We start from the raw sequence: 69016 nt of genomic DNA on the forward strand, positions 1-69016 counted from the left end.
ATTAAGTAACATATATCTCTTTGTCTACACGTCAAATGCCATACTTTATTACATAGATCGTATTCGCCAAATAATTTTCCTCCTTACATTGGCTGAAATAGTTTGTTCCTTCATTTTGGGCAAAAGAAACAAGTGTCAATACTTGTGTTCAGCGCTCACTTGATGCCAATATTTTTTTTGATAACTTAAGTGTTAATTTTTTTTTCAAAAACGATTATTTAAGTGCCAATTTCGGTGAGGTCGCCGAAATTTCTTGTTGTTGACATTAAAATGATCATTTTTTTTTTCCGATTTAGCACTAAAGTAATCGTTTTTTTATCACTAAAGTGACAAGCTTTTTGAAAAATGATTATTTAAGTATCAACTCCTGTAAGGCCGCCGGAATTTCTGACCGTTGGCGCCAAAATGATCGTTTTTTTTTCATTTGGCACTCACGTGATAAAAAAAATAAATATTGGGACTAAAATAAGCATCGTACACAAATATTGACACTTAACGTGTCTTTATGCCCTTCATTTTGTCATCACGGAAGCAGTCCGACGAAGAAATCTTCCAAAACCTTTGTCTCTCTGAGGCCACTCTTGTCCGTTTTTGACTTTTCAAGTCTTAATCAAGAAGCTCCTTTGAATCTTCTTCCCAGTAAACACCAAAATCAGCGAACCGAATAAAAATTCCGCCATTAGCAGATTGACATCGCATACTTAAGAGAGAAGTAAAGAAAACACCCTCTTCATTTCTTGGTCAAGCCCGCCATTTCTTTCGATCTAATCAGCCCTCCAGAAGCGACCCACTGCTCAGAGAACCTCCAGAATATATACCCAGGAAATAGCAAACAAAGATAACCACATCTCGATGGCAAAGTGCTTCAGCTTTGCAGAGACGTTTGACCGATGGTTGCTCTTCTCCTTCTCCCGGGCGGGCCTGAAACCGACCACCGCCGACCTCCGCGACGGCACGGTCATGCACTGTTGGGTCCCCAAGACGTACAAGCCCGACAAGCCCAACTTGCTCCTCTTGCACGGCCTCGGAGCCAATGCGAAGTGGCAATTCAACGGGTTCATCTCGCGCTTCATGGCGAGATTCAACGTGTACGTGCCTGATCTCCTGTTCTTCGGTGACTCCTACACGACCCGGCCGGAGCGGACCGAGCAGTTTCAGGCTCAGTGCGTGGCAGGTAGGACGGTCTACTTTCTGACAGACAGGATAGCGCACGACTCTGAGCAAGACTGACTCGGATCGGCATTTGACCCGTTTTGCAGGACTCTTGGAGGCTCAGGGAGTGAGGAAGACGAACGTGTTCGGGGGAAGCTACGGCGCGTTTGTGGCGTATAGCTTGGCGGCGCAGTTCCCGGAGATGGTGGAGAAGTTGGTTCTGTGCGCTGCAGGGGTTTGTATGGAGGAGAAGGACATGGACGATGGCATGTTTCAGGTGGGCCAACAAACATTAGATAGACTCGTTTCCGGAGCTGTAATCCTGTTGCAGAAACTACTTGTGGGGACTTCTGTGCGTGTCTTACTATTTCTTGATACTTGTGATAATGAACTAAGTGAGTCTTTGGGCAATGTCGTCTGGCAGGTGAAGAGCATCGACGAGGCTGTGAGTATCATGTTACCACAGACGCCGGAGAAGATAAAAGAGATGCTCACGGTCGTCTTAAACAAGCCTGTGAGGTTTGTGCCCACTTGCTTTTTGCAGGATTTCATCGATGTAAGTAGGCAAGAAGTTACAAATCTCTCAGCTGCGCTTTTGTGTTTTATCGCATCTTCTAGGAATCTGAGTCTAGTTAAAGCCAAGTGTCCGGTTTTCGTTTCCTTTGCTAGCGGAATTCTCACGCTTCCCTTTCCTGATTTAGAATGGAAGTTTGTGCAGTTAATTATCAGGTGATAGCTGCATTGAATGGGGAAGTAGAATCTTTACGTGGCTCACCTGTGGTTTTATGGCCTCTGCTTTTGGAGAACAGAGTAAACACCATGTTATCTGGCGATTCCATGAGAGTTTGTACACACGCAAGGATGCGAACTTTTGGTCGAACAAAAATGACCATTCGGCATTCTGCCCTTGACTATCGCGGCTTTGTTCCCTCTAACCCGTATTTGAGGTCTAGGAATATTACATTGGTGTCGTTTAGTCCCCGAATCTCGACTCAATGAACATTTCAGGCAATAGATTAAATGAACAATTGGTTAGTTCCTTGTGAACTGAGACTCCACAAGATGTCTAGTTGTGAAGGCCAGTAGCGATTAAACGGCAGCTTGTGATAAAAAAGTGCTAATTCTTGCTGTCATTAGTCTCACATCAGATGTGCTGTTTCGACAAACCCTTGAAGAACTAAATATTTAGTCTTTGTTTGATGATACTTCTCACGGGCCAATCTTCGAAAAGGTCATCTCGAGCGCTCGAGTTCTGTGGCATTTCAAGAAAGATCACCATGGTTGTCTGCAGGTTATGTGCACGGAGTACCAGCAAGAAAGAACAGGGCTGATCAATTCCTTATTCAAAGATAGGAAGATGTCTGACCTTCCCAAGATAACGCAGGTTTCTTTTCTCTCGAAATCTCTGTCCGCTCGATCGGACTCATGCAATTGACTCGGTATATCCTCTCTCTTCTTTGGACATTCTCTCAAGCCGTGGATCTTTTCTGATGCAGCCGACACTGATAATCTGGGCAGAATATGATAAAGTCTTTCCATTGGAATTGGGTCACAGATTAAAGAGGTTTCCCTTCCACGCTTTGCTTTGGTTTTTCTACTTTCTTTAGAAGATTGATTCTCTAACAAGCACTCGTATAAACACCATAATCATATCGAAACAAATCTTCAGAACTGAAGTGTTCTTAATCATGTAAGACCCCTTCAGTTCAAACATTCAACGTTCATGTTCATCAAAATTCCAGGAGGATCTGTCTTTGCCGGATGGCTCTTGGTAAATTTTCTTGATGGGATAACCTGCTTCTTCTTTTTTTCCATCGTTCGAATGACTTTGGCCAGGCATTTGGATGAAAACGCGCAGTTAGTGGTTATACAAGATTGCGGTCATGCGTTCGATGGGAAGTTGAAAGAGATGTACAAACATATCAAGTCGTTCCTCGTAGATCCACTCCTTTCACCCAAGAAGGCACATCAAACCAAAGGGCAGAAGGTGCACTGAGAGTCATCAACGAAATTTGTAGTCGGATCAGCCTTCTGCACCATGCTTGTCCAGGTTATATACATGTTAGTATAAGCTATGTAATTAGAAGAAATAAAGTTCGACATTTTGAACCGATGAAGAGCAAGGCCCGTAGCATGCGGAATATTTGCATTTTTCTCCTCGAGATGTTGCGTTACATATGTATATTTCTGGTTTCATTGTGGATTCAGCTAGGTTAGTGTTGTAATGTTTACTGGCAGTGCTGCTTTCAAAGTACACAAAGAAAATTTATGCCATCGCTATGAACATTTTCTTCCATTCCAGTTCAGCATGAATTCTGTGGCATTTGGGTACTCTGAACAGCAATATTCTGAGAACCGCGCACTGATGGAGCTGAAAACATGAAGCAGGCGATTGGCATCGCCGCTCTGCTGGAGGTTAAATCGATAACTTTACCCTTACCATGATTAATACAGATGCTAAACTTGATCAGATCATGGTGGAGAGTTGGTCAAGACATTGGTTCCTGTAGGAGGAGGCTGAGGTAGTGAGGCGGGCATGGGGTTCGACCTAACAGGTGTTATCAAGATGCATGAGAAGTAACCATTACAAGTTCCATTGTAGAATCTGGCTATTTATAAGAAAGGGGAAAACCATAAAAAAAAAATCTCATAGTTCTTTTATTCTCCGTCAGATGAATTTTCAGCCAAAACAACCAACGTTTTTATTTCACTTAAGTCACGCGTGCGCCATCTCAACACAGTTTGCTTTTCAACGTCCATTTGGATAGATTTCTAGCAGTGCTCATTGACGCAACCTTGATAAATGTATCACAATGGTACAAGTTTGAGACCTTTTAGTGTCAAAAAAAGAAAATTAGGAAAAATTGCAAATAATGGCTTGAAGTGTTCTCCTTTTTTTTTAAAAAAAATAAGGACCTAAAACGGACCTTGGACCTTGTTTGAAAAGGGCCTGAAGTGGCCAAATCATCTCAAATAAGGGCCTAAAGTAGCCAAATCGTCTCAAATAAGGAATTTTGGCCATTAGATGAGGATGTGACTGTTCCGACCGTTAGAGAAGTGGTATTTTAGTAAAAGAAATTTCTAAGTATCTGAATTTTCACAACGGCTATAATTTTTATCTTCAATGAACATCCTCACATGGTCAATGTTCAAACATCACCGATGACATGATCTTTATAGCTTTGACACAAACGTCATCATCAGGGGATCTTTAAGGCCGTCGGTGCTGTTTATAAGAAAACGCATCAGGACACTAGGCGATCTTCACACAATGGATATCACGTAGCGTTGTAGTCCTTGATAATTGCACTTAACATAAAAGATATTATAACAAGGATGGTTTGGGAATCATTAAAACTTAGAGATGTTTCTCCATTCTTTAGGAATCTGCATTCAATTTGAACACTCTTGCACTCGATTGATGATGTTGATATCTATCATTAGCTGGTGCAGGTATTGCATGACTTCTCCACTATCATCAGCTTGTGTGCCTTTCTGATTATCCTTGAACTTCAGGTTTATGGATTATTAAACTACCTATGATTCTTTTTTTGAACACACGACAAGTTTTGCTGGAAGTTAAGTAGCCTAGAAAAATACCTTCACTTGCCCTCGCGTCAAATTTTCCAAAATTGTCATTCATGTTCTTGAGAATGTAACATTTGCATCCAAACATGTGAAAATATGATATGATGGGCTTTCTACCTTTGAAGATTTCGTATCGACGTTTCTCCATCATAGGTCTCAATAATACCATGTTCATGATAGGGCAAGCAGTAGCAACTCCTTCTACCCAAAAATAGGTAGAAAATGCCACTTTCGATCATCATGATCCTCACCATTTCCTGTAGAGAGCAATTTCATCTTTCAGCGACGCCATTTTGTTGAGAGTGTAAGCTGTAGAGAAATTATGTTCCAGCCCATTTTCATCATAATGTTTAGCGAAGTTTTGGTTTTTAAATTCTCCTCCATGGTCCTAATTGTTGTGATATTGTAACATTTCTCATTTTGAATCTTTCAAGCAAGCTTCATGTTTATGAGATAGAAACATCATCCACGTAATTTATCAGTTATAATAAAAAAAAATCACCCGACAGTACTTCCTGTTGGGGCTAACAATGCAATCTAGAATGGAAGATTGAATAGGTTGAATAATAATATAATATTGTGCGGAGTAACAAATAGTCTTCACTCACGATGTTATTTTGATGAGATCAACACGTGCGAACCAATATCAGATTCCCCCTTGACTGTGAAGGCAGAATGGACCGTGCACATGTAAAAGACAGTCGCTATATATTGAGGACAAATCTGCTCAGTGCCGACAACACTTTAAGTTTTTTTTTTTTTTTTTTTGGTCAAAAACACACTTAGTTGGGGACCACTAAAACATACATTTTATCGTGCTTGCTAAGTGCTCGCAACACAAGCATGTCGGGACCGCAAAATGTCGCGTTCGCTACGGAATCTCAAGGTCGAATAGAGTCTCGACTAGGTTGTGGTCTTTATACTATTTATCGTGCTTGCTAAGTGCTCACAACACAAGCATATCGGGACAGCAAAATATCGCGTTCGCTACGAAACCTCAAGGTCGAATGGAGCCTCGACTAGGTGGTGAATCGGGTCTTTGTCTCGAATCGGGTCTCGACGAACCGCATGACTGTGGCTCGTCCTCCTTCTGCTCCACCAAGTCTTTGTCGTTGAGGTCCCTTGCGGGATTGATGAGTCCTGAACGTGAGCGACGAATTTGGGAGATCTGAATTAGGGCTTATTAAATTTGAGTGAGCAACTGATTTGGGTCAGTGTCGTCGAGCTAATGAGTGTTCCGATTTGGTGCAATTTTCCCCAGAAACAAAAATAACATAAAATATCACCGTCACCATTTGATTTTCCGGCGTCCACTTTAGCGCCGGCTGGCTGTAACTTGGTATCCACATACGCCTTTTTCGAGGTAAATTGGCGGGATTGACTCAATTGGCAAATTATCAAAAGGTTTATGACTCAATTGATAAAATTGAAAAATTTATGACTGAATTGGCAAATATGCAATTAGCTCGGGACATTTTGGACAATTTTTTTCAAATTTTTTGTGCAGAAAATTTTCATGTCATTTTGAATCATAAGGAAAAATCAAAATATTAAATTTTTTTCAAAGCTACGTAATGTATAGACCATGCACTACAGTCCATATAGAAAGGGCTACTGCCTCCCCTGCTCTTGATGACTTGTGTCCTAACTAAGAGCTTCAAAGTCCTCCTGTCATCGGCTCTTCCAAAACCTTTTGGCTCTTCCCAGTAAACACTAAAATCAGCAGACTAAAGAAAATGCCGCCATTAGCAGATTGACATAATCTCCCTCTTCATTTCTTGATCAAACCCGGCCATTTCTTGTGACCCAAATGCTAACAAGAAAGGACTCAAGCTTACACGGGTACCAAAGAAAAGATGAGGATTTTTGTGATTGAAGGTGATTTTGAAGAAAAACAAGTGGTGGCTAGACAGTGGCTGCTCGCGGCATGTGATAGCAGATAGTTCCAAATCCTCAGAAAACCTCAGGAATATACCCCACAAAAGAGCCAACAGGATAACCACATCTTGATGGCAAAGTGCTTCGGCTTCGCAGCGACATTTGACTGATGGTTGCGCTTCTCCTTTTCCCGGGAGGCCCTAAATTCGACCACCACCGACCTCGACAAAGGCACTGTCAGGCACTGTTGGATCCCCGAGACGTACAAGCCTGTGAGGAATGTGCCCACTTGCTTTTTGCAGGATTTCATCGATGTAAGTAGACGAAAAGTTACAATCTCTCAGCTGCTCGTTTGTGCCTTCGCACATTGTCTAGGAATCTGAGTTTAGTTGAAGCCAAGTGCTCAGTTTTCGTTTCCCTTGCTAGCAGAATTGTCACACTTCCTTTTCCTGATTCAGAATGGAAGCTTGTACAGTTAATTATCAGATCATAGCTACATCGAATGGGGAAGCCACTTCTTGAACATACTCATAGTAGTCTTGTTCACATTTTTTTGCTCAAGATTAGGAGGTATCAGAAATAGAAAGGCCTCTGCTTTTTGAGAACAAAAGTAAACACCGTTCAACATTCTGCCCTCGACTATTGCGGCTTTGTTCCCTCTAACCCATATTTGAGGTCTAGGAATATTGCATTCGTGTCATTTAGTCCTCGAATATCGACTCAAAGAACATTTCAGACACTAGATGAAAATGAACAAAGTAGTTTGTTCCTTGTGAACTGAGACTAAACCAAGATGTACAGTTGTGAAGGCCAGTGGACATTAAACAGCGGTTTGTTATACAAAGTGCTAACTCTCACTGTCATCAATCTCGCATCAGATCTGTCTTTGCTGAATGGCTCTTGGTAAAATTTTTGATGGAATATTGTGCTTCTTTTTTCCAATTGTTCAAACGACTTTGGCCAGGCATTTGGATGAAAACGCACAATTAGCGGTCATAAAGGATTGCGGTCATGCGATGGATGGAAAGCAGAAAGAAGTGTTCGCACACATGAAGTCGGGGATAAGTACAACGGGAGTGTCATAACTTCTGCACGGCATTCACTTGAATGCCATAATTTTTTTTCGCTCACTTAAGTGCCGCAAAAGTCGAACCACTCCTTTCACCTAAGAGGGCAAATCAAACCGATGGCCGTTAGGTGGACCGAGAGTCAGAAATGAACTTATAGCCAGAATCAGCCTTCTGCAGCATGCTTATCCAAGTTATGCAAGAAGCTATGTAATTAGAAGAAACATAGTTCAACAGATTGGACCGGTGAAGAGCAAGGCCCGGAATATGGGGAATTACTTATAATTTTGGGTACATTGTGAATTCTGCTAGACTAGTGTTGTAATCTTTGCTTGTAATACGGCTTTCACGGGAAAATGACGCTAGAAGTGGCAAAAGTTATGTACATCAACTCACTTTAGTGCCAAAAATTTTCGCCAGCTCACTTAAATACTAGAAGTTGTGTACGGCGCTCACGTTAATGCCAAAATTTTTTGCTGACTTCACTTAAGTGTCAAAAGTCATGTACAGTACTCATAGGACACAAAACAAATTTATGCCAATAGTAGTATGACATGAATGATTAGGCCAATCACCATGATGGTAAGCACAAACCAAAAGGCTCAAATAATTCAATGTTTTATCAACCATTAATAATGTGAATCTCACTGTGCGACCCACCTTATCAATGATTGAGATCGACTTAATCTATATAATATGTAGACCATGAACTTTTTTCTATAATCAATATAGTAAGTGTTGTTCCTCGACGCAATTTGTTGATATACGTTTCGGATAAAAGCTTCAAAATAAGGGTATAAAGTGTTCTCATTTTTTATATAAAGATTTAAATTGAACCTTGTTTCAAGTAGCCAAATCAACTCAAATAATGACATAAAGTGGTCAAATAATTTCAAATAAGGGTATACGTATGAAGTAGCCAAATCATCTCAAATAAGGCCCTTTGGCAAATCGACATGCAAGTGACTATTCCGACAATCAGAGAAGGGGTATTTTAGTAAAAAAAATTTATAAGTATATATGTATTTTTCAATTTTTTTATTTCTTTTTTCTTTTCTTTTCTTTTTTTCCTCTTCCCTCCCTAGCCATAGTCGGCCAACGCTGGCCATCAAAGATCTCGGGTGAGGGTCACTCTCACTTGTGTGGCTATCCCAAGCGAGGGCCGCCCTCGCTCGGCCGACTAGGGTAGCCCTCACCTGAGTCCGGCGACCTCCGCTTGTCCAGCAATGGTCGAGGAAGGGAAAAGAAAAAGTAAAAAGGAAAAAAAATAAAAGGATGAAAATGCTCTTAGACCGACGAGGTCATGCCTTTTTCAAGATCGATATGATCATTTTAGACTCTTATTTGAAATATAGTCTACTATGAGTCATTATTTGAGACGATTTGGTCACTTCATACTCTTATTTGAAATAAAATCCACTTCATGCTCTTATTTGAGAAAATGAGACATTTTAAGCCCTTATTTGAAATTTTCCCTAAAAAAATTGCCAAATATCCTAATCTTTTCGAATGATTTTTGTTTTTTTTTTTTTTTTGTCAAACTTTTCGAATGAATTTTAGAGACCGAAAGTTCATTAGGGAAAAGCTAAAAACTACCCACTCCATCTATTGTTTTAACTTTTGAAGTCATAAACAAGGAAAGCTCCTTTTAATCTTCATCCCACTAAACACCAAAATCAGCAGGCTCAAGAAGATACCTAATCACTCAGCAGATTGCGCGAATCTTCATCTCTTCTCTGCTAAGTCCAATAGCATCGCATTCTTGAGAAATAAAAAAATGCACCCTCTTCATAGTTTGATCAAACCCACAATTTGTTTCGATCCAATCCGTCCTCAAGGCACCAACAGCGACCCACTCCTCGGGAAAAACCTCGAGAACAGAACCGAATCTTGATGGCAAAGTGCTTCAGCTTTGCAGCGACGTGCGACCGATGGTTTCGCTTCTCCTTTTCCCGGGCGGGCCTGAAACCGACCACCACCGACCTCGGCGACGGCACGGTCATGCACTGTTGGGTCCCCAAGGCGTACGAGCCCAACAAGCCCAACTTGCTCCTCTTGCACGGCCTCGGAGCCAACGCAATGTGGCAGTGGAACGAGTTCATCTCGCCCTTCGTCGCCCGGTTCAACGTGTACGTGCCTGATCTCTTGTTCTTCGGCAACTCCTACACGGCCCGTCCGGAGCGGACCGAGCTGTTTCAGGCTCAGTGCGTCGCAGGTACAACTTTTTTGACACGACAGGATAGCATAGCGCATGACTCAGAGCAGGACATGTCTCGAATCATCATTTGACCCGTTTTACAGGAGTCTTGGAGGCTCAGGGAGTGTGGAAGACGAACGTGGTGGGGATAAGTTACGGCGGGTTCGTGGCGTATAGCTTGGCGGCGCAGTTCCCGGAGATGGTGGAGAAGTTGGTCCTGTGCTGCGCAGGGGTGTGTATGGAGGAGAAGGACATGGAGGATGGTATGTTTCCGGTGAGCCAAAAAACATTACATAGATTCGTTGTCAATGAATGACAATCACATTGCAAAAGCTGCTTTGAAACTTTTATGCATTGCTTTTGGAGTTCAGTGCGTGTCTTGCTGTTTCTTGATACTAGCGGTAAGTGGAACTAAGTGAGTCTTGGCACAATGTCGTCTCGGCAGGTGAAGACCGTGGACGAGGCCTTGAGTTTTCTGTTACCGCAGACGCCAGAGAAGATGAAGGAGATGTTCAAGGTTGCCTTTCACAAGCCAGTGAGGAGAATGCCCACTTGCATTGCGCAGGACTTTATCAATGTAAGTCGACAAAAAGTTACAATTCTCTCGGCTGCACGTCTGTGTCTCTGCACATTGCCGCTGAAACTGAGTTTAGTTGATGCCAAAGTGTTCAGTCTTTGTTGACTTTACCGGTGTAATTCGCACACTTCCTTGTCCTGATTCTTGCTGGAAGTTTTGTACAGTTGATTATCAGGTAATAGCTACATTGAATGGGGAAGTTGATTCTCGACATGGCTCTCCTGTGTTTCTATGCTATTGACTAAGCCACTTCTTGTCCATACTCAGAGTAGTCTTGTTTGACATTTCTATTGCTCAAGATTAGCAATTTATCGGTCGGATTACATTCTGTAACTGAAGAATGCTTCTTTCCTTGTCTTAGCAGCTCTGGAGTGTTTGTTATTTTTATGTGGATGTTTAGCAAAACGAATTTCCGCAAATAGAAACGCCTCTGCTTTTAGAGAATAGGGTCATCACCATTCAGCATTCTGCCCCAGACTGTTGCAGCTCTGTTCCCTCTTACCCATATTTGAGGCCGAGGAATCTGGCATTTGGTGCGTTTAGTCCACAAATCACGTCTGTATGGAACATTCCGGACACTAGACAAAATGAATAAGTAGCTTGTTTCTTGTGAACTGAGACTACACAAGATGTCTAGCTATGAAGACCGTAGAGATTTAACTGCCACTTGTCATACAAAGTGCTAACTCTCACCGTCATCGATCTCGCATTAGCTGTGCTGTTTCAACTAACTTATGAAATGCCAAACATTTAGATTTTAACTGATTATGTTTCTCAGGGGCATTAATCTACGAAAAGTTTATCTCAATCACTCGAGTTCTGTGGCATTTCAAGAAAGGTCGCCATGATTTTTCTGCAGGTTATGTGGAAGGAGCACCTTCAAGAAAGGACAGGGCTGGTCTATGCCTTGTACAAAGATAGGAAGATGTCTGATCTTCCCACAATAACTCAGGTTTCTTTCTCTTGGAATCTCTGTAATCTCTATCGGACTCACACAATTTACTCATTACATATTTACGTCGATTTTGGCGTTATCTTCTCTCTTCCATGGCATCCTCTCAAGCCATTGATCTTTCCTGATGCAGCCAGCACTGATAATCTGGGGGGAATATGATAAAGTCTTTCCATTGGAATTAGGTCACAGATTAAAGAGGTTCCCCCTCCTACGCTTTGCTTTGGTTTTTCTACTATCTTCAGAAGCTTGATTCTCCAACAAGAAAACTTGTATGAACATCATCATGGGATGAAAACGAATCTTCGGAGCCAATATGTTCTTAATCATCTGACCAATTCAGTTAAAAACTCACTGTTCATAGGCATCAAGTATCAGGAGGATCTATTTTTGTTAATCGTGCGAATGACTTTGGCCAGGCATTTGGATGAAGACGGGCGATTAGTGGTTATAAAGGATTGTGGTCATGCAATAAATAAAGAGAAGCCGAAAGAGATGTACAAACACATTGAGGCGTTCCTCATCGATCCACTCCTCACACCTAAGAAGGAAAATCAAACCAGTGGCGAGAAGGTGGACTGAGAGTCGGCAATGAATTCATAATGAACCAGCCTTCTGCAGCTTGCTTGTCCAAATTTTATGTATGATGTGCACATATGTGGATTAATTTAAGCTGTGTAGGTTCAGCAAAATTGAGTTTATGAAGAGTAAGGCTGATACTATGGGGAATATTTCCTAGTGTCCTTGAGATATTGCGTTACAGACGAATCTTTTGGTTTCGTCGTGAATTTCGCCGGATTACTGTTGCAATATTTGCTTGTGATGCTGTTTTCACAGTACATGAAGCAAATTTATGCCATTGTGATGAACATTGTTTCCCTTTCCAGTTCAGCATGAATTCTGAGGCATGTCGGTACTCGGTATGCTGAGAACCATCCGCCGATGGAGCTGAAAACACGAAGCAGGTGATTGGCTTGGCCACTTTGGAGGAGATTTCAACAACATTTCGCACCCCTCCAAGACTGCCCATGACATTGAGAGTCGTGATGATATTACTGGGCTAATCCCCCTTCTCCCGTCCGCCGAGATACATCTGATCTTATGATCAATACAGATTGACTTAGCTTCAGTTTAACTTCATCAGATGATGGTGCAGAGATGATCAAGATGCTAGTTCCTGTAGCAGGAGGCTGAGGCTGAGAGTGAGGCGAGTATTGGGATCGAAACCAGACGGGTTGGGAAGGAGCAACCAACATTCACGATTCCTTTGGACATTACGAGAGGATTCTGATACCCATTTTGAAATGTTCGGTTTGAGAGATAACTACCTCTTAGAAATGCGAATTTGTTATTGTAGTCCACTATGATGTGAGCAAGTATATAGTCAAGGGCTCTCTCCAGGCCCAATCGCCGAATTGAATTAAGGTTTTCCGAGATGAAGAGCAAGTAGGATCCGAACCCAAGACCAAGGTTTGTCCGGACTGCATAGGAAATCCGGACCATGCCTCATACAACTAGGCCAATCGCCACGACAGTACTTTTGAGGAGTTGTTACTCAAATTACAATGGAAGTTAATTAGAATACATTAATTGAAAAATATTTCAACTTAAGAAACAATCAAATGAAATGCATCAATAGATGAGAGAGTTGCGTATAGAAGTCTGGAGCAACTTGTACGAAGAAATTCTTGAGTTCGATGTAGTAACTTATTATTTTTGTGCGTTCTCTACTATGCATCAAATGCATATGAATAAAGTAAGTTTGTCTTAGAGAAAATGATATCGTTAAGTTATTTTTAAGGAGTTCTTTTCTCTGCAATTGGATAAAACTTGTAAAGAAGTTGAAGTACATTATGTACAAACTAGCAAATTACCAATACAGGGTAATTTATATGGCATCATTAGATTATTGGACTTAACAAGATTTATTTATTTAGGACAACATAACTATATTCTGATTTTTAGTCAATGGGGCATTGGACGAGTTAGTTGAGCTTCTTGGACCTTAAACAGTTAAACTCATGAGGTCTCAGATTCGACTCCCAACGACCACGTCTTGGGGATTTACCCGGTGGCATTGGCATACCCCCACCACTCCGAGAAATAGTCCATTGCACGTGGGAAATCTCGATTATCGAAAAAAAAAAACTATATGCTGATTTTTATGGTTCCCAATTCCAATGTTCCCTTACTTGTATGGCATTTATGACAAAAAATAAAGTTTTATTTTTGTTATTTTTTAGCTTATTCTAGCTTTTTGTATTTCTCTCTGTATCCCAAAGCAAACCCAAAAATGATTTCCAACTCGATGGAAAAACTCAGTAAATTATACTATATTTAAGCGATGAAAATTAAAATTCAGAAGTAAATTGAATATCCGACACTTCAAATCACGATGATTCCTCAACTCTCTAGCATTCTTCGAAGTTTAAACACGAACTTTTCCTATCTTTTATAAAGAAAATGTTTCTCATTTCATGAAAATGTAAGATTCGTCTCCTCAGATGGACTAAATCATTTAATAAGATTTTTCTATTTTTATAATTTTTGTAAATTGTTCCAATTCAGCCTTAAACCTTTTGCATTTGTATCAATTCAGTCCAGTTGGCCGATCGATGGTAATGTGGCATTGTTGGCACTAATGTGGACTTTTCTAAATAACATTTTAAAAAAATTGAAATTTTTATGAATTTTTTAGTTTTATCTTTTCTTTTTTCCATTAGTTTTTTCCCCCAACCCTTAGGGTCGGTGAGGGTCGGCTAGTGGCCCTTGCTGATACTGGATGAGGGTGTCGCGATTCTCGCACAAACCAAGCAAGGTTGATGCTCTCGCCCGGTGGTGGCGAGGGCGTCCCGGCCCTAAGGATTGGCGGAAAAAAACTAAAGAAAAGGAAAGAGAAAAGAAAAAAAACATCATAAATAATTCAAATTATTATGCATTTTAAAAAGGCCATGTCGGCGCCAACAATGTCACTTCACCACCAGCCGACTAAATAAACTGAATTAGCACAAATGCAAAAGGTTTAGGGTTAAATTGGCCAAAAAAAAAGATTAGAACTGTATTGAAACAATTACAGTAAGTTTAGATTTTTTTTATAACTCCCCCAAGATGCATGGGATGCTTTGGCACCGGTGATGAACTAATAGACAGATTTATCTAGGCAATGGCTTGAGGAAGATCATCAAAACAAGTGGGTCGATTAAGAAAATCCTTAGCAAATGTCATGTCCAACAGCAAAAGAATCGGACCTAAACCCATGCATGCAAAAGTTGAGAAGATGCTCATCAAGCGTGAAGAATCGACCGGCGAGCCTTTATTCTCCACTTTGACATGATCTTGTTTCTTTACAGATTCGTTCACGGATTGATCCCCACTTGAAAGAATAATTTCCTCAAGCTCTGGTTCATGGAACAGGCCGCAGCAGTCAAAACCAGGCCACTGTACCCCAAATTGCTCCAACGATTCTTCCCTGAAATTATGAGATATACATGCAAAATTCACTCTCTTTTTTGCATTATTATGGTGAATTAATATAACACGAAAAACAAAATTTGCCCAAAAAATAATAATAATAATTAGTCTTACTGCTTGGAAAAGAAGCTGAGCTCCAGATGATCCCCTCCACCTGATTGTATATGTTGCAGTCCGTGCTGGTGTTATAGCCACCGCCACAAACACAAAGAAAGGCAAGGCTTGGAGAGTCATACCCACACGCCCCGCCACTGTTCTCGCAAGTTGGGCACTTGGTGTCCATGTGGTTGCTCTCGAACGCCCCTTGCGTGTACTTCAGCTCCACCCCGTACTCCCACTGTGTCGGGTCGGTCGGGTAGTCCCCGAGCGACACCACCGGGGCGTACCCGCTGCATTCCAAGGCCTGAAGGTCCAGCTCGCCCTTGCCGTCGAAGTTCGCCGGGGAATAGACGCAGCACGTGTTGGTCGGGGAAAACGGCGGCAGCCCGAGGGCGAGAACGGCCGGACATGCGTACATGGAAGAGCACAGATTGGGGGAGCTCCGGTCGCATATGGGCGAGCCCTTGACGGTGAGGGAGGTGGTGGAGGGATCGCAATGGAGGAGGACGAAAGTCGACGATCCGAGCTCGAACGGGCCGGACCAGTCGAGGCCCAGGTTGGGCGAGGGCTTCATGGAGGTGCAAGTGGACATGTAGGGTGGGGAGATGATTAAGGTCGAGGTTGTGTAGGATATGGAGGTTATCGGGTATAAGCCGGTGTGGGTGGCGAAGACCAGCTCGTGGCGGTCTTGCGCGTGGAAGCAAGTCACGTAGGGGTGGAACCGGGGAGAGCCGCAGCCGTAGCCAGTGCCGAAAGGGTACTTGACCGTCAGCGAGCCGCAGGTGTTCCGGCATGCCGGATCGGGGGATTCCGCTGGCTGGAGATTGAGGAGGAGAGTGAGGACGAAGCAGAGAGTCAGAGCACGTTCCATTGGGTTTGATCTATTAGACCGGTGTATGTCCTCGTACTTAGATGGACTACTTGGCATGTGGGAGCAAAGGTAGTCTCCGTGGTGTGCCACGTGGCGTGTTGTAATTAAGCATCGCAGAATGACAGGATCAACCTTTGGGAGAATATTTAGCACAAGAATTAGTAAAATGAATTCGGCGATGATATCTGCAGCGAGGACTCCATTGTTCTAGCACCAGCAAATTTAAAGGGTTACTTAAGCTAAGGAAAAAAATTTTCAAAAAGTTCTAAAACTATTGCACTTTTATCAATTCGGTGCTAAATCGATGCGGGAGAGGCCAACTTCACCGACTGTAGGTGAGGGTCCGCCGACTGTCACAGCCACATGAAGAAAAAGAAAATTAATAAAGAAAATTTCAAAAAAAAAAAAAATCACGTTAGCGCGAGAATGCCACGTATGATAGTCGATGTCCACTTCAGCAATTTCCGGCCAAAATTGATTGGAATGGATTCAATTGGCAAAACATTAAAATATTTAGAACTGAATTGACAAAATTAAAATATTTAAAACTGAATTGACAAAATTACAATGTTTAGAAATTTGGACTATTGTCCGATTAAGCTAATGTCTGTATAAATCAGTCATTTCAAGTTTACATAACTTCTGAAAGGGTGGACATACCAATTGCATGTCAGCTCCTTAAAAAGAGGTTTTAAGAAGCTCTAAATCAGGTGTCAAACTAACTTACCCTAAAATTTTAGGGCATAGGCACTTTCGAATATTGTTGTCTCGTTTTGCACTTTCCCAGTTGGTGTCTAATTTCAATAGACAATATCAAAAACCAAAAGACTGTTAGAAAATATGATCGAATTGGATGACCAACGGAATCACACTTTGAACCAAATATCTTTCTCGGTAAGAATAGCAAATAGCAATTCTGATATTTCTTCAGGATCTATCAAGGGAAATAATAAAAGAAAAAGGCTGTTTCTTTTGAGAAAAAACAAAAATGAAAGTCCTGGAAGTTAAAGTTAAGTGAACAGTGAACAGAATTATAGTTCATAAACAATAAAGGAACACAACTCTTCATGTCCAAAAGTAGTTTATTCTAACACAAACTTTCGTTGTCTAAAACACTGTCACTTCTAAAAAATTGCAACTCTGCATTGTCCAAAAAACCTCTTCAAATGTCATAAGACATTAATAAAAAATTTCAAATTAAAAAATTAAATTAAATTAACTGCAACTCCTGGGTGAACAGTTGTCACTGTTTCGATAAGACTCAAAAGTTAATTTATTATTATAATTTTCCAAAAATAAAAATGAAAAAAATAATAACTTAATAGTGCCTATTCCGAACCACGGCTATAGAATGCCTAATAATCACACACCCGCACGCTAGTATACTGTGTTCTAACCCACTTGTCCATTTCTTTATTTAAAAGACTAGGATAGCCTCTAACTAATAAAGTATATTGCACTCTTCCATCTTTCCTACGTGGGACAAAGAAAAAAGGCACTTTTATTTGTTTTGCAAACAAACTTCAACAAAGACAAGAGTAGTTGATTTTTTTTTTTTTTTTTTTGTTAAGAGATACTAACAACAGAAAAGAAAGATGAAAAAGACTAAATCTGGGAAATTACAAACGGCATTAAGAAACACGAGGTCAATAGGCATTCAGCCCTACTAGTAAAGGGATAGGGAGTATGAGGTCAATAGGCTAGAGAATATGAGGTCCGGGGTTGGATTCCCGTGAGTATCACACAATTAGTTCAATTAGTTCAATTTATGGCTTGCTGTAGATGATGAAAGCATTCACCGCCAAATAATCCATATACCGATTTACAATGATGGTCTCAATCATGGTTTGAATGGGGCTGGAACTCGAATTTCGTAACCGAATGCGACCAAATTGCGGCCTACTGTGAGCCAGCGAAACAACGAACAAACTCGGCCTCCTATCTTAGAGACAATTGCAATGGGAATTGATGCAAAGTTCAGGGCAAGACAGATAGATGACCAAGAGAAGTAATTCAGATTACCATGTCTGTCACCATAGGCTTCTTTTAAAAAGCCAAATACTCATGCGCTCCAAGCCAGGGTCTTGATTTCATATATGCCGAGCGTACGAGACGGTCACGACTTTTTAAATGCCAATTGTATGCTCTCTTACTAGTTGGAACAACCACACTAAACATCAATTTCGGTAATCAACATTACTGAAAACAAAGCAAACTGGCTGATATAGAAGGACAGGTATGAGACTGTCCTGGTATATCTCATCCTTGAAAATGCCAATTGCATGCTCTTGGGCACCAGTTTGAACGATCACGTGAAAATTATAAGCCCAAAAATGTACACGCCATTGTCGAGCAGATGCACCGCACCCTAAACTCGTGAAGTAGTGCTTTTGAGCATGCATGCATTTATGAAAGGATATTCCAACATCTTTCAAGATGTTGTGACATAGGGTGGAAGGTGAATATACTAAGAGGAACTCTTGAGCGATATTAGTGCATCAGTGGGGAGGGAGACTCTCATAAGCTACATGTCACAGCAGAAGGAAAAACTAGCCGGACAAATGCATCTGTTAGGACGAAAAACAAACAGAAGCAAGAACTATTTTCAATCTCTTTGAGAAAAGAACAAACTTACTTTTAACTCAAGTGCTTGGAGTTAACAGGTTGAAGAACAAGGGCAAGATATCTAGAACATGTTCATCCATCCAGGTCGTCATCGTCATCATCCCCTCTATCCAGAACGTCCTCATCAGAATCTGTTGCAGCATTGCCTTGTAGATGTCGAATCTGATTAATAGCATCATTCACCTCAGATAGTAAGGCATGCTTAGCAGCTTTAACTGCACCCATCTTTTCTGCATCGACTTCCATTTTGTTTGCTTTCCCAGAAGTAACTTTTACTTCAAGAGCCGAATTTCTCTTTGCTTCTCTGCTATGTAATTGATCCAGGTATTTCTCATGCAATGCTCTGTTTTTAACCTGCTTTAGTACCGGAGGGCTTATCAGAGGTATCCTACTTGAGCTGCAAAATCTGGAGACCAGCTTCTCTTTGCCTGAAGAAGACCTTTCACCGCATTTCAGAATAGACCCTTGCATTTTCTGTAGGTTATCTGGGGTCACAAGTACAGAAGTCAACTCTTCAGTAGAAGGATCCACATTGGGCTCAAGCACAGAGAAAAAATCTGTTCCACAAGTTTGGTTTGAGTGATTTTGCTTTCGTAATAGCTGCCTGACAGTTTTGTGTGCAAGAAGACTTTTCTTTTTAGAATTGAGCCTCTTGATCAATGGTTTAGGGGATTTAAGAATCTTGCTAGCTGACAGTGGAGAACGTTCGATGCAAGATTCATCCCTTCTATTTGCTCTGGACCGAGGACGAGGTTGAGTTGGGGTTAGATGATCCGAATGAATCTTATCAAAACATTTCTGTGCTGACTTTCCCGGTACCTGTGAGCATTTTGCATGTTAATTGCATTATCTTCATACTCAAGTATTTCCTCAGGAACTACTAGAAAATATACTGCGGAAATACAGGTAGCACCATGGTTAATGCTAATGGAAAAAGATTCCAACATTTGGCTGTTCTGATGATATAATGTCGTCAATATAGCAATGTGAACTCTATTACCATTGCAAAAGTAAACAGCTGCCACTTTAAGACAATTTATGAAAAGTACTATTTAGCATGGGCAACATTATAATCTCTAGATTCGAAAACATGAAGATGGTGTCATCAGAATGCATGATACTCAAAATTCCTGCTGGGGATGAAATTCAGACGTTTTGTGTCCCTTTTCACACGCAAATGGCCAGACCAAAAAAAAAAGGAACACTCAAAGTACTAATGCAACAAATGTGTTAGCATGACCATAAGTTCGAAATAATCCTAACAGTTAACAAATATGATTTTCGTGTAATCTGAACAAGATACTAAGTTGGTATATCAAAGCCGTGGGCCTGCAGCTTCTCATCCTCAAAATAGTGAAAATACCTCATCAAATATAATTTGACCTGAAATGATTAGGTTTTTAGCTCGTCACAGATTAACATCTGAAGAATTCTCAGTCCAGGGTCCTTTGGTTATCTTTTGGGTTCTCTTTGTATTCGAGCGGATGCCTAGGAGAACATATTTATCACCTACTCATATTATTTAGGATATAGTCACTATTAAAAGGCATGTTATCCAGAATTCAAGGATGGCAGAATAGAAAACCATTTAAATCACAACAAAATCTCACAAAACTGGTAACATGCTTAATCATGATGGCAGAACTAATGATGACAGAGCAAGTCAGCTCATCATGTCCATTTAGCATCATATTCTAGCTCCTACTTTTGACCATGGAGTGGGTCATTCATAAAGAAGCTTACAGTGAAGTCAAAACAAGCTACAGGGCTTTCGTGCAAAATTAAAAAGCAAAATCCACACTCATTCTTGAAGGGATAGTATTTAGACAATAAATATTTAGAGCTCATATGGCAGTGCTGTGGCTTCTACTTGTAAGTTTTGGTGCTGTAAGTTATGCTGTGTTGTGACTGGGGCTATTATGGTATTCACTAACATATATATACTGGAAGAATTTCTATGATCTCTAAAATTACTGGAAAAGAAGATAACAAGGATATTTTGCAAATAACGGTGAAGTTTTCAACAACCTTTGAGATCACAGTTCCATAAGAGGGCGGCCTAACGAAATAGCTTTTGTGTAGTGCCTTCTGAGGAATCAATATCATTTATACTGTATATTGCGCCAAAATCTAGGCTAGACCTTCTATGCATAGCTGCAATAGTATATTACATGAACTTGTAAGGTATGATAAACGGCAAAATATAATAATCAACTCGAATTTGCACAAAATTGATCTTTATTTTTCACTTCAGCTGTCTTGGCATGCTAAACTTCCACCAAAAGTAAACAAATGCACGATCTTCTTTCCTCCGCATGAAGCAACTTGACATGAGTTCCAGAAACTTCTATAGTACGTACATCTGCAGGAATGAATTGCCTCAACAAGCCTAGATATGCTTAAGTTATAGATCCCATTAATCATTAAAAACTATTTACTTTCCCCGGATGACATTGGAGCCATTGTATGTTTCACATAGCATACCAAGCATAGCTAAAACTCTTTTCAACTGATGGTACCAGGAGACACAATCAAATAACACTGGGTGTAACCTGTTATAGGAAAAATGTATGGTATCCACTCACTTTCAACAAACGATAAGGGGTTGTTAAATCAATGTAACTTATCTTTGGAATAAACTCCTAATCTTTGGTAAAAATAAGTACGACACTTTTAATGTATAGCCTAACTTTTTATTTTAAAGGCATAAAATTTCTAAATTTTCCAAGGTTTGCCAGTCAACTTCAAGCAAAGTCATGCCAAACAGATCAAGATCATGCAACATCCTTGACAAATCTATAGTATTAACAAACTCCACAATGATAATTCAAATAGGAAGTGTGATCCTATCATAACAAGATTTGCGAACCAACCCCAAAAATTATGTAACCTTCCAGTAGAAAAACCTAGTTGGATATGAGAGACATGAGCTTAGACAACCACGTCGAACATACATGCCCTTGCACATGTGTGAAAAAATTCACATCATAAGCACCACCATAAACGCACATAAATATTTTTCTGAAAACTTAAAGAAACAAAGAAGACAGTCCAAGAGAGAGTCAGAATATAGAAACTCACAAATCTTGAAACCTTCTTCCAGAAATGCGGAGTTGGCTTTGCAGAAAAAAAAGCCCTCTGTAATGCAGCCTCTTGTTCTTTAGTCCAACCTTGGCAATTCTTATCGCCTTCATCTCCATGTTTGGTCTCAGTTAGAGTCTTAATTGTTCCATTTTCTTCATTTTTAAGGATGGGTAGACTAAGCACACATTTTCTAGTGCTTCTTTGTGTTTCTGCTACAAATACTTCACATTTATTATCAACTTCATCTTCTAGATCATACTTCTTATCCTCCTCGCCAGTCTTTCTCCTTAACAAGCACCTAAGTTCTCTCTTAAGTCTACGGTCGATCCTCTCAACTTGCCTGGCGATATTCTGCTCATTGGAAATCCTCAACGATCGATTGAAGCTGCTAAACTCCTGAATCCCACAATTCAGTCTAGGAGACCTTCTCAATCCAGCACGTTGATTTATACTTCTCCCCAAGCCATCACTTGAATTTTTTTCAGGGTAATCTTTTACCCGAGTAATTGGCAGAGAATTTTCTTGTTCCCTAACCCCGCTGCTAAATCTCGGAGATCTTCTCAACCCAGTACATGGAATCTTGCTTTTCCTCGAACCATCACTGAGATCTGTCGCTTTCCTTGAAATTCTTCGTGGGTCGTCTCTTACCTGGGTATTTACCACAGGACGCTTTCGCTTCGAACCAATGAGCGCATCCCAATGGTCAACCCGGTCGTCATCGGATTTTAGCACGCCATTCTTCGTACATTGAGCTCCCGTGGAGCTTTTCGGACTGAGAAACCTCGGAGATCTTCTCAGGGGAGGAGATTGTCCATATACGGCGGCGTCGCTTCTCTTTAACATTTCAACAAGCACTTGGCACATGGCCTGTTTCAGCGAGGAGGCTTGAGAAGGGCTATGCTCAATAAAGCCGATAACGTGCTCGTGAACAGAGGAAATATCACAAAATGAAGGGCGTAATTTGCAGGAACAAACGTCTTTCTCATGAGAATCATCAAATGCACATTATGTAGTGGAGTCACCAGCATACGCAGCAGCATAAATTGAACTTCTACCTGCTTTATGGCGCCGTCACCGGGAAGCGGACTTGCACGGTGGATCGCGGGACGGCGGGGTGGCTGGTTCCGGCGGCCGCTACACCAGAAATCCAAATGAAAGAGACGAGCAAGAGCACAAATTGGAGGGAAAAATGGCATTTTGAATTCATGGGCTTCGTTATCGGGGAAAAGAAATGGAGGCCCATGAAAATGAAATCGGGTGGATTCATTACACTTATACAATGATTACACTTATGCAATGTCTATCCTATTAGCAAAAGTGTAATCATTATTAGAGGAAAATAATAATCATAGCGGATTCAGTAATCCGAAAGATACCCGACAACTTCAATGGTACGGGGTTTAGGAAATAGTTTAATGTTAGCGGACCGACTTTCGAGCAAGATTAGCCGTCTCAAACCCATCCTGCCACCATTCTTTATTTTCCTAGGCCATGCAATTTGACTTCAATATAACACAACATATATACGATCTTATAAGTCCTAAAATATCGACTCATAAAATTAGCACATAATTCTTTTCATAAATAAATATTTATATAAAAAAAAAAAAAAACAGGTTGATATTTTAACTACCCCCCATAATAAATTGCACTATTACATTTGTAATATCATGAGCCATACCCTCCGACACATCTCTAACTTGAAAAAGATTGGAGAAATTAATGATACGTAGATTGTTAACTAGAGAAGTAAGCTTTAATGCATGAACTGAATTACAAAAATTCAAGCACAATAAACCCAAGAGGGCCTTTGATTCTAGGCAGGGTCTCCTTTCTTGAACGCAAGAGGTTCCTCAAGAAGCCTTTCGAAGTTGTCATATGATGACCCGCCAACAGAAGTTGCAGCTTCAGCTTCTCCCTTCCAGTGCCGAGCTCTCTCCCTCATCCTCTTCCCTTCTTCACCTTCCATCACTCGCCTCACCAGCCCCTCAATCTCCTCCCTCCTCACCTCGTGATCAACCTCCATTCCGATCCCCCACTCAGTGCAGGCGTACCGGCAATTCGTCTGCTGATCGGCAAAAAATGGCCAGCACAGCACCGGCATTCCTGCGCTCACGCTCTCCAGCATCGAGTTCCATCCGCAGTGCGTCAAGAATGCCCCTACCGAAGGGTGGTTCAGCACCTTGTTCTGCAGGCACCAGCTCGCCAGCATTCCCCTGCCCCTAATCCCGTCCAGGAACTCCCGGGGCAGGGTTGTTGCTGGCTCGCCCCTCACGATGTCGGGCCGGACGATCCAGATAAAAGGGTGGTTGCTGTTCGCCAGCCCCCAGGCGAACTCCTCCAGATGCTTCCCCGACATAACTGTCACACTGCCGTAGTTCACGTATACCACTGAATTGGGTTCTCTTTCGTCGAGCCATCGCAGGCATTCTGTGTCCTCCTTCCACAGGCTCGACTTCATGGATTTGGATTCGGTCTCCTCCTCCTCGTGGCGAGTCACCATCAGAGAAAGCGGGCCGATGGTGTATATGGAGGGGAATTTGACGGCGATTGCATCTAGGACCTCGCGCTCGAAGGCATCGAACGTATTGAAAGCAATGGCCGAGGATCTTAGGCAGTTCTGAGATTCTTCCCCCATGAAATCAAACATGATGCTGTCGGGGTCGGTTGTTCTGATGTGGCTGGGGATGTCTTTCAGCCGGATGTTTCTCATGCCGGGTATCCAATCTATAGGCGTGTCCAGTGTGCCATCGCTGAGGAAGTTCTCATCTGGAAATTCAGAACGACATGATTGTCACATTCACATAAAGAACACAAGGTACTAAATGCCAACAATGACAAGATTGCAGAGAAATGAAATCAAACAGTACAAGAACAACTCTCGTATACAAAATTTGATAAAAAAATTTGAGAGCAGGGTAATCAAAAGATCCTACCTTTGAATGGGAATATCCCTCTCCTGACAAGTTCTCTGTAGTGCAAATAAGCCATGAAGCTGCAAGCAGAGGCAGTCCAGAGCTGAACCTCAGGAACTCCAATTTCCTGGGCCGCCTCGATGGCGAAGCTCATGACGCCGTCCGAGATCACGCAGCTCACTCGAGGGACGTCCTCGGACGAGTTCAACCTCGCTAGGAGTTCCCGGAACGGGCCAAGGCAGTTCTTCCTTACCGAGTCGCAGAGCGAGGGGACGTCCTGGGTGGCGTCGCTGTCGGACGGCGGCAACCCGTCGGGGATGGCCTCAAAGCGGAAGTCGGGCAGGCCCTTCACGGAGTCCGGCCCATGGGACCGGATCAAGCGCCGGTGGTTGTGCTCGGTGTTGACGACGGTGACGTGGAAGCCCCTGGAGTGGAGGAGCTTGGCCAGGTGCATGATGGGTGTGACATGGCCTTGAGATGGGTAGGGAACAAACACTGCATGAGGTCTTTCCCTTGCTGAAGCATAACCCAAATCCATTTTGTTCGGTTATTCTGATTTCTTGCCACCAGGACTTTGAGTATTGTCTCAGCCACATCTTCCCTTCCAACGATTCATATATGGAAGGACAAAGCTGATGAGGACACACGGTGAAACGTACGTGGAGCTTTGCAAAGACGAGACGGAGACTTTGCCGTGTTCTCATGCTTTTGACTTAGAAAAATACCACGTTAGCCTGAGTTACACATGTAATGATTCTTCCTGCGACAAAAACTAATACCAAACAGTCAACCTTTCATGCTTCATTCTGTGGAGATACTTGAAATGGAGTTTCTTTTTCTAACTAATATATTAGACCGGGGGTTGGGCAAGCGCCACCGCTCCATGATAACAAAAGGTAAAAAGAAAACGACAACTTGCTTAGTTGAGGCTAACAAAAGGCAAAAAAAAAAAAAAAAAAACAGCCCCTAGACAAACCCCATTACAACTTTGGCAGAAGATTGAGGCAACTTGTCAAAAATATTGATAATCTTTCCTACAACAAATGGAGCCGACTATTGTGTCTTATCATTCCAATTATTGGAATGTATCTTCGAGCATCTTCAGTTAATTTGATTCCACCAGGGTTTTGATTTTCTTTGTTAAGTCCTTTCTTTAGCTGGAGATTCTTTTGGCAAGCAAGTTCTCAAAGATGTACTTGGAAACAGTGTGCATTGAGACGCTTAACAATCATAACAATATCCTTTATTCTTGTACAACCTTAGAGTTCTACAGATCCGCATCAGATGATAATCGCGTCAAAATGAGCGACGACCTCACAAGAGCACGTAACTTTCAGCATTCTCATCTTTAAGAATGATGATGTAGGAATTTACCCAGAAATGCACATTCGAAAAGAACCGCATCTTTTCGGCTTCCTTTCTAGTAGACCAGAATCCTGGAGCATGGCGATGATAAGCTAATTTGCAAGAGGATCATAACATCATACATTGGCTGCTTGCACCATCCTCCAATTTTTCATGATTCGGTTCCCTTGCTCATCATAGGGGCTTTAGTTTTGTTTATTTCTAACTGCTTCAACCCTTCCTCAGCCGAACTCGAGGATTCGTTTGTGTCTTCTTGATTAGGTCCCCGTCGGCTTTCCCATAGTTTCCCTGTCTTCCCAATTGCAAGTATCAGGTCGAGTTGTTTCCGCTGCTGATCCTGCCGGAAGTCAAGAAAGAACATTAGCCATGAACTTAGAAGAGAGCATGTCATTTTCTAATTGGGCGATTGCACTGCTATCGTCATCCTGAAATGAAAAAATTCACAATAAGTCAAGAGGGTCTGGAAAGTCATTAAAAACCTGCATTGCCAGCAAAACCTTCTGAATTTCACCAAGCTCCTTTTCAAGAACATCTTCTTGCATTGCCAATGCACGAGTAGCCTCTGAATTCTTTTGAGCCAGAGATGCAGTCTTAAGACAAAAACATAGTATTAGAACAGATGCGACCCTTCCTAATGATTTTGGAAGCAAAGTTACTTCCTAGGGGAGATGCAACAACTTTTATTAACTAGAAAGTGATTTTAGTAAATTGTTCGACTTTAAATGCTCCATCTAATCCCTTTTCTCTCTCGTAGGTATTTACACCATAGATTCAGTGACACCAGTGGTCTACATGGGTTCTATCTAAGCCAAAACTGCTTTTCTTCGAGCAATTGCCGACCGTTTGATGAATTAAAAATTCCCAATTCACCCATAAACCAGATCGTTCTATTTTGGGCATTTTCTACTTATCTATCTGGTCATTTATTAGAAAATAGAAATCCTCAAGAAGTTTTACTCAGCAATTGTCTTATATTATAGTGACTCCATATGATGCTGGTGCATTTCTCACTTTTGCATACCCGCCATTTGCCTGGGGAGAATTGTTTCCTGGTCTTTCTATCAAAGCAGGATCAATGATGGAGAAGTATGCATAGATGTGCTCCAAATCAGTTCCGTAAGAAACAACACAACCATATGCATGTTCTCAAAAGAGAAAATGATACATAATCTTGTTCTAATCTGTTGGTCAAATAAGACAATAAAAGAAAGAAAAAAATGACAGCATGTGTTCATCACAAAATTGACAGAGCCTTATTTGCTTTACTAATCATAATTGATCCACTATTCCAGATACTTATTGGAAGTGATCTCATGAATTTCTACTGACTGATGACATAATTACAAAATTTGCATGAGGACGGATAGTTATTGGCCCAACAGCAGGGTTTCCTAGACACCTTCAATCAGAGCAAGGACTGACTTCGATGAGTTCAGACTGGAGAGAGCTGGTCAAAATGGTTGCAGTATCTAGATTACTGATAAAACTCCCAAAATAGTCACTATTTCAAATATGCGTGCCCTATTTTTACATGAACCAGTACACCCCTCATGCCTCACATAATTTTGCCAAATGGATTCATTAAGTCGCCAGAACATGACATCAAGTATAAATTCCCTTCATTCCACTATGATGCCTGCATCTTCTTACACATAATCAGGCACGTCAAGCTCCCACCAATGTCGATTGACTCAATTATTAAGCATTCTAGATCCACATTACCTGTAAAGACTGACATTTTCTGGAACAGCAAAAGGATGATCTCTGCCAAATGATTACTGTCCATTTCCTATATGCTGCTTCATCAATTATGAGATTTTATTAGCCTCTTTCTGCAGAAGTAAATCAATGGGAATCTATAGTGCCCACTATCTCGAATTTGGTGCCAATCAGTCCCGAAGTCTGGGGTCTAGTACCTAGCTGCCTGAAAACGCATTTGCAGTTACGAGCTTGATGATGCAGTACATGTAGACTTACTAGTCACGTGCATTATGTGGAGAAATAGAACTAATTTCTCAAGCTCATCACTCAAGTCTGACCGGGGGATACAGACATCAATAATGGGAAGGAACCAGAGGCAGAAAAGGTTAGTTGAATGGGAAGGAGGAAAGAAAAATTATTTCTGTTAGTTGAAGGATAGTTAATCCCTTGGAGTTGAGGGATACTAGAACATTGATGCCTTTGAGTGTATTTTGGTTGGCATCCTGCCTTCAGTTATATCGTCTTAATGCTCTCATGCCATTTGTCTCTCATTACTTTGCATTCTCGGTCCCGTATTACTATGTTCTACATTAACTTTGCCTGTAGAAAGCGAGGGAAAACCTATCCATTCTGCATTAACCTCTCGCTAGATCAACAGGTAACATGCTTGCATCCGAAGCGTGGCTCATTTCCATAGTTACACAAGTCATAATAAATCCATAACTAATAAGATAGTTGAAGTCTCTTAAGTGTTTGGTCTTTCAGCCTCCCCGGTAAGTGTAAGCACGCTGGAGGAAAATGATGAACACAAAAGGTTCTTTGGTTTCACATGAACCGTCAGATAAGACAAATTTAACACATTCTTCTGGTTAGATGATTGGCAGCCTCATAGGCCACTCTTGCTTACATAGTCAAGCAGTGTTGTACTTGCTTCTGTTTTAAATCTATAGACTAGAGTTTCTGAGCATTATCATGGCAACAGGTGGAATTTGACGTCTTCCAGAAAGGTAGAGTGAATGTGGATTCAACAACCATTGTCAAATGATATAGATATTACTAATATCAATGCGTTAGACATGCAGCTGCTTCAGGATGTTTCTCTATATCAGCAGCTTAGAACTTGATATACACATATAAGCTCTTCCAGTCTAAAATTTTTTTGTTCTTTAACATTGACATGGTGGCAGAACCACAAGAATCTGAAAACCTAATCCAAAAGCCTAATCATAAACCATAAAAATGCCAACCTAAAACCTAATCCAAATTCATAATTCTGATAAACTAAACACTGATCAACACTCCTCCAATTAATTTGGGACAATTAGGCTGCCTACATATAGCCTCTAATCCAGGGTTCCATGAAAGAGCTGAACACAATGAAGTTGATTGTAACCATACAAGGAGTACTTAATTTGTGGAGAAATTGCAACAGACTTAGTAAAGTCCAACAGTCAGTTTGATGATCTATTTACAAGGCTCTTCATGTAAAGTCTTGAATAGGCTTCATACGAAAGATAGATTGAAGAAATGGAAGTCGCTAGTATCATACAGATGTGTTCTTTGAGATCAGTCACATAAGATCAGAGATTTACTGGCTTTTGAATGTCCTTATTCAGCCAATGCTTTGCCTCATAGAATGTCACATGCTCAATGACGAAGGAGTTTCAAGGAGGGAAGTCGAGCTCAATTTGACAAGACATAGAAGAACAGTTAAAGGAAAAGCTTTTCCAATAACTGTTTTGAAATAAGCATGACATTTCTAATTTATTTCTCTTGGAGATCTAGGAACAGAGCATAATGCTCATGTAACTTGAAACGGGATATGAGGTTGTAGCAGGATTGGGGACCCCGCTTTAAGACTAAGCATTACTGATTCATCACATGTGAAAGGGAAAATCGGAAGTTATTTCTCCTCTTTCTCCTCTGCAACTTAGGCAAGACTGAAGCTGCAGAACTTGGCACCAAAAAGGCATCGTCGGTCTGTCTCGAGGATGGAATAACAACAATGCTAACCAAACCTTATCCCAATAGTGGGCCACCATGCCATCAGCTCTATCCTACCAATGAAATTAATGACCAAAAATCTAAAATTTCAACTTCACAGGGATTCCAGGGAAGGAGAAAAAAACAAGAATAAGTTGCTATGTGAAAACAAATATACAGAAAGAAAAGGCTAAGACCTAAGGGAATATGAGATAAGAACAAGTAGATTGACAGCAAAAGAGAGAAAAGTACAACTAGCAGCAAACAACTGACGCGATGACATTCCCTATTTTAAGGGAACTAAAGTGATCAACACAACAGACTTAAGTCCTCCACAGCTCCTCTTTATGAACCTATGCAATCATTCACTCCTCCCCAACATTACTTCCACACACACACACACACAGAGCAATTGGGAGGAAAATTAACCTTCTACAAGATGCCTCCAACCGAAATTGCACTCACAAAGATTGAAACCATGTAACCAGGGGCATCAGAAAGATTTTTCACACGAGCTTGTGTGCCATCCATCCGCCCCTAGAGAGAGGGAGGGACAGGGACAGGGACAGGGACAGGGAAAACTAGCACACATAGATGTGAAGTAATTTTCTAGTTTCCAACTCCCTCAGAATATCTCTACATTAGGTGCCTCAGCAAAGGTTGTTGGCCAAGAGAAACCCAAACAGGAAACTAGAACAGTCCAGGTATACACCTCATGATGCTACTATGAATTCATCATGGGCAACATTGCCAATTGAAGAAGTCTGCTCTTCCACGGATACACCATCATGTCCCATGACACCACAATGCAGAGAAAGCAAATATCATATGAAAAAGTTACAAAACCAAAAGTATGGGTTGATTTGAAGAAGCCTTTAGTGTGACATTGAGAATGCAGAGTGGAGGGATCGTCCTACTCCATTCTATCCATTCACGCCAGATATCATCTATGGATGTTAACAATAAAACAGTACGATGTGAAGGTGATATCCTGCGATTAAGTATGGTCGGAGTAAAATCCCAAGATATGGCACCATTCTCAACAAGTCCTGTATCCTCGATTCCTTGCTGTTATCTTGGGTGAAAATGATATTACTAATGAAAGAACAGATATTCTCTGTCTATCCTGACATCAACCTAATAAGTTCCCAAGAATTGAGGAAGTTGTGTTGAGAAGTTTGTGGATAAAGCGATGAAGAAATGGCGAGGAACTCTATCCAGGATGTTCTACTTCCATTCAAATGAGTAACCGACCAATGCCCAACAAAAGTGACCACGGAAGCAGCATTAGAATCTACAGGTCGGGAATTCATAGACAATGCAGAGAAAACCTTGTATGTATCTTACCCATTATCCCCATGTTTTACTCTGTTCATGTGACGAGGTAAGGTTTGCATTATGCCAGAACCATTGAAACTCTAAGCTAGAGACTAGAGTAAGCATGAAATTTTTAACATTACTTAACCCAGGAAAATGCAGAAGATGATTGTGCTGATGTAGGTGAATTTATCCAGTGGGAAGAGGATAAGTTCTTTCACTCTAGTTGTTACTTGAGAGAAGTTAGCCATCAGAGAGATGGACTATGCTATCACCATCTTAATCACATATCTATTTCTCCAAGGTCAAGAACAGCTCTAACAGGCAACAAGGGACTAGGAGTGCGTACTGGATTCCATTTGTTCATCTTTAGACCATGACATGAAATTCTGCTACGGCAAGAATAAACATCGATAAAAAGGATAAGCAACTAATGCACAAAGCAAAACGGAACGCGGAAAAGGAGTGCGAGGATTGAGGAGACAACATAAGCAAAAGAAAATTTGGCAAAGATGGCGTCAATATCTAATTCGAAACACGCGATTCATATGCCGCAATTTCAAGACTGGCTAATGAAGTTTTACCAAGAAGTGGGTGTTATTAGGGCATGCGCATAACAAACGACAAGTCAGGTCCAGCCTCACAAATTCATCTTTTTCATTCGTAACTTTTGTTGTTCCCTGGCCATGTCTACAAAATGCCGCTTTTGACATGGATATCCCCAATCCACTTCTCTGAGAATTTTTCAAATGATGAGGATCCTCATCACTTAACATGACTTAAAATAGTTATCGTCGCTTACCATTTTGATTGAGCCACAAGATGAATCTATGTCTCACCACAATACCCAACGCCCAGGCTAATCTAGTCCTGTTGATGACTTGCCTCCAATTTTCAGTTGTAGAGGCGGAAATAGAGATAAGTGGGTTGATTCATATACTTCTATGACTGAAGATAACCATACTTAGGAAGACCTATTACCTCAGCAAGTGGCTCTTTCAAAGCTATCCGGGTAACACGAAACCTGATCCCGAGCTTCTCGAGCTGCCTTGACAGGACCCGAATCATGGTCGTGGAGCTCCTCAAGTCCTCCTCCAGCTTCTCAATCCTCTCCACCAAGTGCCCATTTGCACCGCCCACTTTCCCCGACTGCTCAAAGACCCTCCTCCACTGACGCCGCCTAACCCACGCGCCGCTCGCTACGCCGCCCACCAATGCCACCACCAGCCACCCCAAAACCCTATCCCCCGCCACTCCGAAAACCGCCCTCCTCAAGGCGAAGACGACCGACACGACAGCCGACGAGACGAGGCAGAGCAACTCGGCAGTCGAAAGAAAAGAATCGAAATCGAAATGATTCACACCCTCCCCGCGCACCGCGCCATCGGGCGGGTACGCTCCGACCCGGTAACCGCAGTTCTCGAAGGAGGTCGAAGGGTGGCGCGAATTGGGCGAATTCTTGTGCAAGACGAGGCAGAGCTGAGGAGTCGAGCAGGTCGAGAGGTGCCGAGAGTAGAACGGCGGCGAGAAACTGGAGGGTTTGAGAGGGGAGGCCTTGGTTGAGTAGAGAGAGAGGTGCGAAACGGCGGCGCCTCGCCGTTGAGGCGGCGTCAAAGGGAGCGACATGGGCTTGTCGAGAAGGGAAGCTCTTGAAGGGGGGGAGTGGGCGAGGTCAGGATTCTCCGGGGAGGAGAGGAGGACATGGGACTGCTAGCGACATGTATGGATGGGTGTGTGCGTAGTACTTCTTCTGCCGAAGAACGATGCTGTGAACACGCAGAATCAGACGATGGTTTTGGTCGCGCAGAGAGAGAGAGAGAGAGAGACAGGATTCGGCGATGGATACGATGAAGTGGTGGGAAGTAGTGACTAGTGAGCGACTGCGCATGATAGCTTGAATCTCTTTTTTACAATTACAACAAAAATCCTTAAAACGTCACACGACACGTGATTGTAATTGAATCTAAAAAAATGTAGTTCGACCAAAAAAAAAATCTTAAAATTTATAAAACGCACAATCAAATTCCAAAATTTTTAAATTTATGCGATCAAATTCCTTCGTTAAATAGACCGAAGAAAAATACTGACGTGACTTATTTTAATAATTTCTTTCTTATGTGGCCAATACCCTAAATGAACAAGTCCACGTCATCAAAACATACTGTTTTGGATCTTTTACTAATCCAACAACAAGTCCTCTCTTCCCTAAATTGAGACTCTAATAGTTTCCCTATTGCCCAATCGTTTCTTTTTCCCCAAATTGAAGTCTGAGCTCTAAATCAGAGTGCGTAAAGTTCATTGAAGAATTGTCCAAAAACTTCTAAAGTTATTGTATTTTTGTCAATTCAATCTTGGACATTTTCAACTTTGCTACTTGAGTTCTAAACATTTTCATCGAATCAATTTTAGTAGGAATTCAACGACGTGGATGACAATCATCCTATAAGGCATAATCGGTACTGACGTGGATAATTTTTAATAATATTTAATATTTTTGTGATTTTTTTTTTCTTTTTGTTTTCCTTTCTTCTTCCTTTTGCCTGTGGCGAGCCACTAGCCATGGCCGAGCGAGCTGGTCGCTAGGGCGAGAGTCATCGTCATTGCCCACGAGGCGAGGCCCGGTCAGTGAGGGGATCCAGCCGCCTAGCATTGGTCGGTGGTCGGCCGAGAGCACCAACAAAAAAGAAGAAGAAGGAAAAAAAAAAGCAAGAAAATAAAATCATTAAAGACAATCGACAAAAATATTTTAATATTATTAAAAATTATACACGTCAACGCTGGCGTGCCGCGTAAGGCAACCAACGTCTACGTCAATAATTTTTTGTCAAAATTAGCGGAATGGACTCAATTGACAAAATATAAAAAGATTTTGAGCTCAATTTACAAAATTGAAAAGTTAAGGATTGAATTAGCAAATGTGCAATAGATTTAGGACTTTTTAGATAATTTTTCCTAAATTTTGCTTTTTCGTCAATCGCGAGTCCATGCTAGTGTTTGCACCTCGGCGGCGGATTGAGCGGCATCGATGATGGAGACGGCGATGGCGGCTATCTCCGACCCTTTTTCCTCGATGTAGGTATCGCATCTCTGCTTCTTTAGAGACATCAAGGATGTTAGTTGCAAATTTACAATATGCAGATTTGGCGTTGTGAAATCTTCTTTTGATATCCTATCGGTGTCCTTTTTAGAACATTTTGTTAAGGTTGTTCGTTGTACATACGTTTGCTTGTCATTTTGTGCTCCAAAAAGAAGTGGAAATAAATCGAAGATGGTGATACGATGTTGTTTTTTTTTTTTATCAAAATGAATAACAATTCGTTCACTTTCTTGAAAAATAAGAAAGAAACGTCGCAATTCAATTACAAATCAAGATAAATTTCAAATAACTTCATAACAAAATAAACTCTACATAACAAAAAAAAATCAGTATAATAGGTTATGGGTCACATTCCATATATTTCGTTGTGATTGTGAAATTCTCACAGCCTCGCAATGCTACCATCTTTGTCACCTCCTATCCTTGTGTTTTCAACCCCGGGAGTCGGCTATCACCAGCGGCAACCATGATGTGTGTCCTTGTCTCTTTCCTCAAGGGCCACAGCTGCCGTAGATGGCGTCGCTCGCCCTAGGCCAGCGAATCCAGATCTAGGCTCAACGGCGCCGACACTCGACATGCCGAGCCCAAATCCGACGCATGTCCACAAGGACAGAGCGCAAAGCTTAATGATTTGGGGATCGATGCGCGGGGCTGCGCTTGGCGGTCGATGAACAATCGGGGGGGAAATTGGCCTCGAGGCTGAAAAAAGGCATATAACAAAACACACTCTACTACTAAAAACACACTCTCATTCTTTAGGAACAGATCCGCCACCATAAACATTCGGCAGCCAAATAGTATCAACAACATCAATAAGTTAAAAGAGCACAGACCAAATACTTATAAGAAACTTCTAGATTTATATCTCAATCTCGTTCGGGAGGGTAGAACCCCCAAATCTAAATCGGGATAAGAGAGCGGGATAATCTCAAAAAGGTTAAGGAGCTACGTAACGAACATCTTCCTCGATGGCTGTTGGCTGGACAACCGACCGTATTAATCTCCACGTTTATTCAAGATCGTTTGCAAGAATTTATTCACGCAAACAAACTTCCCCGAAACAAAAATGAGCTACGAATCGGGAGTCAATTGAATTAAACCTAGGGTTACATTTTTTTTGTTTACGGATCAATTTAGCCCCAAATCCTCACCCAATGCCACGTTGCACTTCAAATTTTTTTTTTTTTTCATGAGAGACATGGTGGACTTAAAAAAACAATCATTAAAAAAGTCATGCAACACATTTGCCTTAATATATTATCGGAGGCACTTAAATTATCGTTTTTTTTATTACTAACGTGGGACTCAAGTGATTATTCAAAAGTTTTTAATACCGAAGTGAGCTCCGTATGATATTTTTTTAGAAAATATACAGGAGCTTCACCGGTCCAAAAGCTGTTTCGACCTTGAATCTTGGCTTTAAGCACCACTTTACCCATTGACATTACTTATCATTGTAGCGTCATCCATGAAACTGTTATTTTCTTTTCAAAACTACATTCGTTGTACGAAACTTCCAACCGGCCCAAACACAAACTACCTAAATCACAAGTCAACCGCCGACAGTTCACTTCCTCTTCTCATGGTCGCTTGTTTTCCCCCCTCCTTTTTGTCGCCGGCCGCTCTCAACCTATGGACATACAGCCCACCTCTCTCTTTCCGTCACGAGCGTGTGCGCGCAAGAATAGAAGAGAGAGAGAGAGAGAGTCGATCGACGGAGGCATTGGCGATTAGACCGGAGCCAGAGGTGGTTGGACAATATCGATTGATAGAAATGTTAAACGTTTCAATAATTTTGAAATTTTGAAAGTATTCTTTTTGCAACGGATTGAATAGAAATTATGATGGTCGTGAAATTTAATGTTATGTAATCAATATGTAATAGTTTTTTTAACGGTTTTTCGATTTGATGCAAGAATTGATAATGGAAAATGGCTCTCTCTTTCCTTTATCTGCAAATAGCTACTCTGAACATAATTGAAAAGCGACGAACAAAAACATGAAAAAATTTCTCGTTCCATTTTTTCTTTCCTTTCTTTGTTGGGTGGTACATAGAATTTAGTTGTTCCTAATCTTTTTATTATTTTGTGTAGAGTAAAGAAGAAGTCTATTATATCTTGGGAGAATAGCCGCTTGAGCCTATAGCACCAAGTTTCATTCTTCAAGAGGCGAAAATGTCTTTAAGGACAGTGCTTGCATACGTCATACTATTAATCTTATTCTCATCTTTTTCAACAGACTTCCAACGTTTCTCATTTTCACTATCTCTAAATTTTTTTAACAAGAAAATGATTAGATTTTGGGGTGGCAAGGCTTTTAGGAACCAGTTACTAGGATTAAGGACAAAAAATATGAACTAAGAGCAATAGTCTTTTCACTTGTAGGAGCTGCAATGCTGAAAGGGTGAAAATAGTCATGGATCGAAAGCTTACACATGCTTTTAGTAATTTTTTCTTTCTCACTCATCCTGACATGGAAGCACATAAAACTATCCTCCTAAGCCCTCTGGGTAGGCTACTCCTTTAGGTTTTTTGCTCGCACCTTATTCGATTCGCGAGATTACTGCCTAGTGAGGTATCTCAATGGTCAAGGTTCCTTTATTTGAGGTGGCCCTCCTCACCATTAAAAAGGAAACGAAACACATGATTTTCTATTGGTTCTCGTTCAATGTTGAACGGAACATATTCATTGGCTTGGAACCAATACATTTCCATTCTGAACTAGACTTTAATAATCCTAACGACATGTCATTTATCCTAATCATGATCGTCATCATATTTAAATATCGGATTATTGAAACGTAGTACTATCCAAGAGCACGTGTCCGCATCGACCCTATATTGGAAATATCTCCAAGATCGTGTGTATAAACTTAGAATACCAGAACGATCAGGTTTAAACACACATCTTGACCATTTGGGATATAAACGAAAGCACATACCTCGACCATAGCTAAACATTAGATCCACGCAACCTTCAAACTCAGCAATGTCTTCTCTACCATGGAGGCCTATTGTCTACAATCTTTGTGGATGGGCTTGGCCCAGTGGCCTAAAATTAAAGGAGCCCAGCTTGATTGAGCCCTACGATTTCTTTTATGAGCGGCGAGGCTGTTCTCTTTTTACATTTTGTGCATAGGGATTGTACTAGAATCGATCATTGCTCTTATGAAAATCGTTGCCATCAAAGAAAGTGGAACAATTTGGTTGTGACTTCTTCTTTATGTTCCTTCCGCCTACTACCAAAAGCCTAGGAAAAAAAGTGCGAAAAAAACATAAATCTATTACATTAATACCAATTCAATCCTAAAATTGTGCCAATTTAATCCTAAACCTCTTGTAGTTGTGCCAATTCAATCCATCCGTCAATTTTGGCCGGAAATCACTAACGTAGACGCTTGTCGTCCTACATAATATTGCCGGCGTTCACATGGATATTTTTTATTTCTAATTTTCTTCTTTTCTTTACTCTTATTTTTTTGTATTAATAGCGAACCCTCGTTTGTGGCCAGTAGGGTCGAAAGAAAAGAAAAATATAAAGCGAAAAAAATTATTAGACTAAAAAATATACTAACAAATTATTTTAAAAAATTTCCATGTCAACGCCAGCACAAGCCGTGCCACGTAAAACGATCGGCGTCCATATGAACGATTTCCAACTAAAATTAATCAGATGAACTCCATTGAAACAAAGACAAAATGTTTAAAACTAAATTGACATAATTAAAAGGTTTAACATTGAATTGGCACCAATACAATAGATTTATGCCTTTTTCATAATTTTTCTCAAAAGCTTAGTTACCATTAAGATTGGTCCTTGAAACCTGAAGAGAATGGTCTGTTGTGGATTGGAACGTTCGGTACAGAGGAAGTGGATCAACATAGTAATACTATCATCAACTAACATTATGGGACCTAAATTTCTGATCTTGCATAGAAACTGAATTGCAGTGAGACCCCAAAAAGGTTAGGTGCATAGTTCAGTTCCACCCAGGCTCCAGTTTGGGTGCAGTCAGCTTCAATGGTGGCTTGCTCAGCAATTTCCCCTAAGAAGGTCACTAGTTTCTAGAAGAGTGCAGAGAAACAGCAAGAAGATCTTGGTCCTGTGTGATCAGCTACTTAACTTCATCACAAACCCAAGAACCACAGTTGGAGAAGTGCACCGCATTCACATGTGGCAGGACAACCATGGAAAAACTGAAAAGATGAAGCGACTAAGGAGACAAAGAAAGCTTCATTCCAAGGTCTAAAACCATTGGCAAAATTAAAGACTTAAAGAGCCCATTGCAGGCAAAGCTATGGAAAAATTTGATCTGAACTTCCCCAGACAAAAGCTTGGAAACACGCAGAGAATCACGTATTCGAACAGGGTCAATGTCAAATGTGCTTGCTGACCAACTCACATAATCCGATTCATCCATGCACTGCAAGTCTGCAATTCTGTTTAAAAGTGCTATTTGCGCTGCAGGCGAATTAACTCCCCTTTGTTCTTTTCTTCTAAGAGCAAAGATTACATTACAAGTTGCTCAGGACAAAATCATTGTTTGTCTAAATACTAATCCGGGAAATTCATGAATCAAGGTGCAACAGCAAAGCAAAAACACAAGGCAATGCCTTCTCCAATATATAGAATCATCCCTATCTGGCACGTTGCAGTCCACATAATCTCCCTCTCTCTCTCTCGACAGGTCTCAGCTACTTCATTGATACATCAAGACAAGAAAAATCCTATTTCGTTCAGCTGCTTCCAGGAGTGTCAGTTACAGCAGACTTGCGGTTCAAATAACGAATGACAGCATCCTCAACCCTGTAATTTCAACCCAAAAAAAAAGATTAAGGCAAAATTCTAATGAAACAAGAAAGTCTCTTCGGCAATACATTGTCTACAACATGACTAGTTAGAATCACATCACAGACGAAAAAGATTAAGACAGGAATGACCAGCTAAAAAGTATGATATGAGACATTCAGCAAACCCATTAAAAGCAGAACCCGGTTCACAGAGTTTGAAAAAAAAAAAAGGGTTTCCATGCTAATTATCTGGCAAGTAATGGAACTGAACTCCTTACAGGATGACAAATATTGTGAACAATCAACATTGACAGTGTTTCAAAGAAGTCATGAGTGTGATAATGAACAACAATAGTCCATCATTGACATGTAAGGAATATCCCGAATAGTGATTGGATTTACCCGACATTTTCTCATCAATTCGACATGATCACAAAGCACATTGGGCATAATGAATTTTCAGAACAATCACCATCTAGAGGAGAAAAGATCCGACGAAAATCCAAGACAAAACATCAGACAAGTTAGTCCATTGATCAGGTTTCACAGCAAAGTTTGCAATATTTACGACACTTATTCCTTGACTTCAACCATGTGACGTTATTAATGAGCAATTCATAAATTTTGGCATGAAATTAAAAAGCAGGTGTTGCTTGATCAAACAGGGCATTCGTGCAAAATACCACGGAATATCCAGCTTCATTTTCTAGAGAAAAAATTAGCTTCTCATTCAAAATGCACTATAAAGTACTTCTATCTATCTGTCTGTATTTCACTGTACTCCATATCACCCCTATAGTGCATATGTACATAATGGACAAGAAAAGTAAATGGACTCACCAAGATTGGTTATAGAAGTCAGGATGATGTTCTTTGTCCATGATATGGCTCACATCTCCTGCCGCAAGCTTCAAGTCTCTGCTTTGAGAAGCAATTAACGCATTGATGAATTCTGCTGGTGACTGACTGAACCCAAGAAAGAATGAACTTCTCCGCTGATGCCTATGGATCTCTTTTATTGTGGAAATGATCTTCTCGTCACAAGAATCAATCTCTTGATGCTTCTTGATGTTAGCCAAAAATGCAGACATTTCCTTGTCCAATGGGATAGGCAAATCCATCATCACGTCACAACAAGTAGTTCCGGCAGGAGAACTACCAGAAAGCTTGATCCTGTGCTCCAAGTGAATGGGTTGTGGAGGAGTCAAGTGTTGTGACAACTTTTGCGGAACCATGACAAACTTCATCTTCTCGTCTCCAAATACCTTTTGAAGTGGCGGATCACACATGAAGAAGGATGGATCTCCTGAGCTCTGCAGGTTCCTGGTCTTAACATAGTGCCAAATTGCTTCCAAAACTCTAGGCCGAGTAGCTACCTCAAGACCAACAACATCTGATAAAGCAGGTGAAAGCTTGAACTTTTCAGGCACGTAGTTCATGTCTAATCTTATATGTACGGTGAATTCCTTGTCCCCATTTCTTTTGATCTCAAATCCCTCATGCAGAGAAGGAGACCGCTCACTATCCCATAAGATTACATGGTTATCTGGATAGAGACTTTGGTCCAAGTAAATGGTAATTTTCTTGAAGAAAGACGAAAATTTGGGGTGCGAAAGACCTGCCTTCTGAATCTTTCCACCCACAACAGGATCTTTACCATCTTCTAATATCCTTCCAATAATCTTAAGTGACCATGATGGTGGCTCTACATCTGTATTTTCGGAATTTGTTGGAGTTTGATTCGAAAATGTGTTGAAAACATATATCCTAAGCGTTTTCTGGAAGCGGGAAGGGTTCCTAAGTGCCTCTTGAATCTCAATCTTCTTCCTTGACAAAAGGGCATCCACTCTTGCCTCATATTCAAGCAACTGAGTGTAGATGGCAGATTCAGGCAACAGTGCAGCTACCTTACCGGGCAGTTGGTTCTCAGGAAGCTTCCTCTTCTTCCTAGGACCGGCCGGAGTTAACTCCATCGTTTTCAACAGCGAAGCAGCGGCGAGATTGGACGACCCTGGGGGCCGAGAAGGCGGCTTCTGATTAGCGCGCTTACCGCTTCCAGTACCAGGCGTAGGAACAGACGGTGAAGATGCATTGGCGTTGCTAACACCAGCATTACCGGCATTGTGATTATGAAACTGAGCTTGCAATCTGGCATGGGGGGATTGCACTTGCACATGCCCCTGAGCAAGTACACGAGCTTGGGGCTCGGACAACTTGAAGTGGCCGGGAAAATGAGACCCGCCATGCGTTTGAGGTTGCGACTGTGGACGGAGATGGGCTGGTTGCTGGTGGACTACCCCAGAATTCCCAAATACAGTACTTTTAATCCCACTATTGCTATTCATTGAGTGACCTTATTTCTATTCCACAGCACTAAGTGCTAATGATTCTGTAGAATACAAGCCTTATTCACTATTCAAGTTGAGGCATGATCAAGGGTCGCATAAATCTTACGATTTTGCATTCAGCTACGCAATCTTTAGGATCCCTGACACATCATTGAGAACAAAAACCCTACGCCCCGACGATTTCTCACCCAAAACAATCGAGAGAAACCTGGAAATCACTTTCAAGATTGAATTTTTCCTAGATTTCACAGAAGATCTCCGGACAAATTGTAGCTTTCAACGATTTGGAAAAGTTAAATAAGGGATTGAGAGAACTCGGGAGCGGAGACATACGCTAGTCGCAGGTCGGAGAGGCCCTCGCTCGGAACAAGCTTCACAACCGCAACTCCCATCTCATTCTCAGGCAGGCCACGCAGACGCTCTCTCTCTGCTATGGTTTCTCGCCGGAGGTACAGTCGCAGGCGCGGCCCGGGGAGAGAGCTTGACGTACCGCGGCAATTTTCCGAGCACCTTTCCCTGTGAAAATCCCACCTGTCAAAGGTTGATTTCATAGTCCGACCAAAACAAAAAAAGATTTATTTCATAGGATAAGTCAATAAAAATCCCTCTTTTTTTTTTCTCCTCAACTTTCCTATTCAAACATTAATGTGTTAATCCTATAATTGCATTAACAATTAAAATAATCACATCTGAAATAACATCGACAATATTAATAATAAATAATAATATAATAATGTTACTGTTATTATTATAACTACTTTCATAAGATACAAATCTGTGTATTACAAAAGTTTTTGAAGTATAGCCGTACATGTCGGTAACAATTCTACGATAATATTATAGATTTTCGTCATATTAATAGCTACGTACAGCTATATATATACCATTCGACAAAAAAAAAAAATGATGTACTTGTGCTTCCAACGTGATGCTACTCAACACATATGTAATAATTTCACGTAAAATTTTATAAAAACATTAAAATGTTAAATCATAAATAACCTTTAAAAATGCTTAGAACAAATAAAAATGCGTAAATAAAAAAATTCATACTTTTATGTTTTTTTTTTGTTTGAAAATATTATATGCTATGCGAGAAGGGCGCCGCTTATTCAATAACATTATCTTTTTTTAATCTTGCGAACAAAAAAAATTCTCAATATGCTAGATTTTTAAAAGATGCTCAACACGCGGCTTATTGAAATTTACAAGTTACTCATGAAACAGTCAATGAACTATTTTCATGAAAAAATCACTACCGTCTAACTTGATACGAGTTTGACAAAAATGCCTTTTGGAACGGACTTTCAATTGGGTTAAGGTAAACTATGGATCCTCATGTCATGTTGAAAATCATAATGCGAATACAAATTTGCCATTTTTATGTCAAAATCAAGTCCTGTTCTCGGTCCGGGTACCAAGACATGCCGCTATTAATGCCATGTCCACGATTGGTTAGTATTATAGTTACAAAATGGACTTTGCTAACATAATATTTTTTTGATGACGGTGAAAATAACAGCGTGTTGTGGATCACAAATTCTTTATAGAGTAGGCCTCGAAATATTTTTTATTTTTATTTTTTTGGTTCACAATATGATGTTATGTCATTTTCTAAGTAGATAAAAGACCGCCACATGAAAATATTCTTTTTGAAATAACTACGTGAAAATAAGAAAACAATTCATGGTGGAGGGAAAAACACAAGGGAGATGGTGGAGCAAGTGAAGAGCCAAAAGAGCAAACGTGAAGATAACTTTCGTGCGGCTTTTGTATATATTGCAACCTATGTCCTCGATCTTTTCAGAATGCTTCCGAGTTATTTTGGGCGTCCCTGAAGATCTTTGCAAAAATTCTTTAAGCTTGATTAGTCCCGTACCCAGCTTTCGAATTAAATCAGTACGTATGAATGAGTTAGGTTGGATTGAGAGCGCTCTATTCCGAAGAGCTTAGCCGCGTGCACGAGAGATATTCAGAAAACCCGATTTTGTTCGTGTCCGGTCTTAGGAAATTGAGTCCCTAGAGAAGAGAAGACCGAACCCAAAATTCCGAGCATTCCTTGCTGGTGTTCTTTCTGTTTCGATGCAAATGAAGGTGAACGCCTTGGTAAACAAAAGAGACCGAACGAGATTGAAATAAAGCGGTGTTTCGCATGTAACTCTCGGATCAAGATAAGAGCGTGCGTAACGGGCATGCATCCATCTCTTGTGGACAACCACTCGAACGTCGACACACGCCGCAGCACGATCCTCGAGCTCGGACCAATGGCCGAACCATGACGGTTGGTGTGTACTCATGGCCCTTAGGCCCCTCAAGGAAAAAATAAAAATAAAAGAGAAGGAAAAGAAAATTACAAAAATTACAAAAATGCAGGAACTTATCATAATATTATTATTTAAATGTCCACGTTAGTGCTAGCCACATCACGTAAGACAGTTGGTATCAATATTGGCCGGATTAACTGAATTTGCACAAATATAAAAGATTTAGGACTGGATTTTTACGATTTCAATAGATTTATGAATTTTTCGATAATTTTTCCCCTCTCTGTTGTAGGCCATACCAGGAAATGTCAGCAGCGCCTGGTGTCAAGAAATGATAAGTTGACGTAGCAAATTAGAATCGATATGGCATTAGTATAACAATTCAATATGGCATTAGTGTACGCTCCGCACAGTATACAAATTAGCGAAAATAATCATACATAAACAAATTGAGGAAATGATCACAAAATGAAGACTATAGCAGCATATCAACCGAAATGAAAGGGAATGGATTCGATACAAACAAATACCGAGGCATGTGCTAGGCACGGTTTCCTTAAAACAGATTCGCCCCCTCCGGTGTGTGCTTGAGGTCTCGTGAACGTCTGTTTCCCAGGATACAACGGTTGGCGACAAAGAAGGCAGCACAACCCTTCAAAGCTATCGGCGAACTTGAACCAAACGAGAGCGAACACTTTCACAAAAAGTAGCGTTGGAATGCAAAGAAATCTTTTGCAACGGCCGATTAACTCTGCCGTTGTAACAACAGAATTAATTCATCATTAACCCGCTAATGAGTTATAACCGCCGCCGTTATATTATTGATTTAATAACGGCAATGCCATTAATCTGCTGTTACAATATCAATTTCGGACAACCGTTACAAAAAAAAATGTAACCATTTGAGTTGGAAACCATCTTTCGGTCTTGCGCTCGCGCCCAAGTTTCAGCTCGTTGGGCCTCCGTCGGGGCCTGGGATTTGCACCCCTGCGCCTGTGCGCGAGGCATAGTACTTGTGTTGTGATAGTTACCACTCAAAAGGAGGGTAACTATCTATAAAGTACTATAAGGCCTTCTTTCTTTTCAATGTGGGACTAGTGTTTTCCCACTTCCCACTTCCAACTCAAGGGTGTTCTTTGAGCATCAATTTATCATTCATCCAACAATCTCATATTTCCAACAGTTGAGAGTGTGTCTCTTTGGAGATTTTGGGTTAATCACACGAGGATGACTAGCTGAGATCTGTAGTATGTTCATGCGTGCGTTATGAATACATGTCGCTTGCTGATGTGGATTTTTCTTCACCTTGCAATGCCTTATTTGGATATGGTCCGACTCCGCCCACGGCAACTCGAACCGCATGGCGGTCGAGTTGAGCTCCATGGCCATCCCCAGCCTTGCTGTGCCCATGGTTTTGTCCAGATCTTAACGGCGAGCTCCCCGGCTATCGAGTCGAGCTCCTCCATAGAAGAGCACCAAATGTAGCTACGGAGCTCCTTTGAGGCCGAGTCAAGCTCGCATTGGAGGAGCTTCAGCTCCAGATCTGGTAGCGAAGCTCCTCCATGGCCACCACCATGGCCGCCCCCCACCTCACCGTCACCGGCTGTCCAGATCTCAACGAGCTGTATGGCCACATCTGTTCTCCATGGTGATGGAGGATTCAGGGTACTCATTTGTTGTGCAGGAAGGAACTGCAGGGGCTGCATCTAAAGCAATCTTGTGAAGTGCCCTCCATTCCACAGGCCCTGTTGACTTTTCGAAGTACATAGTTCTGGAGCTCCATGGCTGTGGCAATATCAGAAAGAAGCTCCAGGGAGGTCGAATGTCTGGACTTTTCTTGTTCGAATTTCCGAACCTCTCTTGAACAAATTTCTAAAGTCAATCTTGCGAAGCCTTCAACTCGGCCTCGAAAGGAGCTCTATAGCTACATCTGGAGCTCCTCCAGTTCGATCATAAACATTTCAATTGAATCAACTTAATCCTAAATCTTTTTGCATTTATACCAATTCAATCCATATGAAAAGTTTTTGCCGGAAATCCCCGTGGAAAGTCAAAGAAGTAAGGCACTTCACATAATAAATCCGGATATAATCCTATCCTAAGCTTTGACGAGATCAATATTAACAAGACCGGTACTGGACTTACTAGACTTCTTGGTCATGGAACGGACTATTTCTTGGACCACGACGCTAACCTTTTTCATCTAGGACCATAGCAAAGCATGATACAGCATTTATGATCAAATATGTCTCCTCGTCTCCGAATTCGGGTCTGGACCTACACGTTTAGGATGTCTCCTGATCGAGGGATGCAAACGGGACCGCGGGACCGCGGGACCGCATCTAGAGGGACTCGGCCTTGGCCCCAAAAAAGGACACATTTTGGGTTTTTGTTTCCCTTATGAGAGGGATTTTTCAATTTATTTATTTTTATTTTCTTTTTCTTTTTTACTTTACTGTGGCCGGTGAGGTTGTTAGGCCCTCCTTGGCCAATGGGCGAGGGCAATGAAGCCCTCGCTAGTTGCGAGCGAGAGCCTCGATGCCCTCCCCAGTAGCGGGCGAGGCTGGCTTTGCCCAGATCTAGGCGATGCCGGGCGAGGTCCGTGACCTTCGCCTACGGCCGGTGAGAGCCCGACGACCCTCGTCTAGTGGCCGGCGAGAGCCCGGCGAATCTCGCCACCTGCATTAAAAATTAAAGAAGGAAAAGAGGAGAAAAAAAAGTAAACAAATAATTTTAAATATATATTAATTATTGAAAATTCTCCTTATCAGATCTGGCTATGCCACGTAGGATGACCGGTATCTACGCCAGCAATTTCTAGTCAAAATTGGCCGGATCAACTCAATTGACAAAACGCGAAAAGGTTTGGGACTCGATTGAAAAAACTAAAAAGTTTATAACTGAATTGGCGAAAGTTCAATAAGGTTGAGGACTTTCTGAATAATTTTCCCCAGCGAATGCACTGCAGATCACACTTCAACATGTGGAATGTCTCAACATAAATACAGTAATCATGGAAGTCCGGGGAGTAACATGAGATCGAAGGTACTCACGTAAACGCACGGGACAAAACGGGGTTCCGATCCCGTCAGAATGGCCTTTAAACAAGGAGAATAATGCAACGGCTATGGAAGGTATGAGCGGCAGTTGGAAAAGAGGCAATGGAAATCATAGCTAGCTGTCCAACTGCTACGCAGCACAGATTGGTACCAACGTTTCAATGAGACACCCGCGGGGGAATTAGGAAGGTTGACCCATGGGGCAACAACCTCTGCGATTGTGTATACTTTTGTTTGGTCTAACTATCTTGTTGTCCCCCTCGGTAAGTCAAGGCTACTAATGAGCCAAGGTTTGGACTTTTTTCGCAAATTTACATGCCTGCCCGCCCGCCGTCGGGTATTTCGAGTAATCGGCGTGCAACTCCCTGAATCAAAGTCGTCCGCACGGATCAAAGGTCTGAACTTAACCAGTTCATGAGATTTGCAAGGTGCTTATGGGACTCCAAATAGTCGAGCTTCTACACCGGTGTGACTGGGCTATAGAAAAAAAAAAAAATATAGGTAAGACACTACGTGTTACCGATCATGTTCAAATTAGCTGAAAATAGAAAGCTACAATTAGAACGAAGGGTCAATATTATTCAAGTACCTCCATGACACATTATCCCAATCTAGTTTTCGTCTCACAAAAAAAATTTGGACACATTTACCCTAAACTAATTTTCATCTTGCCTTAAGTCCTAAGCTAGTACCCCATGACTCATCTATCTCGAATTAATTTTCGACTTATTAAAAATCCAAAATTACTCAAATCTACCTTCGGTTAGCATCCCCTCCAATATCCCGTCAAAACGCATGAGCGTCGACACACATGGCGGAAAACTGCAAGATGGATCTGACGTGGTGAACAATAGGTCTGTATTGACGCGAATGCATTTTAACAGAACCCGATATTTTCTCGTACCAAGGCAACGTATGGGCTTGGACTGTTTGGTCGCTCTCTTCTATGATATGAGCTCCTTACAAAAATAATATAAGCTGGGTGCATGAAGAGTAGAGAAAAAAAATATTGTATCACGTGCTTATCATCTTGCTATTGTTACCAACATTTTCTTTATTTCTGATCATTTCTTTCTGGTGCACATGCTGCGGATCCGGACGACCGAATGGTTGAAAGGAAGATGATCAATCCCACGTTGATTTTGATATGCTGTTGACATGGAAAGTCTTAGAAGAAGTACGGTTGAGCAGCTCTCCACGTTTCATTGTACCTCCCACAGATTTGTTGAACTTGAAATCAAGAAGCGTCCGTACCAATTATCACGGCTGGCTTTAGCTAATGAGCAAGGTGTGAGATTTTGTAGGACATGGAACATTTAAATATAGCCTTGCAGCTTCGGGAGAAGGGGTATCTCCTCACGGAGGGCCAGGCTCGAGCGACTATTTATTAAAAACACAGATCACCGAACAGTCGTATGACCATGTATGGGGATTGACTTCTGCCCTGTGTCTGAAGTTCAAGGAAGTTTGTGACCTAATGACAGGGGAGCCGGCGATCGAAGCCCGAGCAAATGGCGGTTTGTCTTTATCTAATAGTTTAAGTTTTCAGAACATGAGGAACATCTTTTATAAAACTAACTGTTTTTTCACGAAATTTAAAACTATCGAGAAACAACTCAATACGGTGTATGCAGCTCACCACATCACATTCTCAAACCCTAGTGTGTTAACTGGTCCTTAGTACATGCGAGACTATACTACATACAATAATAGGAATTTGCTCTTAGTTTGTGCGAGCAAGTTGCGAACCTCACGAGTAATGAGGTCGAGAGACAGTGTCGGGATTTGAACTATTGACCTATGCTTTGATACCGGTTTAAAGGAAGATGGTTTTTTTCCCAATTGGTATATAGTTAGAGCTGTTATATCCACAGTTTGGTGAACATATTATATTTTGATAGTCTCAATTTTTGTGAAGAGTCATTGTTGGACGTGACATCGTGCATATATTCATTTTGTAATCGACCGCTCACAAGTCACACTACTGTTATCTAATTTTTTTTTTTTTTCCTATAGCAATATATTCGAAAAGACCATATAAAAAATAATAAACTAGATTTTAAAGGGTATGGTACTTTCGTAATATAAAGGCATAGACAAACTTTTTAGCAAGTAATAGAGCCTGCTTAGCAAAAACCGAATAAGAAAATTGAGTTCTTTTATGCTATTATTGTGACACTCTAAGTCCCACATTAAATATCAAAAGGGTTGTGAGTACTCTTCTAAGTGGATTAACCACTGTGAAATGAGCTGGGTTGTTCGGATTGTTAGGCTGTGTATGGTCATCAAGATAAAAGCCATGATATCATATCATATGCTTGGTAGCTATTCAAGATAAGATAAAGGGGATATAACCAGGATAAAAAAAAAAAAAAAAACCTAGAGGAGGGGATGGATAGATGAGGATATGATTTATCAAGAGAGCAGACATGAAAAGAATTGGGTTTTTCACACAATCACCGACTCTCCTCCGTGTTAGGCCGCCTCTCTGGCGACGGTGGCAATCAAGTCTGGCCATCTCTTCCGTGGTGTTTGGCTAGGATCTCCAACCACAAAATCGAGTATCTCCACAACCTTATTCTTTAATCGATTGTTTGGTGTGACATGATATCATATCCATCATTCTTTAACCGCTTGAACCTTTGTAACATTTGAAAGGGGTCTGGACATGTTATGAAAAACTCGAAGTTGATCATCGACTTTTAAAGGTAGATCACTTGGACAACCTGCATGAGTGCATCTTCAACTTGTGGAATGATGTCTAATAATTATATTTTTCAGCACATTTTTACTCACTCGACAAGACAGCGAAAAAGATCAACAGGTCATGCTCCATCGATGTTGTGTCCGAATTCATATGGCACAAATATCTGCTCAACAATAACTCCCTCATCAAAACTCATTACTGAATAATTTCTAAAGTATCCTAATGTTTTAGGAAAATAAAGCCGATCTTAGCCACATCTTACCTCTGTTTATCCAACTTTAAATTTGCAGTTCACCAAACAATAGTTATAATATGAAAATATTCTTGAAATCTTTTTTATCATATTATATCGAGTCCTATCTAAACGCAGCTATGCATTTATTTCGTAGAAAATGAATAATATTGAAAATATTTCTTTAGAAACGATCTCTTGTATCATTAAGAAGAAGAATGAATGAAAAATATGTTAATCGTGCACCAAAATGTTTATATATAAGTTAGTTGTCGAAAATGAAGATATTTTTTATTGACTAAATATTTCAAGTGATATAAGCGATCATTTTTAAATATTTATTTTTCGCGAAAAAAAATGGAGCATTAGGGCATGTTTAGCAACTATTCTGATTCTCTGACTTTATTTTCCAGAACATAAAAAGATGAGAAACCGGGTTTACTAACGTAAATGATTCTGATTCTCAAATTCTTTGATTTTGCTCTTGAGAACAGATTTGAAGTAGAAACAAGAATCATAAAAAAAATTTAATTATTTTTATCAAAATCACTTTTGAGAAACAAGACAAACAAAGTGAGAACGTCACCGCCTACCGAAGAAAAAGAAAAATTAAAAATAAAATAAATTTTGTTTAAAAAATTAAAAATAATTTCTTTTTATAAAAATAAGAAATAATTTTAAAAAATATTAGAAATATTTCATTGTATTGCATGAAAGTATTTTAGCAATATCATTTTTCTTAACAAATTAAAAAAAAAAAGGTTCATGATTTGGTTAAATATAGAAGTATATAAGTAATATGGGTCGAGTCGGGTATAGGTTGGATCGAGTATAAGTCGTTGGATTTATATTGGATGGAAATGGGCAAATACGGGTTAAATGAGTTAATACAAAAATTCAGAATAATTAGGAATACAAAACTCTACTTAAGTTTTTCATATATTGATTTTTATTGAAACTGTAAAAAAAATATAAAAGTCGTTGAATTGATGTTCCTACTCTTAGCCCTAAGTAAGATCTATTCATAGTTGGTTAGTCCCCCACGGCATGGCTTCTCGCTTTTCATGAATGTGTCCTCCCTCGGATCATATTCAATCCGACTCAAACCCGACTCGACACACCGGTTTGATACCTCTAGTTCCATGTCAATTAGTGGCAAAAATTTAAGTGTAAATTGTCTATTGAGCTTATATTCTCTCTTAAGGATCTTGTATACGTGTTCATGCTCTACGAAATAGACTACTTATGGATTATGTATTATCTATATTCATTTTATTAATGATTCTATATAGGTTAACACTATATACATTGACTTTATAGTGACAAGACGTAATTATTTGACTTAAATGAAAAAATTAGGAAGAGAAATTGTTCTTGAGAATAAAAATTTTGTACAGTTATCAAATTTATTTCTGTTCCGGAAATATAAGTTTTGTACAGTTGCTAAACGCGTTTTAATTTTCTAAAATTCGTTCGGGAAACAGAATCGGAAAAAATCAATTTGAATAAGAATCGTTGCCAAACGCACTCATACTTTTTTTTTTTTTAAGTAACAAGAGAGAGTTTGCTGTCTGTCGACGCCCAAAGAGATTAATGTCACCATAATCTTTTCTTAATCTCTGCTGTAGTGTGCATTGGGATTGCACTAAACTTTTTCTTTCGTGGATGCGTTTACATCCCGAAAGCCACACGTCGTCATCCCTAGATTCATCATCATTCCAGGTGCTGCTGTGATCAGTCTTCGTCCTTTTTTTTCCCTTCTCTCATCTGTCCCAAGAATCAAACGGATTCATGACCTGAGGGCGTCATAAGACGGTTGATGACGGTTGGGCTTGGAATTTAGGACGCTTTCTACTGCACCCATTCAGGAGGGGTCATTATTCACGTATATTGATAAATTTAATATAAAATATAGTTTTTTAAATTTTTTAATTTATTTAAAAAGATTTCGAACTTTATATTAGTGTATAATTTTGAGAACTTTAAGATTTTTGTACACGGATCATACGAAAATTTAATATTATCCATGACATTGAATTGCTGGAATAACAATATTGAGCATTTTCGCATAGCCCATAGACTCAATTGAATATGTATTAAAAGTTCAGGACTACATTGAATAAATTAAAAATTCATGAACGACGTTGCATATTGAACTAAAGTTTAGAAATCATATTTGTTGGGAGCGCTCAATAGAAATTCGATATCTTCATCTAAAGAGAACACCAAAAGGGAGCTCAAGTTCGAATCGGTCAACATATCCAATTGGACCCACATTCACTCAAAAGTTTAAGCCAATGAGTTATGGGTCAATTTGAATATATTAACTACTCCACACCATATCAATTATCTTATATGAGACTTCTCTAACACAACTCATACTTGTACCCTAACAATCTCCCCTTCACATGTGAGCCCCAATGTTATGTATATTTCACCTACCGACTTAGAAATTGTGTTAACCATTGGCTCCGATATCATTTATTGAGAATGCGCAATAGAAATCTGATACCTTCAGCCAGGGAAATCACTAAGAGGGAGTCTAAATCCTAGCCCATCAACATATCTAGTTTTAAAGTGGGTCCAACTTGGATATATTAACTGCTTCTCATCACATCAATTATCCAATGTGAGACTTTCTAATACAACTCACACGTGCATCATAACAGTATTAAACAAATTAAAAGTTCAATAACAATATTATATATTTGGGCAAAATTTAGGTACGATTTATATTATTTGCATTATATATATGTACTTTCTTTTCATTGAATTTACATAATTAAAATTTCATATCCACGCATGCAACACAAGCCATTTGTCAACACACGGCATCTGAGGTGGTCAATGGCGGTTTTGTTTACGATGGACATGGTAGCTGAGCAAAAATGACAGCTTCGATTATGAATGAGGGCTTGCCCTGCTCTCTTCGAATTGATGATTTGAAATCCTATTTGGCGAATACGAAACCCCCCAAGTTCACAGTTGACGCAAACTCACAAGTTCGCTCGAAGTCGATCATTTGAAACCTTAATTTGCAAACTCGGGTTTGGAATAAATACTAGGTATCAAATTTGCAAGTTTGGTTAAGGTAAGACTCTTGCTTTCTACATTATCTGAAAAGAATGAGACAAAGCCCTATTCGCGTCTATATTTGGATTAATACCATGAAAAATCCTAAACTGGTACACTTGTGACAAATTTATCCCAAACTATTTTTTTGATTATGAAAAACTCCAAACTGGTATACATGTGACAAATTTACCCTAAATTATTTTTTTGATCTCCAAAAACCCTAAACTGGTATATCTGCGATAAATTCACCCTAAACTAATTCTTTTGACCATGAAATACCCTAAATTGGTATGCCTCTAACAAATTTATCCTCCGTTAAATTGAGTTAATATCACAAAAAATCTTAAATTGATAAACATGTGACAAACAGAGGGTAAAAATCCCAAACTAGTGTACCCTGTCAATTGTCACGTGTCACCAACTCAGCAATTTGATAGTTAAATTTAACAAAAACTAACGGAGGATAAATTTGTCACATGTATAACAGTTTGAGGTAAATTTGTCATAAGTATACCAATTTGAGGTTTTTTGTAATTAAAAAAAATAATTTGGGATAAATTTATCACAAATATACCGGTTTAGGATTTTCCGTGATATTAACCCTATATATTTTAAATACACAATGTCGTTTTGGCTGAACTAACATATCCATCGTACATGTCACCGTTGTGGTGACATGTACGATGGATATGTTTGTCCATTGCGCAAAAAGGTTGTGCTTCTTTTTGTGTAAAAGTCATGGTTATTTTTATCTTGAACAGTTCGCCTTTTTACCTTTGATTCTCTAATTTCATCTCTTCTCCAAGACTCCTAGTGTGTTCTTCTATTTCGCAATCTATTCGATTATCATTTTTTTTAATCTCGGGAGGCAATTTACAAGATATAAGTAGAAATAGAAAGTTGTTTTAGGTTTTTAGTAGCACCTTGCGGCCCTCTCCTCTTTTACTTCACAAAGCTTTTCGTCTCCTTAATAGTCGAAAATCGAATATCGAATTAGTAAGCAAAGCAAAAGAGCTTATTTGTATTTTTGTTAAAAGATAGCTATTAGTTTTAGACCTGAACGTATTCGAGTGATCCAGCCTTGAATCTCATTATTTGTATTTTCAATGATCCTCATATCATAGCTCATAATTATATAGACAGACTTATCATACAAGTCGGTGGCTGAGACAATTGTCCAACTTGGACGGTCTGTCTCACAATTTCTTATGTCATGTGTCCCCCTTAATGTAGCCTCAAGTGCTTCGATTATTTAGTCAAGTATTGAGTGAAAGCCTACACCTATAGGTTGCGTATTTATGGGATAAAATGTCGTGCTTTTTATGATGTTATGTGAATATGTATCTCTTGAATAAAAATTCATGCATCTTTTCGAATGAATTGAAAGTGTATGAATTCATACTTTTTGACATTTTGCTTTAATTGATAATTTAGAGAATATGGAAGGAAACGGCAAGCATCAACAATCCACTATGAGTTACTAGAGGTATTCAATACATGTAGTGGAAACAATTCTATTTAAGCCATGTATGTGCATTGCTAGAGCTATTCTACTGTGGTCGCACCATCAAATGCAAGTTGAGATAAATCGCAATTAATCTGCGCTCGATATACCTTCAACAAACCAATATTTTTAGAGGTTGAAAAGGAATTGGAAAATTTGAAACTATTAAAAAAGATTACTTCAAATCACATTAAAATAAATCACAATATTTTGAGGTTAAATATCATTTAAAATCCAAACTGGTTTCCATTATGCCTTTACCTCAATTTTGGTCTCACAGAAAATCCTCAACCGATATTCTAGTGACATATTTACTCCAAAATAAAATTTTTCCATAAAACCCCAAATTGATATTCCATTACACACTTACCCAAATCTACCCTCAATTAATGATATAAGATCTGATATATATATATTTTTTTGTCCAAGTATAAGATCCGATATAGATGGTGAATTTATGGTATGTTATGAGATCCGAATTTTGAGATTTCTCGTGAAACAAAAATTAATTTGAGGGCAGACATGTCATAAGGTAATAATTTGAGATTTTTTTTTTTTTGCGACAGAGTTAAGTTAGGATAAATATATCATAAGTATCTGTTTTGAATTTTTAATGGTATTTACCCCAATTTCAACCGATCTTCTGAGCTGTGGTGAATCAATTTTCACCCGTGAGGAAAAAATAATATCCATCAAAATCAATATACGTCTTTTCATTCTTCCCATGATTTTAAGTATATTTACAAATGCACCCCTGGTCTGCTCTAATTTCCTAGCTACCTTCCTCCACGGTCCTGTCCCCTGTCCCCACCCTTCTCCTTTGACCGGAGAGCTACCCACCAAACCGCCCCTCCGCCTCCAGCCACCTCCTCCCTCTCTCTCTCTCTAGACTGTCAACCCACTTTCTCTCTCCACTCTCTCTCTGTTTTCCTCTTAAACCTTATAAAAGCGCGCCTCTCTGCTCTCCTCTGCTTGTGAATCCCCCCCTCCTCCCTTCCACCACCCCTCTCTCTCTCTAGAACTCCTGAACAAGAGAGCAATTTAGAGAGAGAGAGAACGAGGAGCAAGAAAGCATGGCTCTCGCAAACACCTCCACTCTCTCCTCCAAATCGCTCTGCAGCGACATGCGCGCCCTCTCCCATCAACCCCACCACCAACCGGCTGTGCTCTCTCTCGTCGCCCCCAAGACCCACCAGAGGCCCCGCCCCATCTCCGCCGTCCACGCCGCCGAGCCCGCAAAGGCCCCAGCAGGCGCGGTGGCCGCCAAGCCCGCGGCCCCGGCCGCCGGGAAGTGGGCGGTGGACAGCTGGAAGGGGAAGAAGGCGCTGCACCTGCCTGAGTACCCGGACGCGAAGGAGCTCGAGTCGGTGCTCCAGACCATCGAGTCGTTCCCGCCGATCGTGTTCGCCGGGGAGGCGAGGAGCCTCGAGGAGAGGATCGGCGAGGCCGCGATGGGGAACGCGTTCCTCCTGCAGGGCGGCGACTGCGCAGAGAGCTTCAAGGAGTTCAGCGGCAACAACATCCGGGACACCTTCCGGGTGCTCCTCCAGATGGGCGTCGTCCTCATGTTCGGAGGTCAAGTGCCTGTGATCAAGGTATTATCAATTTCCTTCGTCTTGGCGATTCGTGTGGTCATTGTCGTTTAATCTGAGGTTTGCGTGCGAAGGATCGGATCACCGTTGATGTGTTTGACCCAAATTTATATGGGAGTGTCTAGGATGAGTTTCAAGATCTCGTGTAAGAATGCGCACGTCAAGCTGTTTCAAAAGCTTGAATCTTTGAAACGACTCTGGCGGGTCTTGTTGAGACTACTAGTAAACAAGGAAAGGATTGGTGCCGAAAAGAAAAGAGGGCGGCCCCTCTTCTGACCAAGTAAGGGCTGAGTGTGATGTGGGCGGGATGCATGCGAGGTTGCCCTGGACAGGGAAATCTTGATTTGTACAAAGATTCTGTTTTTAATTTTGTCGTGTAAAGACCAAAGATCTATGAATTGGGATCTAGATGAGAAGCTCATCATATAGATCACTAGATCTGAAACTGTACATTACATTACACCACACCAGAGATGATTTGTCTGTCCTTGATATGCTTTTGGGTGTGCTAAATTTTGACCGGGAGATCTGTTGCTCTCTTGGCTGTCCATTTCGGAGCATGGATGTGGAGTTTGGTTTGATATGGCTTCATGAGGATGAGCACGAGCCAAATAATTGACGGAATCTGCGGGTATAATTCGCTCAGGTGGGGAGAATGGCAGGACAGTTTGCGAAGCCGAGATCCGACCCGTTTGAAGAGAAGAACGGGGTGAAGCTGCCAAGCTACAAGGGGGACAACATAAATGGCGATGCCTTCAATGAGAAGTCGAGAATTCCCGATCCTCACAGGATGATCAGATCTTACTGCCAAGCCTCGGCCACTCTGAATCTCTTGAGGGCCTTCGCCACTGGAGGCTACGCCGCCATGCAGAGAGTCACCCAGTGGAATCTGGACTTCGCTGAGCACAGCGAACAAGGGGATAGGTATAAAGCTCATTTCTCTTGAGGATCTCGTATTCGAAGATAACTTTGCTTTTGCCAAGTATCAGCAATCAAATGGCAAAACTTGATTTAATTGCTTTTGGGAATGGTGAACAGGTACCAGGAATTGGCTCACAGGGTCGACGAGGCCTTGGGGTTCATGGCTGCTGCTGGGCTCACGGTTGATCACCCGATCATGACCTCAACCGAATTCTGGACCTCTCACGAGTGCTTGCTTTTGCCTTATGAGCAATCTCTCACCCGACTTGATTCAACCTCCGGCCTGTTCTACGACTGCTCTGCTCACATGCTTTGGGTCGGAGAGCGCACCAGGCAGCTGGATGGTGCACACGTCGAGTTCCTGAGAGGAATTGCGAATCCCCTCGGAATTAAGGTGTGTTGTGCTATAAGTAATAACTTGAACTCAATCAATTCCTAGTTATACATGCTCGACTTGTATGGCACCACATGCAGCATGGAATTGTTGTAGTAACCTTGTATCGTGCTTGCTTTGGTGTGATTTATTTACTAGTGTGGATTTCAACTTTTCATGCTCCCTGATTCACTGTTGTCTGGTCATTGACTGGCTGATGTAAAAATCCGTTTTCAGGTGAGCAACAAGATGGACCCCAATGAGCTTGTCAAGCTTGTCGAGATCCTTAATCCGCACAACAAGCCCGGAAGGATCACAGTGATCTGTAGGATGGGTGCCGAGAACATGAGAGTCAAACTCCCACATTTGATTAGGGCAGTCCGAAGAGCTGGACAGATTGTGACTTGGGTCTGTGATCCAATGCACGGAAACACAATTAAGGCACCTTGTGGACTTAAAACCCGTGCCTTCGATGCAATTCTGGTAAGGACTCCTCCATAAATACGATTACTTCGCGGCAATATACTTGGAACAGCTTGATGATGCAATTTCTTTGTGATTGGTAGGCTGAGGTGCGGGCCTTCTTTGATGTCCACGAGCAAGAGGGAAGTCACCCGGGAGGTGTTCATCTGGAAATGACGGGTCAGAACGTGACCGAGTGCATCGGAGGGTCACGGACCGTGACATTCGACGATTTGAGCTCGCGCTACCACACACACTGCGACCCGAGACTCAACGCTTCTCAGGCTCTGGAGCTATCTTTCATCATAGCTGAGAGGCTCAGGAAGAGAAGGATGGGGACGCAACGGCTTCTCTCCTTGAGTGTTTAAGCCGATTCCAAACCGTCGACCTTTCTTCGCCCCGATCCGAGTTCCGGTGATATTTGTAGTTTACTTGATGTCTATCGTTGTGTTACTAGGGATATGGGTGCATCGTTTTAGCAAATCTGCAAGGGGAATGTTGTTTGTGTACTTTCTGTATGGTTGTTCTGTGAGACTATCATTTGAAATCATGACGAAAAGCAATAAAGATCAAAGGCCATTGTGGCCTTTGAAATTGAGTGAGTGCACTCGTTTGAAACTGGTCTTTGTGAATGCGATTCATTTAACAATTGATGGATTTTGTCAGTGTCCTAGAACACTAATTTTTAAGCAACTAGAAAAAAATTGAAAAAATTAAAGTGTTTGTTTCATATGTGTGATTAATAAATATTCTTTAACTAACTATACTTAATATCTGGGAGTATCTGTTAGCATTAGACAGCCTAGAAGAAATTGATAAGTATTTCAAGGTATAATCTTTTGACTCAATGTGTAATGCGGTTCATAAATTTTTAATTTGTTCAATGTGGTCTCTGATTTTTAGGTATATGTTTAATTTAGTTCTTCAATTATATGAAAATATTCAATATTATTGAAGGCCAATATTGAACATTTTCATATAATTAAAGGGCTAAATTGATCGTATACTTTAAGACCATGGATAATATTGAATAAAATAAAAGCTCACACTGCATATTAGGTCAAAGTTCAAGGACCATATTAAATAAATTAAAAGTTCGGAGATCATATTACACATTAAGTCAAAGTTTAAAGATCATTTATGTTATTTTTCCTACTTTCAAAGTATTGGCAGTCAAATTTGTATCCATTTTACTCGAGGTTTTTTATGAGGAAATTACACTTTTTGGGAAAATTGAGGTTTGATTCTTATGTTTTGTTGGATGATAATATTAATTTTTGTACTAGTCTCCAAAACTAGCTCAAGTGCTTTTGTCAAAATTCAGCGCAAAATATGTCGAAAATTGCTAAGTTACCATTAGCAACTGACATATGGCGCGACGCCTACATAAATAGCTCATGAATTTGTGTCCAATATGTAATGCCGTCACTTGACTTTTAATTATGCAATATGGTCTTTGACCTTTGGTCCAATGTGCAATGTTGTCCTTGAAATGTCGTCCCTAATTTATTGGTAAATGGTCAAGTTAGTTCCTGCACTATATGAAATGACGTAAAAATTGAACATTTACCAATAATTCAAGAATCACATCGAACAAATTAAAAGTACATGGATGACACTGCATATCGGAGCAAACTTCAATAATCATTATGTCATATTCCCCGTAAGTTTCTCAACAAATAACACTCTTGATCATCGCTCACATTTAGGCCATGTATTTTGTTTTGCAATGTTACAAATCTTATCGATTGGATAGCAAGTTAAAGTTGTAGTTATCTGACCAGAAAAATAAATTTGTAGTTAGAATATTTGAAAATTATTGTGTTTGTGTAAAAGTAATCATGGGAAACCGATATGAATTGAAGTTGAAATTGAGGAAGCCTTCGTTGAATCAATGAAAACCATCGTAACGGGGATGGGACTATCCATCAGATTGGCCACTAATAGTTCGTTTTAATTTGACATTTTCACAAGATATTGGATGGAAATGCTATGGGAGTAAATAAGTTGTCCTTGAGAAATGCTATAGGTAGTTCTGTCACTAAAATTAAGCATATGGATCGAAGCTGATCGTTCCTAAAGGTACGAGGATCAAAAGCGTAATTTAACTTTCAAAACTTATGCGCATAACTTCCATGTTTGATGGTTCAGCAATTTCCGGTGAATTTTGATCGACTATCTTTTATGGAAAGGCTAATATTATTGCCAAAGAAGAGTACCAAAATGAGAATTACAACCAAACAAAGTACAAGGTTCAAAAGCGAAATACTCAATAAGACAGGGAACAAAGTGCAAATTCGCCATGGTGGGCTCCATATGGCACCGTCGGCTATGATCGACCCGATCTATATGGATCTAGATCTAGGCCCTTATCCTCTTGTACATTGGATGCGATTCTAATCACAAATTGTTTATCTATAAAACTATTACATGAGGAGACAAATTTCTCGTGATATAAAAGAAATATAATGTGTTGAATGGTCATATGGGTGCCGTTGAGCTGCGATTTTGATCGGCGTCAAACTAAGAAGATGACGAGCTTCCATAAGAATTGGGGCACTCCCCCTCGAAAAATGGATAGCGAGACAAAAGTGCCTTATCGTCTTGGCCGTTGGCTTGGCTTGTCTACATTGTTTCTATTCATCATGAACTAATAATTCGACGTGACAAACCAACTAATAGAGAAATTCTCGCTTCAATTAGTACACTAGACATATGATTTGTGACCTTTAGGTGCTCCTCGCCCTATCATCTTTACCTCAATCAACGACCGAACATCACGTGCCATCGAGCTGATTTCTTTGGGTCTGCTCCCTGTAAAAAGCAGAGTTGACATTGACTGGTTGTGTGATCTCGCTTCGAGGAAATGGGAAATGCTCGAGTCAACCCAGGTTTTCTCCGCAGAAGTTCCACGTTCATCTCATGTTCAGTTCGGATATGAACATCGGAAACTGTCTAGACAATTCACAAACACACGACTTTTCCTTGGATGTTGTCGTGGATCGTGTTTCATGTTTTGGACTGTGCTCACTTGACTTTACTAGTGCGACAAGAGATTCATTTTCCTTCCAACTGTTCCGACATAGTTCAACTATTAGATCTAAGAATAAGTATACCAGCGTGATTGAGTCTCTTGAAACATTTAATAAGTGCATGCTAAAACTATTAGGCCCCAACGACCGTCGCCGGCCCTTTACGGCGATTGGCAACAGTGGCGTCAGCCCACGGGCGAGGGCTTGTGGCTCCTTTTTTTTCAACTTGGGTTTTCAAAAAAGTATATCGTTTTAGAGTAATTATGTAAGATTTAATAACAAAATATAAAAATAACAAGTGACAAAGAGTAAATGATAAAAGAAATACCTCATCGGCATTTTTCGTTAGCCAAATATATAGAGCTTACGGAAGAACATAATTGCACGAGTTTAGTAAATCCTAAGATTTGATTGCACTTTTTAAAAAAAAAAATTAGGACTCAATCGTACTTTTGTGATAAGTTTTAGGGTTTCTGATACACTTATTTATTAGATTTACGTGCTCTTTATATACATATTTATATGCTTTAAAACATGTAGTTTCCATCCATTTATTAATTTAAGGTTTGGACTTGGACTGTCTAACATATTTTATGATCCCACCTCTTATGGTAGACCAAATTACCCTTTTTGACTCCATAACCAGAATGGAGTACATTTAGATATGCAAGCCTGAACATTTTGTATCATTGGTGAAAGTAACTTCTAAACATAGATCTTCATGCCATCCTTAGACTATGTTTGGACGAGAGGGAGGGGAAGGAAGACAAAAGAAAATGACATGAACTTTGGATTTTTCCTCCTCTCCATTCTCACAAAAAGTTTTACAAATTTTTCATATTTTTCCACAAATTTTCATTCCCTTCATTTTTCCTCATTTTCCAACTAAAGCCAAGGCACGATTTTTCAGCCTACAAAGATTGAAGGGTGACGAGGCGTTATCTACCATAATTGTAGCTAGATTCACCAATGGCAATAATGAACCCCAAGGATAGGTCTATTTTAGCTGACATTCCTCAATGATAACAGTGCTTAAACATGAATAACCATTTTTCCTCAGCAACCTATAATCTCGGGTGATATCGCAAACCGATACACTTATGACAAATTTATCTTTGTCAATTTTCATTTAATTTTACCTTCAAGTTACTGAGTTAGATAACATGTGGTAGTTGATGGGTATACAATTTTGGGGTGTTTACACGCTATTTATCACATGTGTACCGGTTGGGGTTTTTTGTTCTATTAACCCAATTTAATAGAAATTAACAGAGGGCAAACTTATTACATATGTTTTTGGTTGTTAAAAAATTAGTTTTTGGTAAATTTGTCACAAGTGTACTAATTTGAAATTCTTTGTGATAAAAAAAAATTAATTTGAGGTAAACTTATCACATGTGTATCGGTTTGAGATTTTTTGTGTTATTAACTCTTGTTCAAATTGATCATAAAATACTATTCTTGAAAACTCATTATTACATGAGGCTGGAAGGACGTAAATATCCCTATCTAAGTGTGCCAAATAGTAACATGGCTCGTTCAATTTCAAAACAAATCATGGATCTCCCAATAACATCATTTAGTCAATTGCAAAAGCATGCACATTACAAATTATTTGATAATAATATTCAAAGGACTTAATTAAATGTTATTTGATTTCGAAACCCAAACTGTGAAAACCCTTTTTCCACTATAGCTGCTCACGCTCCAAAATGGCGACTCCGCTAAGGGCTCATTAGCGATAGCTATCCACAGGGTTCGAGCTACAAGTGGTTTTTCAGTTAAGTCATGCAATAATGTCAAAAATTCACATGTTGTCTATGCCTGATTGTTCTCTTCACTTTAACTACTTCGTGTTGTTACTTCTATTATAGTCAATTGTTTATTTACTTTATCCATGTTTTTTGTTGTTAATTCTGAAATTATTGTGCATAGACTAGTTAAAATGGATCATAAACTCATTTATTAACTTATATATCATGGGTTGGATTGATATATGCGTTAGTTGTATTCAATAAATGTAAAAAAGGGGTTCACAACTAAATTAAACCAAACTCACCTTTACGATTTTGTCTTTATTATCTATTGCGCTTACTTACTCCATACTCTCACATCGGTTTATGTATGATTTTTTCTAGACTGGATAAATCTGAAAGTGTCATAGTAATATGAATAGGATCGGGAATGAGTTGGATATGTTGGGATTCAGAGCACAACCACAACAAATTAAAGCGTAAAGCGAGAGAGAGAAATTAACATAAGATTTATCCTAGTTCACCTTAAGTTATGGCTACATCCAGCAGACGATTTCATTATAATTAGCACATCATACCTCTCGTTACACCACTCAATTACAAGGAAAAAAAGTATTTATAGCAATATCTATTCATAAACCGAAGCCCAATGAAAAAAAAATATGGACTCAAACTATAAAAGCCCTCTAGCGGGTCAAGGGCGCTGCCCTCGTGACCCCGTTTGCTCACCTTGAAGTGCGACCCACGTGTCTTCTTGTCAATAGAAAATATGAACCACACCCTAATAGGATATGAGTTAGATCGGGTATGGATCACTAGATTTATATTGCTTGAAAATGGGTCAAAACGTGTTAAATGAGTATATTTGGGTCAGTCCATTTTTGACCCAACCCTACCCACTAGCTTGACAGGTCTAATTGCACATGATCTGATCACAAGATTACATTGCATTCACGTACATAACAAATGGTCGGACCTAGACCGGCTAGGAGCCCTTAGGTTAGAAGGAGGGTGATTAACCTACAACTGTCGTGATAAGTGCGACCGGAAGCGTGAAAACCGTCAGCTCATCTCCTCTCGTTCGTTGACCCAAGGATCGGGAAGGATTGAGGTGGAAACCGTTATACCCACGTATTAGCATTGCCTAGTCCAGCAATCCACCACGGTTTGTGCACCAATTTTTACTAGGTTTTGTAATACTTCCACTGTGAATGTAGTACTGCATGGTCAGTACAGAGATCTTCATCAAGGTAAACCTCTCTTGAATTTTTTAGTTATACTCTTATTAAGTCGTGAAAGCATAGATCCTGAAAACCACCATGGTTTCCGAAGTCCGATCCAAACTAGATCTAAGACCAGAATGGCACGAGAAAGATCCTCGGTCACCGGCGCCCACTTCCTCGCCTTTGAACAGAACTTCAGGGACCTCTCGGCTAAGTTCAACAAGATTTTGCGATCGTTTCTTCTAGTATGGCCACGCACTTCGAGACAAACGAAGCTGCTGGTGGAGCGCCTCCTGTGGCGATACCGGTTAAAGGATCAGACCTCTCCAGACCATGGGAGGGGACAACAACTCACGAGCTTCCAGAAGTCGAAAGACGAAGAGGAGAGGAAAAGGGGAAGCTGAAGAGAAAAAGGTTGGCCCGCCTCCAAGAAGAGATCAAAGCCATTGGGAGGCTGGGCGATGTAACCAAAACTCGCTTTGAGGATATGAGATGATTCTTCACTAACATTAAGATCCCAGAAAAGCTCGAGCTACCAGAGTTCGACAAGTACGTACAATGGTACCTGTTGTCCAGTGACTCACCTGAGGCTCTTTGGAATGAAAATGACTGCTATCGAAGAAGCCCAAGCTGATGCACCAGACCTGTCAAGAAAGCCACCCTAGTTCGGTGCTTCGATGGTTTTCCCAGTTGGTCCCGAGTAGTGACCTCTTCGCATGGAATGACCGTGTCGAAGTGTTTGTCCAGTAGTACCGATTCAGCATAGAGATCGCTCCTACTCGTTAGGACATGGAGAAATTGCCAAGTACTAGCTTGAGTAGGCCGTCCAAGTCGGACCTCCCATTCATTGATGATGATAAGGAGATGATTTTCAATATCTTCATGAAAACTCCTCAAGGCCCCTTACTATAGACTAATGGCCTCCTCCAACTTTGCAACCCTAGCGACTACCGGAGAGAGGATTGACGATGGTCTCTCCACACGGGTCAGATTCAAGAGATGTTGAAGCCTCTAAGGAAATCCATTTGAGAAAAGGCAAGGGAAAGGAACCAGCGGCGAGCATTATCCAACAAACTCCCCAGATGCAGAAGCCTTTCGCCATCGTAGTGCAGAATCACAAGGGTGGTGGCTCGGCTCCTCTAACCAGGATAACAACCCGCGCTGGAACCATCGAAAGTTCGCTCCACTCAAGTTTCAAGCTCCGCCGTAGAGTGCAAGATCTTCAGGATACTAAGAAACATGGAGTTTTGACTTTGAACAAGAAGAGCAAAAGCCACATGTCATGAATTCAATATTCATGTCAAGAAAAGAGGATCTCTTAGATGGAGTTCTTCGGGGTGCTTATGGACAACGTTTCTGTCCATCCAAGTCAATCACCGTATGCAAAATGTTATCATATAGAAAAAGAAAATACGAGAAAATTATTATGCTTGATACGTGATGATTGATTCGAGTGGACTGTGATAGAATGCTCAAAAAGCGCCTGAAAATTCCTAGAGAAGAGAAAAGCTAATTCTAATCTATACAAGAGACGATACCACACCATTTGAACATCAGAAATTGCCCTATGTAACTCTTGAAGAATGGCATATTTATTGGTTGTGGGCTTCATAGGACTTTGGACACAGATCAAGTTTTAATTAGAGAACGATGATGGTGTTGGTTGAAGGAGAGAGACAAGCCCAAAACATTTTTATGGGCTCCTTTAACTTGACCAAGAATTGCCAAAGAAGCCTTCCAACGCTGGACCCAAGAATTAACTGCTTTTATTTTCTATTAAGATATTAAATGCAATTTGTCATGTTTCACCCGTTTAGAACTTTCTATCTCAATCACTTTTTAAACAATCAATTTACACTTTGAGCTTTCCTACTAAAAGTGGACTCCAATAATGTGCCTAACAAGAAGTTATTGCTTGGTTTATAAATCGTATAACCCCAAATGCATCTACCCCATTGATCATTTAGGTCCCACGATTAACTTTTCTCCCCGACAAAGGACCGTGATCTGATATGAGACTTTGATTTTTTGTGCATAGTGGGAACTAAGTGCCGCCCAAACAGAATGCTACCACATGGGAGCCACCTTTTGAATCTTGTAAGGGCAAAGTGTTCCACGGTGGGATGCATCTCTTGGAGTCATGGAGCCACCTCTAGAATCCTACTAATGCAGCCATCCATGTATTTCGACAGGATTAGCTATATTGCATGCATTACCGAATAGCATCCGTTTGATGTATTATTGATTAGCATTTCCTGTCGCAAGAATATGTAATGAACAACTTGCTTAGCAACATTGATTGCAGGTCTATTTGGATTGGGGAGATAGCAAATCGAGGTCCAATTTCGAGGCGTTTCATTTTTCTACATCCGTTTAGGTTATTGAAGTGATAAGGTGGTTTGAAAATTAAATTAGAGAAATTTCGAGGATCAATTTATTTAACAAGAGGAGAATGTGACAAGTTTGATGTTTTTGTGACTGATTAAAAGGTGACTCTTACCTTGTGTCTGTTGCTGCTTTTGTAGGTCCGTCACATGGAATGAGATCCGAGAATGTAACACTCGGTTTCCATGCAAGAAGTATACGGAGTTATCTTTGGATTAACTATGAAATCTCACATCATCTTTGCTTTCATTGTACGATTTGAAGAATTTGGATAGGATGAATACAGATTACAATTCATTAGAGAAGGCTGGCAATTAAAAGAACGTTTGATTTTTAAAAGAGTGCTCCGAGACTCTCGGTAAGTATAGAAAATAAGAAAACGGCTGATTTTTAAAGTATTTATTATCATATGTCACGAGAAAAGTCAACACATTAACACGTATAACCTTTTCTTAAGTGCCCTTGAATTACTCTTTAACAAGTTAATTTAATAAATAACCGCATCTATTAATCTAAACTAATGGTTTTATTTCTTAGTAATCTGAATCACCCAACTTGCCTCTTTCATCCCTAAGTAAATCAATCTTACACAAATTAACCGTCTCACACAAATTAACGTCAAATTTGTAACCTAAAAATAGTTAGAACAAAAATCTCGACGTGTTAGTAATAATAACTCCCGTCCTGGTTATGTTAATTGCTAATTATTTTACTTGACGCTTGAATTTGTCATTTCAATGATACTATTAGTAATGTAATATTGTGATACGATAACACCTAAAATGATTAACCTTATATTGCAATCTTCAACATATTTTTAAATTGTCAAATTATATAGTAGACTTATCATAAATGAATAAACAAACATATATGGATATTTGATATAATCAAGTTTGTTATGGAGTATTCAACTCATGATTAGCTATCAAAGTTATAATAATCATACTCCTCCTGCTTATAATTTCAGGGCCATTTTGGAAATTATGGTATTACAAAAATGAATAAGCAAACATATATGGATATTTGATATGATCAAACTTGTTATGGATTATTAAACTCATGAGTCGCTATCAAAGCGATAATAATCATATTCCTCGTGCTTTTAATTTCAGGGGCATTTTGGGAATTATGAAATTATTCCTCTCTTGTGTATGTTATTTGTGAAAGGGTCAATACCACAAATAGCCTTAAACTAGTGCATCCGTGACAAATTTACCTCAAACTATTTTTTTTACTCCCATAAATTTCAAGTTGGTATCCTTGTGATAGATTTATCCCAAACTATTTTTGACCATCAAAAACCCTAAATTAGTAAAACTGTGATAAATTCACCCAAAACTAATTTCTTTTACCACAAAAAATCCCAAATTGGTATACATATGACAAATTTGCCCTATGTTAGTTTCCGTTAAATTGAGTTAATACCATAAAAAACCGCAACTTGATACATCTATAACAAACAGAGGGTTACATATACACCCCACAATTGTCATGTGTTATCCAACTTAGCAATTTGATGGTAAAATTTAACGAAAACTAACGGAGGGTAATTACGGTTGTACTAGTTTTGGGTAGATTTGTCATGGGTGAATCAGTTTGAAATTTTGGTTGGTCAAAAAATAATTTGGGGTAAATTTGTTATACATATACCAATTTGAGATTTTTGGTGGCACTAATTCTTCGTGAAAATAGATTGTGGAGCCTTATTCAAATAACTACAATCAAAACGAGCTATTAATATTTATTGTATCGCGTTTCTTAAACTCTTCCACGGTAAATATTATGGTTTTCTCTCTAGGCGACACATGTGCATCAAGGCAAATTTCATTTAAAAAGAACAATTTTAATTTTTGCATTCGGATTTTAGCCTTTTTTTCGTACCAAAGAAAAAAAAAAGAAAACGATTATATTTAATTCATATTATTTAATTAGATTTGATTCTTCAATTTCCTAAGAAATCTCAAATTCTTCTTTTTCTGGAAAAAAAAAAAGAAAAGAAAAGAAAAAGGAAAAAATCAAAATCGTCCTAAACCTTCCATCTCCTTAATCAAATTCAGCTGGGGCTTCGGGGAGGGTTTGAGAGAGAGAGAGAGAGAGAGAGAGTGAGGATGGAAGAAGAAGAGCACGAGGTGTACGGCGGAGAGATACCCGTGGAGGGCGAGTTGGAGGGCGACGTGGACTCTCACCACGCCGACGTCGACATGTCCACCGCCGATGACGACGCCGTCAAGGTATCTCTCTCTCTCTCTCTCTCTCTCGATCGGTCTCGATATCGATGCCTGCGTAGTTTTGTGGTCGTTTGTGTTGTTTGATCGTCGGAAGATGCTCTTGGTCCTGGATGTTGCTTCTGTGTGTGTGTGTGTGTGTGTGTTTTTTTTTAATGGTGGAACAACGCAGGAGCTGGATGAGATGAAGAAGAGGCTGAAGGAAATGGAAGAGGAGGCTGCTGCTCTCCGTGAGATGCAGGCCAAGGTCGAGAAGGAAATGGGTGCTGTTCAAGGTCTCCTTTTTATTTTATTTTCAGGCTTTTTTTCTAGGGTTATTTGATTGATATCAGGGCTTTCTTGGATATCCTAACCCTTGATTTGTGGATGCTGAAGTCTGATAGAAGAACAGGCTCTTGCTGTTTCGATTGTTCTTTCTCTTGTTGTCTTGTAATTCTGTTGGTTATTTGCAGTAGCTTATTCTTGCTGGAATTTGTTCTCTTTTGTCTGCTTGATGCTTTATCTCGTCGATTTCGTCAGTTGTGTTGGATATTGGCGTGAGGATGGAACACCTTTCTCTTTTGCAATATCGGTTTCGTAGCATTGACTTAATAAGTGTGATTTGCTCCTATACTATATTCAGAGAATTATCTGGATGGAGAGAAAATGAGCCATTACTTTTAGAAGACTTACTGATTCCACCAGCATGCTTTTCGATTAATACCTACTTTTTCTTTCTCTGGATGATGGAGAGTCTGTCCAAGTCATTGTATGCATGCTTATCTGCAATTATCACTTTGGGCATTGAAATTACGCACATATTATGCTCGGTTTATCATTTATGAGACCTTGTTTGACTGTTTATTTGTTTGTGTTTTCTAGACAATCAAATGTATATTCTAAGATCCATTTTTGGAACTCTGCCTGAACTAGTGAACACAACTGTTTTCTTTTTACTGCTGTGTTGATGCTATCTGGTGATTGTCTCAATATTACAGATCCCGCTAGTGCAGCTGCTTCTCAAGCAAGCAAGGAGGAAGTTGATAACAGATCTGTGTTTGTTGGAAATGTGAGTTTGACAGTTATTTCTTGGTAATTTGTAGGCTATCTTGATAAGGATTTTCTTGATGAAAGATGTGGGCTCGGGTTAGC

General features: G+C 40.2%; 9 protein-coding genes across 13 annotated transcripts in view; 4 read left to right on the forward strand and 5 right to left on the reverse strand.

Moving 5' to 3' along the window:
• Positions 1–818: 818 nt before the first annotated feature.
• On the forward strand, positions 819–3458 carry LOC125312447 (2-hydroxy-6-oxononadienedioate/2-hydroxy-6-oxononatrienedioate hydrolase-like). Of its 2 annotated transcripts, XM_048272188.1 has the most exons (7): positions 819–1174; positions 1260–1429; positions 1577–1708; positions 2444–2536; positions 2649–2716; positions 2804–2842; positions 2989–3458. In XM_048272188.1, exons 1-7 carry the CDS (start codon positions 853–855, stop codon positions 3146–3148), a joined length of 984 nt encoding a protein of 327 aa, XP_048128145.1. In that variant the 5' UTR covers positions 819–852; the 3' UTR covers positions 3149–3458. The 2 variants fall into 2 exon arrangements, with proteins under 2 accessions (XP_048128145.1, XP_030528358.1); XM_030672498.2 differs by lacking the exon at positions 2804–2842.
• A 3240-nt stretch (positions 3459–6698) lies between these two features.
• On the forward strand, positions 6699–12289 carry LOC115739416 (2-hydroxy-6-oxononadienedioate/2-hydroxy-6-oxononatrienedioate hydrolase-like). Of its 3 annotated transcripts, none has more exons than XM_030672496.2 (7): positions 6699–6757; positions 9587–9900; positions 9987–10156; positions 10328–10459; positions 11319–11411; positions 11545–11612; positions 11831–12289. In XM_030672496.2, the coding sequence occupies exons 1-7, from the start codon at positions 6750–6752 to the stop codon at positions 11991–11993; spliced, it is 948 nt and encodes a 315-aa protein (XP_030528356.1). In that variant the 5' UTR covers positions 6699–6749; the 3' UTR covers positions 11994–12289. The 3 variants fall into 3 exon arrangements, with proteins under 3 accessions (XP_030528356.1, XP_030528357.1, XP_030528359.1); XM_030672497.2 differs by lacking the exon at positions 6699–6757 and adding an exon at positions 10624–10634 and having other exon boundaries at positions 9488–9900; positions 9987–10145; XM_030672499.2 differs by lacking the exon at positions 6699–6757 and having other exon boundaries at positions 9488–9900; positions 10328–10417.
• Positions 12290–14525: 2236 nt separating this feature from the next.
• On the reverse strand, positions 14526–15978 carry LOC115739413. The gene is made up of 2 exons (XM_030672488.2): positions 14997–15978; positions 14526–14880 (listed from the first exon to the last, which is right to left on the reverse strand). The coding sequence occupies exons 1-2, from the start codon at positions 15907–15909 to the stop codon at positions 14768–14770; spliced, it is 1026 nt and encodes a 341-aa protein (XP_030528348.2). The 5' UTR covers positions 15910–15978; the 3' UTR covers positions 14526–14767.
• Positions 15979–18441: 2463 nt separating this feature from the next.
• LOC115739409 lies at positions 18442–22822 on the reverse strand. 2 transcript variants are annotated; one of them, XM_030672484.2, is made up of 3 exons: positions 22617–22822; positions 21559–22456; positions 18442–19296 (listed from the first exon to the last, which is right to left on the reverse strand). In XM_030672484.2, the coding sequence occupies exons 2-3, from the start codon at positions 22423–22425 to the stop codon at positions 18550–18552; spliced, it is 1614 nt and encodes a 537-aa protein (XP_030528344.1). In that variant the 5' UTR covers positions 22426–22456; positions 22617–22822; the 3' UTR covers positions 18442–18549. The 2 variants fall into 2 exon arrangements, with proteins under 2 accessions (XP_030528344.1, XP_048127986.1); XM_048272029.1 differs by lacking the exon at positions 22617–22822 and having other exon boundaries at positions 21559–22540.
• A 507-nt stretch (positions 22823–23329) lies between these two features.
• LOC115739411 (linamarin synthase 2-like) lies at positions 23330–25059 on the reverse strand. The gene is made up of 2 exons (XM_030672487.1): positions 24498–25059; positions 23330–24330 (listed from the first exon to the last, which is right to left on the reverse strand). The coding sequence occupies exons 1-2, from the start codon at positions 25012–25014 to the stop codon at positions 23378–23380; spliced, it is 1470 nt and encodes a 489-aa protein (XP_030528347.1). The 5' UTR covers positions 25015–25059; the 3' UTR covers positions 23330–23377.
• A 757-nt stretch (positions 25060–25816) lies between these two features.
• LOC115739417 lies at positions 25817–32694 on the reverse strand. The gene is made up of 3 exons (XM_030672501.2): positions 31824–32694; positions 26321–26431; positions 25817–26178 (listed from the first exon to the last, which is right to left on the reverse strand). The coding sequence occupies exons 1-3, from the start codon at positions 32466–32468 to the stop codon at positions 25993–25995; spliced, it is 942 nt and encodes a 313-aa protein (XP_030528361.1). The 5' UTR covers positions 32469–32694; the 3' UTR covers positions 25817–25992.
• A 5682-nt stretch (positions 32695–38376) lies between these two features.
• Positions 38377–41541, reverse strand: LOC115739410 (SWI/SNF complex component SNF12 homolog). The gene is made up of 3 exons (XM_030672486.2): positions 41411–41541; positions 39570–41285; positions 38377–38745 (listed from the first exon to the last, which is right to left on the reverse strand). Exons 2-3 carry the CDS (start codon positions 41072–41074, stop codon positions 38676–38678), a joined length of 1575 nt encoding a protein of 524 aa, XP_030528346.1. The 5' UTR covers positions 41075–41285; positions 41411–41541; the 3' UTR covers positions 38377–38675.
• A 13366-nt stretch (positions 41542–54907) lies between these two features.
• Positions 54908–57864, forward strand: LOC115739394 (phospho-2-dehydro-3-deoxyheptonate aldolase 2, chloroplastic-like). The gene is made up of 5 exons (XM_030672452.2): positions 54908–55513; positions 56157–56434; positions 56549–56825; positions 57042–57287; positions 57371–57864. The coding sequence occupies exons 1-5, from the start codon at positions 54992–54994 to the stop codon at positions 57632–57634; spliced, it is 1587 nt and encodes a 528-aa protein (XP_030528312.1). The 5' UTR covers positions 54908–54991; the 3' UTR covers positions 57635–57864.
• A 9834-nt stretch (positions 57865–67698) lies between these two features.
• The window catches only part of LOC115739403 (polyadenylate-binding protein 2), a 6829-nt gene continuing 5511 nt past the window's right edge, over positions 67699–69016 (forward strand). Inside the window, exons 1-3 of the mRNA XM_030672475.2 lie at positions 67699–67891; positions 68058–68160; positions 68863–68933. Of these exons, the coding sequence (XP_030528335.1) occupies positions 67769–67891; positions 68058–68160; positions 68863–68933 (297 nt within the window). The 5' untranslated portion in view covers positions 67699–67768. The remainder of the gene's footprint in view (positions 67892–68057; positions 68161–68862; positions 68934–69016) is intronic.

The sequence above is a fragment of the Rhodamnia argentea genome, chromosome 11, assembly GCF_020921035.1.
Source record: "Rhodamnia argentea isolate NSW1041297 chromosome 11, ASM2092103v1, whole genome shotgun sequence".
Lineage (NCBI taxonomy): Eukaryota > Viridiplantae > Streptophyta > Magnoliopsida > Myrtales > Myrtaceae > Rhodamnia > Rhodamnia argentea.

Bases quoted from the DNA above. Each gene is read 5' to 3' on its own strand.
- LOC125312447 (XM_048272188.1), top strand. From the start codon at position 853: ATGGCAAAGTGCTTCAGCTTTGCAGAGACGTTTGACCGATGGTTGCTC. The intron at 1,709-2,443 runs GTAAGTAGGCAA...GGTTGTCTGCAG, and splicing joins TTTTGCAGGATTTCATCGAT to GTTATGTGCACGGAGTACCA. The intron at 2,717-2,803 runs GTTTCCCTTCCA...CACCATAATCAT, and splicing joins TTGGGTCACAGATTAAAGAG to ATCGAAACAAATCTTCAGAA.
- LOC115739416 (XM_030672496.2), top strand. The intron at 10,157-10,327 runs GTGAGCCAAAAA...TCGTCTCGGCAG, and splicing joins TGGAGGATGGTATGTTTCCG to GTGAAGACCGTGGACGAGGC. The intron at 11,613-11,830 runs GTTCCCCCTCCT...GACTTTGGCCAG, and splicing joins TTAGGTCACAGATTAAAGAG to GCATTTGGATGAAGACGGGC.
- LOC115739413 (XM_030672488.2), bottom strand. From the start codon at position 15,909: ATGCCAAGTAGTCCATCTAAGTACGAGGACATACACCGGTCTAATAGA. The intron at 14,881-14,996 runs GTAAGACTAATT...TCATAATTTCAG, and splicing joins CTCAGCTTCTTTTCCAAGCA to GGAAGAATCGTTGGAGCAAT.
- LOC115739409 (XM_030672484.2), bottom strand. From the start codon at position 22,425: ATGTGCCAAGTGCTTGTTGAAATGTTAAAGAGAAGCGACGCCGCCGTA. The intron at 19,297-21,558 runs GTGAGTTTCTAT...AAATGCTCACAG, and splicing joins GGAAGAAGGTTTCAAGATTT to GTACCGGGAAAGTCAGCACA.
- LOC115739411 (XM_030672487.1), bottom strand. From the start codon at position 25,014: ATGGATTTGGGTTATGCTTCAGCAAGGGAAAGACCTCATGCAGTGTTT. The intron at 24,331-24,497 runs GTAGGATCTTTT...CTGAATTTCCAG, and splicing joins AGGGATATTCCCATTCAAAG to ATGAGAACTTCCTCAGCGAT.
- LOC115739417 (XM_030672501.2), bottom strand. From the start codon at position 32,468: ATGTCGCTCCCTTTGACGCCGCCTCAACGGCGAGGCGCCGCCGTTTCG. The intron at 26,432-31,823 runs GTAATAGGTCTT...TTTTGTCTTAAG, and splicing joins TGAAAGAGCCACTTGCTGAG to ACTGCATCTCTGGCTCAAAA. The intron at 26,179-26,320 runs GTTTTTAATGAC...GACTTCCGGCAG, and splicing joins AGGTTTTGCTGGCAATGCAG to GATCAGCAGCGGAAACAACT.
- LOC115739410 (XM_030672486.2), bottom strand. From the start codon at position 41,074: ATGAATAGCAATAGTGGGATTAAAAGTACTGTATTTGGGAATTCTGGG. The intron at 38,746-39,569 runs GTGAGTCCATTT...TTGAAATTACAG, and splicing joins GACTTCTATAACCAATCTTG to GGTTGAGGATGCTGTCATTC.
- LOC115739394 (XM_030672452.2), top strand. From the start codon at position 54,992: ATGGCTCTCGCAAACACCTCCACTCTCTCCTCCAAATCGCTCTGCAGC. The intron at 56,826-57,041 runs GTGTGTTGTGCT...ATCCGTTTTCAG, and splicing joins CGAATCCCCTCGGAATTAAG to GTGAGCAACAAGATGGACCC. The intron at 57,288-57,370 runs GTAAGGACTCCT...TGTGATTGGTAG, and splicing joins GTGCCTTCGATGCAATTCTG to GCTGAGGTGCGGGCCTTCTT.